Below are 65,025 nucleotides of genomic sequence, written 5' to 3' on the forward strand. Positions count from 1 at the left end.
TCGCATCCTGTTAGAACCGGGGTACGGTGGTGAACTCCTCAAGGTCGTCAGGTTGGCGCTGCCAGGTCGGCGCCTAGACCGGGTTGTCAGGGGGCGCCCGCGTCAGTCGGCGGGTCGGTGTCTGGGCTAGGTCGTTAGGTTGGCGCCTGTGTCAGTCGGCGGGTCAGTGTCTAGGCCAGGTCGTCAGGTTGGCGCCTGTGTCAGTCGACAGGTCAGTGTCTAGGCTAGGTTTGTTGGTGGGCGCCTAATGGGCGGCTTGGCCGGATCATGTGCTAGGTCGGTCAAGGTCGGCCAGTTCGCGCAGGCCGTGCGTAGTTCGCGCGGGTCGCGCATCAGGCCGCACGCAGTTCGTGCGGGCCGCGCGTAGGTCACGCCAGGCCGGCCAGACTGGTGCCCGGGTGGGTCACCAACTTCGTAAGTTTGTTGGCTGGGTGTTTACCTAGTTGTCACGAGGTGCCACGTGTCACAATTTCACTGGAGGGACAAATCTGCCCTCATCAATAGCCCCCCACTCCCGAGCTGATAGTAACTCAGCGAAGGGAGTAGATTTCTTTTGGCCCGTAAGTCGATGAGCTAGTAAGTGCTGATCTAATTACTAGTGTGGCCCGTAGGCTTTGGGAGCGACTCGTAGTCTACTCTTCTTTGACTTTTGCCCGTGCTGCAGAGGCGACCGGGTCTTTAGTAGTAATGTGGCCTGTAGGCTTTGGGAGTGACTAGTAGTCTACTCTTTTCTAACTTTGCCCATGCCGGAGAGGCGACCGGGTCTTAAGTAGTAATTTAGCCCGTAGGCTTTGGAGTGACTAGTTGTCTACTCTTTTATGACTTTGCCCGTGCCGGAGAGGCGACCGGGTCTTTAAGTAGTAATGTGGCCCGTAGGCTTTGGAGTGACTAGTGGTCTACTCTTTTCTGACTTTGCCCGTGCCGGAGAGGCGACCGGGTCTTAAGTAGTAATGTGGCCCGTAGGCTTGGCCTGCATCAGGTTCGTAATGCCAGTCACCTACTCCTACAAGAAGCTACTAGGGGCTCGACCTTCGGGGGCAGCACTACTAACTTTAGGTTGCCAGCTCACATGGGAGTCTCGGAAGGCTCGACCGGTAAGGGCGTCTATGTAGTCAGTTGGCCGCCAACTCCCGCGGAAGCCACAAAGAGCTCATCTTTGTAGGGGGGACCTTGCGAAGAGGACTGATGTGGCATTATGTGAATTGAAAGTAAGGTTGGTAGAGCTGCTTAGTCCGTTAGCTCCCTGCATAGTCTCTGAGTTCACAAAAAATGTAAACTATAAAGCGATAGTTTCAATTTCTAAAAAGTGAGGACTTAGCTTTGGTAAGATGAGAACTTAGCTTTTGTAGGATGAGAACTTAGCTTTTTGTAGCGTTTTCCCACAGACGGCGCCAATTGATGGAGCGCAGTCCGGTCGGTCTTAGCTGTCAACGATTTTGCCTCTGAGCTGGAGCGACGGGGAGCCTGAAACGGGAAAGGTGAGGGAACTCCGGGGGGAACCCGGTGAGATAACTCCGAAGCTCAAGTTAGTAATCTCTCAAAGGCAAAGTATAGACCAGATGGCGCAAAGTTCACATACCTTGTTGTTGGGGGTAGGGGGCCTTTTATAATCACTTCGCGCACTCGCTCCGAAGCTCTTGTCAGGTCGGGTATGATTACCCTTGCATCTGTTAGTTCGGGTGTCGTCCTTTCTACTGGGACAGAACCGTCACTGCCTTTTGTCGGAACTGTCTCTCTAACTGGAGATGGCGGTGTCAGGAGGCGGTGGCAGGTGGCCGTTTGGAGTGCGGCCGTTAAGCGTCAGATCCCAAGTCAGTCAGGTGCGCCGCCCTTGGGTACGGAATTCCTCGATGTCAGGCATAGTACGGTTTGTTTGGTTCTGGTGCCCTGAGGGCGATGTGGTGGAGTGGTGAGCGAGGCGAAGTCTTGAGTTTGGAGGTATGTCCTGTATTGCTATAGGGCAGGTCAGTTCGGCGAGGTGTATCCCGAACTGTTATAAAGCAGGCCAGTTCGGCGAGGTATATCCCGAACTGTTACAAGGCAGGCCAGTTCGGCGAAATGTCCCGAACTGTTACATGCAAGCCAGTTCGGATTACTGTCTGGTTTGGGGCCAAGGGTGAGTTCGAGCCCCTAGTAGGGAGTTCAGACCGCTGGTTTCTCCCCTTGGTGCTCGCGCCTTAGGCGTGCTTTTGTGCCGAATTGTTGCCTTTGCCACGTGTTGCGTAACTGTGAGGTCGGGCCAAATCTTCCATCATCAGAAACGTTTAACTCTGTAACATCTGCTTCCTTCGCTATCCCCAAATCTCACTCTATTCGGGTAGTCTGGAGGTCAGGGGCGGAGCCAGGAGTGGGAGAGGGGAGCCATGGCCCCCTTATACTTTGAAAATCCTCATAATAACTATTTAAATCCCACATATATTTTGCCCCTTTTACCCATGTTTCTTGTCTTTTGGCCCCCTATCCATGTTTATTATGCTTTGCCCCCCCTCAATAAAAAATCCTAGCTCCGCCCCAAGTGGAGGTTGATCACCACTTTTAGTGACTTCTTTGAAAGAGTTGTCATCCGATCTCTGCGCGAAGTTCGGGATCTCACCACTTGATTAGTCTCTGCTACAGCTACACTCTGTCATTAGCTTTCTAGAGAGGCATCGCTTTTCTTTAGCTCGGTGGTACTTGTTTCCATGTTTTTCCTCTGCTTGTTGTTTAGGTATTTCCATTGCTTAGCAATAACATCATCTCTAGCTCGTAGCCAAGGTTCGTAATCACCTTCTCCATTACTGTCATCCATTTCCTGTTTCGCAAGTTTCGCTATTATTTCTTCCATTGGGTCCTTTTTAACTTCATACTTGCAAGTATTTCCCCATGTCTGATCCGACCATAGTTGTAGCAGAAGACTGACAACTTTTCATAGGTTGGTATTCCAAATTGATTTCAGCTTTCACACCTTTTATCTTAACTTTGATTCTATAGAAGGGTCCCCATTTGACTTGTGCTTATTTTTCTCTTCTGCTTTGCTCAACGGGGTAGTAACACCTGCTTGGGTAACCAAGTTTTCTGAATATGCTCGGTTCATATTTCCACCGATAGATTCAAGATACGAATACAAATGGTCATTTCTTTGAAAACTAGTGCTGCTGGATCCGCTCCTCGGAAGTTAGAACCACTTTTGGAGTAGTAGGTGGTAGTCCTTTATCAACCAAGGCTCGTATCCTCAAGTCTCGACTCGACTGCTCTCTTCTCTACATCCTTTTCCCTTTGAAAAGCAATCAACAAAACATCTCCTTGTAGTCTCTCTTTACCTCATAATCCTTGGCCTTCGTCCACAGATTCTTAATCCTTTGAATCGCACCAAATACATTAAGAGGCTGACCCGATAGCAGCATAGCTCTCGCTCTTGAGGAGGGATGAGCCGTAAATAGATGTTTAAAAGAACCGAGATTTACTGATTGGGTTGATTTAGGTTTTTTGTGGGCGAAGAAACTTTGAACATCAACAACTCTGCTCTCTCGAGCAATTGAGTCACTTTCTCCTCCTTTCTGACCTGTTTGACAAGTTTTTTTGGAAAGATCTTCTAGTAGTTTTGATAATCAAAAGACTCATTAAGCTTTTGCATGATGATTTGAGCATAATGAAGCTAGTTTGGCAGATGTACATCTTTCCATGTGAGAATAAAACGCACAAGACACAAAAAGCTTCATTTGAAGCTTTACTAAATCAGTCCAAAATAGGTTTTTTGTGTCTTTTTAGCGCTTCGGCTTTTGATGGCTAAATCTTCCGTGAACCAAATGAAAATAGACAAAAAATCGGTTTGCCCGACTTGTAAATAATTGAAAAACCATGCAAAAAAAACGTGCCAAATTCGCCTGAGCCACTACAGCCAAAGCTACTTCAGTTATTTTTATTTTGTATGTTCTGTGAACATATCCTTTCAAGGGGTAAGGGTTTACATTATATCAATACCCACCCCCACCCCCCACCCCATCTGGAAAAAAAGAGGTTCACGGCGCCCACCCTTTTGTCCGGGATTCCAACAAATCTGTGGCTCCTCTTTCATTCTTAAATATTAGTTGTTTGTCCTTTTTAATTTACTAAGACAATCCTACGTTTTTATAGTATTATTAAAACCTGCCCCACTAGTTTACAAACTATTAAAACACCCCTGTACTTTACAACCGCTTTACTTGTTCTTGATTTAAACAGAAGTGTAAGATTACATTGTTAGCCTTAACGTCCTTTACCAAATTAATAAAAAAATCTTCTCCCCCTTCAATCGCATTTTTTAGGCTTATTTTGAAAATAATATAAATACAAATATTTTGTATTGTATAATATAAAACTTTGTATTTTATATTAATTTATAAGTATTTGCGTTTTACAATTTTATATTTATACTCTTTTTAAACTGAGCCTTAGGGTTAGGGTGTTGACTGTTGAGTTTCAGAGTTTGCTTCCAAATTCGAATGGCAGCCTCGCTCTGCCTCATTCAAGGCAAAGAAATATGTTGATAAGAAGCGCAACGAAAGACATCCGCCGACGTAACATAGCTGTCGTCCTGACGGTCACTACCATTTGTACCAGCCTCAACGATCTCCACCGCCTCAGTTATGATCATCACAAATGTGGTAATTTTACCATTCTCAGTAATATGTTATTTATCCGGCCTAGGGCATTGTGAAAATTCGGTATATGAGTTAGTTTTAAATTCGATTATCTTAGATTTGGATGTTAAAACTTATATATATAATTAATCATTAGATTGGATGCATCATCTTTCGATTAAAATTTGAGTTCAGTAAAAAAATATTATTTTGTATATATATATAATATAATTATAAAATTTATAGTTGGCAATTTTAATATTTTATATTTATATACATATTATATATAAATTTAAAATAATTAATTTTTTTAATCTCGTAATCATTTTAAACACAATAAGATGGTTGCAGGGTAAAATTGAGTTTGATAAAAAATCCGACATGATAATCATATGCAACAATAAGTTTACAGGTTTCATAATTGGATGCAAATGTGGAAGCAAGTATATCTGATCCATTTATAACCCTACTCTAGTCCCTACCAAAATGGTAGTCAAATTGCCCTCTTAGGGTAATGCCATTCTCAGGCCATTTGCCAAAGCTCAATGCAAGTGCCAATGTGATTTGTTCGGACACATGACTACTTGAAACCTAAGATCATCAAAGGTGAAGGCCATGGTGCATTTACATGGGGATGGGGTGGGTGGACAAATACCATCCTTCTCCCATCCCCCAGTCCCTAGAGTTTTGGGTTTCCCTAAAACCTGCCCCAGTTAGTAGTCAAAAAGCCTGCCCTAACCAGGGTAGGACCTTATGCTTTCGGGTCAAATTGCCATTTCTACAAATGTGCCCCACAAACACATCACTGCTATGTATTGAAAACATCTCCCATAGAAATTTGATTAACCGAATAAACTTAAATACATATACATATATATGCATATGAATGTATTAATATAAAATGCATAATTAATATCTATAATATAATGTATTATATTATATATTAAAATATAAATATATTTTATATATTGTATAATATATATATTAATATATTAATGAAATTTAGTTTTAAAAAATAGTTACAAATTAAGGTGAAGGCCATGATAATTTTAACCGAAAAATAATTATTACAACTCAGTTGGTATATTAGTTGGTTCATTCGCAAGTAGATGTGTATTCGATTCCCACTACCACCAACTTGAGGGAGGGGGGGATTAGTGTTTTATAGAACCTAACACTTATATTAGTTAATTTGGTTAGGTAAAATATAAATATTATGAAAATATATCAATACTTATATTTAAAATACACATTTTATATTCATTTTAATATTTATAATTAATATATATTTTGATTAATTCGATTTTCGATTCGGTTCATATGATTTCATTCTCAAACCAAACTGAACCAAAATCGAGGTAATCAAACTGAATTGACTTATTGGGTTTGGTAACAGAAAAATACACGGCTCATGACGGAAGGTGATCCAGTAGTCGAAAATCATAGGAGGTCTTTTAGAAATACACTAATTAAAGGGGTATCTTAGTAGATTACCCTAAAAAATATCTGCCTATAAAGGTGGACGTAGATGGTTTTGCATAATATCATAACCTTGCGTCGCGTCTCTTCTCTTCTTTCCTTCTTCTCCTCTTTCACGACCCATCCTTCCCAATCAGGCATTATTGGCTCCTTCACTTCCTCTGCCTCAATATTTTTGTTCTATCAATTTCAATGGAAGACTTTGCCAATCAACGCCTGGATTTCGGGAAGATGGGATATGGGTATGTTTTCTTTTTTCTTTTCCTTGTTTCCTTTTGATTTCTTAATAATGGGTGATCTCCTGGTTTCTCACTTTATTTTTTCTGAGCTGATTGATGATAATGTGGGTTTTCTCGTTTCTAGATGCGAGCATTACAGGAGAAGATGCAAGATTCGAGCTCCCTGCTGCAACGAGATCTTCCCCTGCCGTCACTGCCACAACGAAGCCACGGTATGACAAGGCCAGCATTTGGTTTAGATAGCTTCCAATTGTTTGATCGATCTGAGTTTTCTTAACCCTTTGCTTTGTTAAATTAGAGCATGTTGAAGAACCCTAAGGATTGCCATGAACTCGTCAGGCAGGATCTTCAGCAAGTGAGTTTATTATTATTATTCTGGGTTTTCCTTATCTTTCTTCTTTTCTTATTGGTTACTTACTGTTATGTATTATTCGACTAGTTATGCTATTTATGATTGAGTTTGGATTGGCAATGATACGTAGAGTTTAATTTGATTGTTTCAGGTCGTCTGTTCAGTTTGTGACACCGAGCAGCAGGTGGGGTTTGATCTATTTCGATTGTATATATGCTAGCCCTGTTTTATCATCACGAATTGTTTTCTAATTGTTTTTTCCAGGTCGCTCAAGTCTGTTCCAACTGCGGTGTAAACATGGGAGAATATTTCTGTGAAGTCTGTAAATTCTATGATGATGATGTAATTATTCTTCCTGGTTTCCGCTTGCCATTTCTTTGGTTAGTTGGGCTTGAATATTGGGCTAGTGACGGTGCTTTTCTAGACTTGGCATAATGACTATTAGTATTTTTACTTCCGTTTCAGACCAGCAAGGGGCAGTTTCATTGCGACGACTGTGGAATTTGCAGGTTATCAAGTGTTCATTGATCAATTCTTTTTGGTTTTCTCGGATATGATTTCTGCCTTTTCTGTAGCGAGCTAAAGGTATGCTAATTTTTTAATTTCTAAACTAGAGTCGGTGGCCGCGACAAATTCTTCCACTGCAAGAAATGTGGTACGTAGGGATCAATCTTACGCTGGAATATCTATTATTGGAAATTAGCATATCAATGCGTCTTGCTTGTAGTGTCGTGCAAGCATTCCATTCTATGGAATAAAAGTATGTTTCATTGATTCTAGTTTTATGAAGCCTGCTTTTGTGAACATTACGTGATAACCATTTCTTTTAACTTATACTTGCACTTACTAAACTGCACTGTCTTGTGGGCTTTATTTACCTTCTTTTTTACAAATCATTATCTTTCAAATTCCAACTTTTCCTGTCTTGTCCACAACAAGCCAGTCCCAAACTTCAGAGGGTCAGTTTAGTTCACAGTTGGAATTGGAATTGGAATCGAAATTGTCTATTCCCTTCACCTGTTTGGTTCAGTCTGAAATTGGAATCTGAATCAGAATTGGCTGGAATGGATTCTCATTCCCAGGGGAGGGGGAGGCAATGCCCATTCCCTCATATGGGGGAATGCCATTCCACCAAGAATGGGAATGGGATTCCGATTCCAGACCCCTATTCCTGCAAACCAAATGGACCCTAAATGGATTTCTGACAATTGAAAGTTGCACTTGCTAACTCTAGTGCCAAAAGACAACCATATCCTTTTGGCTGGAATTCTTGGTATGGTTTTGGGTGAATAAACATTTAAGTAAGAGGTGCTTCAGATGGTATGCATGTACTTTGACAAATAAAAGCAAAATCTTATGCATCCCATCACTGATTTGGACTTTCATGCTTAAGTAAGCATATTAAAATTGCTTAACTGGACCAATGTTTTGAAAATCGTTATTATGCCATAACTTGCAGAGAAGGTTGAATAAATTTGAATTTTGAATCGTATCAATAGACTTTAAGGCAAGGATATTTCTATTTTTCTAGAAATCTATAAAAAAAACAGCAAACATATACACTAAAACTTACATATATATAGAAAGGTGATTTTACCCTATTTTTAATCTATATCTACCAAAAATGAACTTTGGTGTATGATACAAGAAGAGGAAGGTGCTTTGGAGATGCACCAAAGCAGCAGTTCAATGGCTCATTTGGGAGGAGAGGAATGGAAGATTATTCAGTGATAAGATTCAAGAAAGTAGAACTATTATTGACGATTACACTGAAAGTGGTCCACTGGGTGAAGACATTTTGGTTTGTTCAACCCTTTCTCTTCTGATGACATTCTAAGAGGTTGGTGGATAATTGGAAACTCGTCTATTATGAGGGTTGTGGTACATCCTCAATGGGAATCTCCTCAAACTCAATGTTTTAAACTTAAACTGTAGTAGGGGCAATCCGGGTCTTTCAGGCTTTAGAGGTGTATTCAGGAAATGCATGATGGACATTTTGACTATCTACTGGGAACAACAGGTTACGACAATGCAATTTGAGCAGAAGTTTTAGCACTTTTGTAGGGATTAATTAAGAGTGGCAAAAAGCAAAAACTTTACTAACATAATCATTGAGGGAGATTCCGAGGTGGTGGTGAGATGGGTGGAGAATGAGAAAAGGTGTCCTTGGGTGTACAAGAGTGTACTAAATGTGATAAAAGAATTAAAAAGGGGCATGGTAGTTAGTGTGAATTGTGTCCTTGGGAGTACATCACATTGTACTCCCATCAACCCAAAAAGATTCCTTCTTTAGCTGCTTTGCACTCTGGAGTATAGCAATATACAAAATGTCCCAAATTACATGGATTAGCATCCCTCTGTTGTAATGCATCCAGCTACAGTTCCCAAAAAAGAGTAGGTCTATCAACTCCCTATTTTGCCAGGGTATCTGCCAATCCATTTGTTGTTCTTTTAACCCACCCAAATGTAGAGTTAAAACTCTTAGCAAGAATGTCAATCTCCCTGAAAGAAAATCTGTATTTCCATGGTGCTTAATTTACCTGCTTAGCCCAAGAAATGACCAAGAGTGAGTCCCCTTCCACTTCCAATTCTCTAGTTTATAATTGTTTTGCTAATTTCAAGCCTTGTATAAGAGTGTCATTGTCTCAGCCTCAATCAAGTCTCCATACCCAATTGGTCCTGAGAACAAAGCCACAACTTCTCCATGATGATTTTGAAATACTCCCCCTAGTCCTGCACTGCTAGGGTTTCCAAGGGAGCTACCATAAAAATCCAGCTTCAACTTATTTGGATATGGGGGTTTCCAATCCATCTTAGTAATTTCGTTATGTGTTCCTATCTGTACCATTTCCTCCCATTTCCTCATTGTATCATCTGTTGAGATATCTTTGAATGTATTGACAATTTTTACCCAGTGTGCTGATCTGATTTTAATTGTTTCAATTGCTTCCTTTTTAGATCCGCTCTTCTCATTGAAAATTCTTTGATTTCTTTCTTCCCAGATGGTCCAAACTACAATATCTCTTGTGACCTTCCATAAACATTTTGCCCTTTTTTTTGTAGCCTTGTACAATTATAACTGAATAAACTAACCACATCTTGTGAGGGGTCCCATTTGCAGCCAAAGAGTGAAGAAAAGTAATCCCAAATGTAAGACACAAAAGAGCATGAAATTAGTAAATGAGGAAGGATCTCGCCACTAGCCAAAGAGATGATACAAACATGAGGAGAGAGGCACTTAACTGGCCTTCTCTTCTATATCAAATTATAGGTATTAACCTTTCCAAGGAACACTTCCCAATAAGGAGTTTTCACTTTGGAAGGAATTGGCTTACACCAAATTTCTTTTACTGGGAGATTCTCCCTCAATGGTTCTGAATGGGTAAGGATGTTGAAGAAGGAGGGACAAGAGAAAAGACCATCCGGGGAGGGAGACCAAACTCTATTGTCCATGGAATTTTGGTCCAGGAAGACCTCTTCCAATTTTGAAAGCAGAACCAGGGATTAACATTCATTGTCCCTCACTTTTCCTCCTCTTCCTTTTCCCTTGCCTTTGTCCTTTCTTGTATACGTTTTCACCCCTAACGGCTTCTCCAGTAATGTTTTCTTCTTCTTCTTCTTCTTCTTCTTAAGCAAAAACATAGGCTCCATTGGACTCTCTCTAAAACTTTTTTTTTTCTCCCTCCTCAATTTCTGGTGAAGACCCAGTTCTGATGTGGCTGCCCAAATCATCCGACTCCCTCTCAATTTTTGACACTAGATTTGTCAAGTTAGCTTGCTTCGGATCGGGGATTCTCTCTTCCACCCCTTTTATCCCCCATCTTCCCTACGCCCAAGGCATTTGCAAGCTTTGTGGCAAAAGCATTGTTTACGTCAATGGGCTTTTGACATGGGACTGGTTCTGCACACATAGAAGAGGGCACACATTCGAAGTAGTGTTGGTTTTAGGAGAAGACATAGGATAAGTAACACAGAGGAAACTCGAGGGGGTAGGGAACTCCCTGTTTACTACTTTCACAAGCTACACCCATGGCAAGTAGAGGCTGATCGGAATCCTTGGGAGGTAGGCATTGAGCAACTTCTTATTGGCAATTAACTTGTGCTAATTTGCTTTGCAGTAGGTTACACCCAATAACCCCATCAGTTTAAATCATCCTTTGGCTTGTTGTCCGATTGTTTGTGTTCTCCCTCTCAATCCTAGGCGAGATCACTTCACAGTTTATAGGGGCCTCCCCCAACTCAAGCTCCTTCAGCGGTAAGGTGCTTGACGAAGAAGGTTTTGCGAAAATAAGTTCTGTACCCAAATCCTTACCCTCAGCTTCTTTTGAGTTTTGTTGGAGTCAAGATTTCCTATGTTGGAAAGTTGGTTGACTTCCTCTTCACCCTCGATTTGTAAGTCATCTTAATCACTGTCTGCGTCTGATTCCTCCCTATCTTCTCTATTGAACTTTGGATTTAGTCTTCCAGGAGAGGTGGAATTTCCTTCTACTATTGCTTTCCAAGCTAGGTTGCTTATCGTCTGTTCAATCGATCTCTTCTGGGGTAGACCAGTGGAACAAGAGGCATGCTTGTCAAAAATCTAGTCGCCATTGCTGTAGATCAGTGGGTCCTGGCTTCCCAGTGAAGGGGATTATGATACACCCTCCTTTTTGTCCCCTAACGAGCCAAAGGAGCAAGGCATGTGACTCCTCAAAAAGTCATGAGCCTTATTGAAAGAAATCGGGCCCGCACCTCCTGAAACACCTAGTCAGGTCAGCTTGACCTGCTTTGTTGCCCTTTTTTCAACCACCAAGGAATTTAAATATGCAGCATGTCCAAACCCCTTGTTTGACACAACACCCTTCTCTGCCTGAACCTTTGCGAACAATTTCCTTCTAGCTGTTAGATTTGAAGTAGAGTTAATCCCATGTAGCTAAGAAATGGGAACCTGTTGGATCCCTTTCCCCTTGCAGAACGGTTGTGTTTCCTTTTTTAAAAACTTAAGTCTTCAATGTCCATTTTTGTTTTCCAATACTTCCACCCAGTAAATGGTATGGTATCACCTTTGTGTGAGACTTGCCAGTTCACCTTCCTCTGTGAAAGGATATCGCCTTCCATAAAACCTTTGAACCACAAGATAGCTTTGCCCCTTAGCAAGATCGTCGCCTTCGAGAGCTCATTGAACTTCAATACGACTCCTCTTCTGGTGGGGATTTCCTCTAGTATGAACGTCTTTGCCTCCACTCTAAGCTTCTCTTTCCACTTGTTTGCACGGACAAAGCTCCAAGTAGTCCTCACAAAATATGATTATGTCATCCGCAAATTGCAAATGGGTCACCACAACCTGATTTCTTCCTACCCTCTAGCCTCTAATTTGGTTTTCTAGGTCAGCCTTTATAATTGGCCTACTTAGCTTCACAACAATGGTGAAAAGGAAGGGGGAGATGGGATCTCCTTGCCTTAGTCATCTTTTTGCTGGGAAAAAATTTTTAGCCACAACGTTGATCAATATTGAGAAGTGAGTTGAACTTATACAACCTTTGATCCACTTTCTCCATCTACCACCCAACCCAACTTTTTCCAGTAAGCCTAGAAGGAAGGACCAGCCCACCATGTCATAGGCTTTTTCTAGATCTAATTTACAAAATAAGCCTTTGCCTCTTTGTTTTTTCTTTTTTTTTTTTTCGCCACAAGAATCTGGTCAATTATTTGTCTTCCTTCTACAAAAGCTCCCTGATTTTGGGAGATTATCAGGGGCAATACACTCTTAAATCTTTTTCCTAGGACTTCAGCAATGATTTTGTACAAGCTACCCACCAGGCTTTTTGGCTTATAATCTTTTGGAGATTTGACATCTTTTTTCTTGGGCACTAGGGCAATGAAGGTTGCATTTTCTCCTGGTGATATCTTCCCTTTGGTGTGGAACTCAATGAAGACCTCCATCAAATCAAATTTTATTATTTCCCAGCAATCCTGATAAAATGCCATTGAGAAGCCATCTGGTTCAAAGGGCTTTAGACCTCTCCATTGAGAAAATTACGTCATGAACCTCTTCCAAACTGAAGGGTTTTTTTCTAGGAGGACTATTGTCGCTTTAGGCACTCTATCCAATTCAGATCCTCTAGTTCCAAGTTCCTTTCACCTACAGTGGCAAAAATTAACTTAAAATGATCCACAAATGTCTTTGTAATTTCTTCCTCTGTAGGTTTCATCCCACCCTCAAACTCAACACTAGAGATTAAATTTTTCCTTCTTCCATTTGAGAACCTAAGTTATTTCCTAATTGTTGATATCTGTGATTAATCAAATCTCTAGTTATCTTAATCTATCTTATATATCATCTGCTTAAGCACAAAATCTGACATACATTTATCAGTTAATGCATATTGTGTGTACTTTTTTCATTACTTTTCTCAATACACTTACTCTGCTACATGGACAAACACTATGCTTGCATTTTGTGTGATCTAGAAATATCAAAGCATTTTTCAGGTTGGCATTTATTGTTCCTTTCTGTTAATATTTTTGTAAGAGCCCAGGATCTTGCTATGGGACCAGTCTTCATGGCAATCACTTGTGTGTGGAGAATTCTATGCGCCACCACTGTCCTATCTGTTATGAGGTTTGTGCAGTGTCTGATTTTTTTTGAAGCTTTTTTTGGGAATATTTCGATAATCATTTTTTTTTGTGGCAGTATCTTTTTGATTCTTTGAAGGAGACAACAGTTTTGAAATGTGGCCACACCATGCATATGGATTGTCTACATGAGATGATGAAGCACGATCAGTAAGATTCTGTATTTTCTTGAAATTCTGTTCTTTTCTCTCTTTAATTGTTTCAAGGGAAGATAATTACTCATTTAATTAGTCCCTAAGCTGCCTCTGCTTGTAACTCATCCCCAGATATTGTTGTCCCATATGCTCCAAGTCAGTAGAAGACATGTCTAGAGTTTGGAGGAAAATAGATGAAGAGGTATGAGGTTTCACACTTATTTTCATATTGGCATACTGACTATTTGCTTGTGTGTTGATAAGGATGCAGGAACATACTTGTCAGCTTCTTTTGTATTTTACTGTGTCAGTACTAATAGTTAGCATTGTATGTGTATCATTTTATATAATTATTTGGCTTTCCCATTCTTAGTGAAGCAGCTAGACCGCCATTGAACATGTCAGCTCCTTAATATACCTATGGTTTTAGAAGTCAGTCAAAACCTAAAATATCTCTAGCCAAATATTTGCCGGCTGATGTCAAAGTGAAAAATTAGGGACAAGTTAAGACGGAAATCATAGTATTTAGTGTCTAGGTGTTGATTAGAAGAGAGAGAGGAATTTATTGTGAAGCATAAGACTAAGGGCAGAAGTGGTAGGGGCCAATAGTGGGGCTCTGTTTTGGCAATACTTTTATCACCTTCCAAATTAGTTTATTAAATGCATGTAATTCTGATGCTCCAATATCTCATGTGCAGAGGATCAGTACCCATCATTGGAGGATCCAGTGGTTGGTCCTTATCATATGATATTAATAAAACATAATACAAACCTTGAAGGCTGTGCATCCCAGTATCCCATGCATAAAGAATCAAGACCTACTGCTATACATTGTTAATACACGAATGTGATCTTCCAATTGTGGTGAACTTGGACCTTGAAAATCTCTTGTTGACCTATCATTGCTGGGTGCTGGTTCTTTTTACACAACATATATTCCAGATATGATCCACTATTATGGGTTTGGGGATCATTGTTCAGTGTAATGTGAAAAACTCAGGCTGACGAGTCACGAAAACATGGGTTTATGTCTGAGAGCAGCCACTTCATGCTAAAATGCTCAAGGTTAGTTCCGTATGCCCTTCCCTCCCAAGACCTTGGATAGCCATTAGCCAAGACCAACATTGGGTAATGACCCTTTTTTGACCTGATGCTGATGGACTATTTTGCACATTGCAAGTCATAGCCTCATAATTAATAAGTTGGGACTAGCTCTGCAAGAGTTTTAATAAACCCTTTCTCTGCCATCCAAATAGTTGTTGAATGAAGAAGTTGGGATCCTATTTTAAGTTGTAGTTGCCCCAGTTGAGTTCGTGGAACCCATCCAATGGTGGGCCATTATCTTGTATATCTGGGACATTTGGCAAGTCATGAGGCCTCAGACCTTTATGTTGGTCATTTGTCCCAATTCCCAGGCTTTTGCCTAAGCAATTTCATGTGCATTTTGCCAATGAGTTTTCAGACACAAAACTCATCCAGACCTTATGTTGGTCATTTATAGCTTGCTTATGTGAATACAGTGTTAGCATAATGTTTTCCTTTCTATAAACGTTTGTTATTATATGAATTATTTTTGTTTCCTTGTCTTTAATGCCACTTGGTCATATGTAACATATGCACTGTATATATGACTTGTGTTATCAAGGTTGCAACTTGGGTTGGGCCAATCTGAAAAGGTTGAGTTGGGTTGGGTTAACAATTGGCTTAGGATTAGGATCGAAAAATATCAACCTAATATAAAGTTGGATTGGTTTAGGGTTGATGCCTTTGGGCAACCTGGCCTATCCTGAAACCAATGTATTACACTGGTAATTATATGTTCTTGTACATTATGTATGATACATATATTGGTTTATGAATAGGTATTTATGTAAAGGGAAGAGAGAGGTGGGTGATGTAGGGTAGTTTATTGTAAAATATTATTACAATATGATGTCTGTGTATCATCTATCATGTTCATATACAATATGCCTGTTTGCATGAATATGATAATTAGGAGTGCAAGTTGGGATGGGTTGAGTCGGGTTGAGGTCAACCCTAACCCAACCCAAAGTTAAGTTAGGTTCATACTTTTCAACCCTGAACTTCAACCTGACCCAGAAATGCTTTAGATTCTGATTCTTGTGTCCATGTCCATGCAACACTGCATTCAATGCGAGTCTGGATCACCTGCCAACGAAATTTGTTCCAACACCCTCCCAACATGATCTGACACTGCACAGCTCATACATGGTGGGTCCCAGTCTTATGGTGAGATGTGTGGTGTCAGATCATGTTGGAAGGGTATTGGAACGTCTTTTGTCGGCAGTAGATCCCAACTCATTCAATGTAAGCCAGGTACGATTTGTAACATATAGCATTTTTTGTTAAAATATTTTTGTTTCATAATAGGTTTGTGTACCGATGCTTACAGTGTCATTTTTTAGATTTGAGTCTAATCTTTCCTAAGTGTCTTTAGCTCTTTTGTTTACAACATAGGCCTGAACTTTCTCACTTTATTGAGTTAGTTCCATATGCAATCCCAGTCATTCCCCCCTCCCCCCCCTTCTGTAAATCTGCCCTTATAAGTATCGGGCTTCTCTATTGCTGACCTTTTAGCAATTTTCTTTAATGCACAATTTCTTAATATAGTAGCTACAATATAATAGTTATCAATGCTGTATTTACATAATAGAAAATGGAAGAAAGATGCTTGCCATAAGTGGAAGGCCCACTATTTCCTCAAATATTATGGCTACCCTCCCCATGTCAATTCACATGAATCACATCTAAAGACTGGTGGATATTTGTATAGGATGTTGCAACTCATTTTATGTCCTCTACTCACTGTTTTTTTTTCTTTTCTTTTTTTTTTTGAAAACAATTAAACAATTGACATATTCCCTCTACTCACTGTTTTATGAATCACCGATTAAAAATCCCATTGGTTTAAGAACCCCATCTAACCTGCGTACTAATATCATAGAAATTGATATTTGCCAGGTAATTCTTGTTAACATATTCAAAAGTGTACTCATGCTTGTTTCATGACCAATTTATTATGCTACAAGCTTTGTCATGATTCTTGGAAGATCTCCCAGGTGGGGGTAGATGTGCCCTTATACATCTTACCAAAGTTACAAAAAAGGTGAAAGAGAACTGAAAGTACAAAGAGAAAAAACACTAAGAAAGCAAAGTATTGCTCTGTCATTTTTTAATGTTTTTTTGAACAGTAACTGTTAAGATTTTATTAATTGTGAAAGAATAAGTATAATCACAAGTATAAAGGTAGTTTGCCTCAGCGCCTGACAGATTCATCAAATACATTTCCCCCCTTTGGGGTACTAAACCCCAAATTATCTGCTCTCTTTCTTCCCCCTGTTTTGTGAATCCTTCTGCTATGCTCTTTTCAAATTTGTAAACCCGTTCAACCTTTGATCCCAATTTTTGCATCAGAGCTTTAATTTCTCAAAGCAGATGTCTATACTCTATACTTACATAATCCTTCTGTACTTCCACTTTTGCTCCCTATCACTGCAAAATTAGTATTTTGAAGTGGGTACTAAACCCCAAAATATCTGCTCTCTTTCTTCCCCCTGTTTTGCGAATCCATCTGCTATGCTGTTTTCAAATTTGTAAACCCATTAACCTTTGATCCCGATTCTTGCATCAGAGCTTTAACTTCTCAAAGCAGATGTCTATACTCTATACTTACATAATCCTTCCTATCATTGCAAAATTAGTATTTTGAAGTGCCACCACAGAATAGAAGGGACAAACTACTTAAAAGTATGATGTATAACAAAAGGAAGAAATTTGGAACTACAAGAGCTTCAAGATGATTTCCACATTGTGGTTCATAAAATAATAATAAAATAACTAAATAAGTGTAACTCAATTTCATATGTATCATATGTAAATTGTGAACTAGAAATTTATTTTTTGTTGAAATAAGCACTTACGAAAAGAAAGTAGATGTTAAACATTTATTACAATCCTGTCCCTACTGTTCTAAGGTGTGGATTCATTTCTTTCATCTCTTTGGGTTGAGTTTGCCCTGCCTTACAAACATTATGGAGCTGTTCAACACTCATCTATCGCCCATTAAAACAAATACATTGATCATGCAATAGAGTAGCTATATTATGGAGCCTTAGGTGTGAAAGGGATGCAACTCATTGGGTGTTGACCAACTTATTTGGTCATGCCATAGCAGGTTTTGTCCTAAGACAAAATTGTCACCACTGGTTCCATAGCTTTGGAGATAAGGAGATTAAAATTAAATTCTGATGGATGCTGTATTGGCAATCTGTGGTCATCGGGAATGGGGGGTGCAGTGAGAATCACAATGGGAGCATCCTCGTGAGCTTCACAGGACTAATTGGGGTTGGTAATTCATTAAAAACATAGATCCATGCAATTGTTCAAGATCTGAAAATAGCTTGCTCACTTGGTTGGTCAAATCTGATTGCAGTAGGAGACTGCAGATTGGTGGTGATAAGTTGGATGGAAAATGAAGGCCCTTAGGCACTCCATCAGGAGATGAGAGAAGCCTAGTGGTTTGTGTCCAAATTTGAATTGGTTGTTCAAGTGAATACCTTGATCAGCAAATACTTCAGCTAATGCTCTTGCAAGATCTTGACAGTGTGGCCGGCCAGAAATAAGAGGAAGAGAAGAGAAGAAGAAGAGAGAAGGGAGAAGAGAAGAGAAGAAGAAGAGAGAAGGGAGAAGAGAAGAGAAGAGAAGAGAAGGGAGAAGAGAAGAGAAGAGAAGAGAAGGGATTGGCAATGTAACAGTGCTGGCGGCACCAACTTTTATTATAATATATATAGGGCAGCAGAAATAAGAAGGGAAAAGACCCTTGTGCCCCTGCTATAAGTGAGTACAATAACATACATAACAGAAGTAAAAAAATAGAAATAAAAAACGCTTTAACTGGCCAAACCGACCCTAACACCAACAAGTAAATTATTTCAACACTCCCCCTCAAGTTGGAGCATAAATGCTAATCATGCCCAACTTGTCACACAAATCTTTGTGTCGCACATGATGAAGACCTTTGGTGAAGATATCTGCAAGTTGTTCTTCTGAGTTGACATATGGAGTACACAATTCTCCATTTACAAGTTTCTCTCTAATAAAATGGTTGTCCACTTCAATGTGTTTCGTCCATCATGCAGGACTGGATTAGCAACAATATTGATGGCAGTTTTATTGTCATAGTAGAGTGACATAGGATTGCTCACTGCAAAACCCAGTTCACATAACAGATTTCTTATCCACATGATTTCAGCAACCCCATGAGACATCGCTCTATACTCTGCTTCAGCATTAGATCTAGCCACCACACTTTGTTTTTTACTTCTCCATGTGACCAGGTTTCCTCCTACAAAGGCACAATACCCACTGGTAGACTTTCGGTCATTGACTGCTCCTGCCTAATCTGCATCAGTATATACTTCCACCTTTAAGTGACCATGTTTCTGAAACAACAAACCAGCTCCGGGAAACTTCTTGAGGTATCTCAGGATCCTCTCTGCAGCTTCAAAGTGAATTGTCCTAGGATTGTGCATGAATTGACTAAGGACAGCCATTGCATAAGCAATATCAGGCCTGATCATAGACGAAAAATACAAAAGTCTCCCGAGTCTCTAGAACTTCTTCACATCTTTCAAAAACTCTCCCCGACTGTCTCTCAGATGATGATTAGATTCAATTGGTGAGTCAATTGGTTTTACCCCCAACTTGCCTGTATCTTCTAGTAGATCTAGTACATATTTCCGTTGGGAAATAAAGATGCCCTTGTGAGAGCGGGCAACTTCAATTCCAAGGAAATAACGTAAGGGGCCTAGATCTTTCACCTCAAATTGAGTGGCTAAGAATTTTTTTAGTCTCTGTATTTCAGCCTCCCATTTTTTGTGATCACTATGTCATCCACATACACAATAAGAGTTGCAATTTTCCCTTCATCTCTTTTCACAAATAAGAGTGTGATCTGACTGGCATTGTTTGAACCCCATCTGTTGAACTGCTAAATGGAACTTATTAAACCAAGCCTGAGGTGATTGTTTCAACCCATATAAAGATTTTTTTAACCTGCACACCTTTTGTTCACTGCCTTTGGCATAGAACCCTGGAGGTTGGGTTATGTACACTTCCTCTTCCAAGTCACCATTCAAGAAAGCATTTTTTATGTCCAATTGGTGAAGTTTCCAATCAAGATTTACTGCCAATAAAAGAAGGATCCTGATAGAGTTCATCTTGGTTACTGGAGCAAAAGTCTCTGCATAGTCCACTTCATATACCTGTGTAAAACCTCTTTCTACTAGTCTAGCCTTGTACCTTTCAACAGTTCCATCAGCCTTGTGTTTCATTGTGAACACCCACTTGCAACCCACTTCCTTCCCTTCAGGAAGGTCCACCACCTGGAGGTTGGGTTATGTACACTTCCTCTTCCAAGTCACCATTCAAGAAAGCAATTTTTATGTCCAATTGGTGAAGTTTCCAATCAAGATTTGCTGCCAATAAAAGAAGGATCCTGATAGAGTTCATCTTGGCTACTGGAGCAAAAGTCTCTGCATAGTCCACTTCATATACCTGTGTAAAGCCTCTTTCTACTAGTCTAGCCTTGTACCTTTCAACAGTTCCATCAGCCTTGTGTTTCATTGTGAACACCCACTTGCAACCCACTTCCTTCCCTTCAGGAAGGTCCACCAATTCCCAAGTGCCATTTTTGTGTAAAGCATCAATTTCTTCATGCATTGCATTTGTCCATTCAGGTTTAGACAAAGCTTCTGCCACATTCTTAGGAACGGGGACACTGTCCACAGAAGAGAGGAATGCATGGAATGAAGGTGAAAAATGATCCTAGGACACAAAATTAAAGATAGGATGATTAGTGATACAAGACCTAACACCCTTTCTCTTAGCAATAGGAATATCAAGATCATTGATGACAGGTGGATCAACATTTAGAGGAACAAACATATCAATAGGAGCAAGTGTACCTGACTGATGAGACGGATCTGCCTCTGGTGAATCCGATGATATTGGTTGCATAGTGTCAGATTCCACGTCTCTTGAACTCTGTTCGCTTTTATGGCGACGATGAAAAACCCAGAATGGAGGAGGATCGGGTAAAGGAGGTAGTTGAGTTTGAGTCGCCTGTTTCTCCTCAACCCTACTCTCCCCCTGAGGAGAAACCTAGAAAAAATGTTGATTCTCAAAGAATGATACATCAATGAAGACATAGTACTTGCGAGAGGTAGGATCATAGCAGTTATACCCCTTTAGAGATAAAGGGTAACTAAGAAAAACACAAGGAATAACCCGAGGAATAACCGAGAGGGCGTGCAGTTGATGATGTATGTAGCACACAAGACTGCATCCATCCAAAAACCTTTTGGCATATTTATATGAATTAATAAGCCACGAGCTACTTTGAGAAGGTGACGGTTCTTTCGTTCAGCAACACCATTTTGTTGGGGTGTCCTGGCACAAGAGTTTCGTTGAAGTGACCCACTTGAAGCAAAAAACTTCGTGAGATCACTATGGAAGTATTCCTTCGCATTGTCCGACTGGAAGATATGGATTTCCATTTGGAACTGAGTGAACACCATGCGTTGAAAGTCTTTCACAATTTTTGACACTTCATCTCGAGATCGCATAGGGTAAACCCAGGTGTATCTAGAATAATCATCAATCAAGGTAATGAAGTACTTATATCCAGCCTCAATGGGTAGAGTAACAGGGCTCCAAACATCAGAATAAACAATGTGAAATGGAAATTCAGACATTTTATTTCGCAAAGGTAAAGAACTTGTACAATGTTTACTCAATTGACATGTCTGACACTGTAACTGACTCACTGACAAGGACACAAACAACTTTGGAAACGTAACTTTTAATGACTCAAAAGAAAGATGACCTAGACGACTATGTTATGGGCCCTAGCGTAGGATCTTGTCATGGGTCGGTCCACGGGGAGATCTCCTAGCTTCCCCTTGCCCTTCCCTTTGCGCGCAGACCCTATGGTGGCGAACTGAGGTGATTTGTTCAAGAGGTCACCCTAACTCTCCTACTCTTTCTTGACTGAAAACTGAATGCTTTATTCTCAATTTGCAACTCCTTAAATAGGAGATTACAAGAGGTGTGGGAAGACTCCCAGTAGAATTTGAATACTCACAGATAAGGATAATTCACACTTTTAGGATCAATAGACTCCTACTTCTAATAGGTAAATCAAACTCTAGGAGATAAGGAAAACTACTAAGAATAAGATAAGATGAGCCAAGATAAGCTGTCACCTTTGTGGGCCCCTTGTGGGCCCCTCCTCACTGTTGCCGTCGGCGGCTGTACGTCCTCCCTATGAACGTATCCGCAACATTACACCCCTCCTGGACGACGAGCTTGTCCCCAAGCTCGAGATTGGGGTAGGCATCTTACAGAACAGTCCAGGGAATCCAGGTGGCCTCAGCTGGTGGTAGATCGTCCCACTCCACTAGGACTTCGAGGGTGCCCTGATTGATGCGGGATCGAACCAGAGCCCGCGGTTGTAGAATGGGTCTGTCGTCTCGTACGGGTGGAAGGGGAGGTACCTCATCAGAAGGGGTTCTTGTAAATGGCTTGAGTAGGGACACGTGGAAGGTATCATGGAGTTTGTTGTGCTCTGGTAACTCAAGTTGATATGCAACCTTTCCGATTCACCGTACCACCTTGAAGGGTCCGTAGAACTTGGGGGCAAATTTAGGGGGAGATTTGCCTTTGAGAGAATGTTGCCGATAGGGTTGGAGCTTCAACCACACGAATTGTCCCGGTTCGAAGGTTAGGTGCCTGTGGCGTTGATCGTAGATATTCTTCATGCGTGTCTGAGCCTGCTGTAAGCGGAGAGTAACTTCAGCCAGGAGGGCATCGCGATTTTGTAGACTATGGTCGACTTCTTCCAGCCGTGTCGAACCGGGTTCGTAGGACAGTAGGCGGGGGTAATTCCGACCATAGACAACCCGGAATGGAGTCATGCCAAGGGAGGAGTGATAGGCTGTTTGTAGTAGTATTCGGCCCATGGAAGACAATCCACTCGTCGCCGTGGTTGGTCGCCCACAAAATAGCAGAGGTACATCTCTATGGTCCGGTTCACGACCTCTGTTCGTCTGTCTGAGGATGGTAGGCGGATGAAAAAGCTAGTGTCGTGCCCTGCAATCGAAATAGCTCCTTCCAGAAGGTGCTGGTAAAGACCGGGTCCCTGTCACTGATGATGGATTCAGATAGCCCATGCAAGCGGAAAATATGTGTGAAGAAGACGTGGGCGACCGAGACTGCGCTGTATGGGTGGGATAAGGGAATGAAATGAGCATACTTGGAGAAACGATCCATCACGAATAAAACTGATTTCCCCCCGACCTTGGGCAGGTCCTCGATGAAGTCCATGGAGATATCAGCCTAGATCTATGTTGAATGTGCAAGCGGCTGGAGGAGGCCTGTCGGGCATAAATTCTCCCATTTTTGTTGTTGACACATGGAGCAATTCTGGATGAAATCCCTAACCGAAGCCCGCATACCATGCCAATGGAAATCGGTGCGGACGCGGTGCAACGTCTTCTGAACCTCTTCATGTGTGGCGTTATGAATGCTGGAGATGATGGCAGGGATTAATGGACAATCTTTCGGAAGGTATACCCGCCCCTTGTATAGTACTATTCCGTCGTGGAGGGACCAGTTTGGGTTGTTTGCTCCGGACTGTATCTCTTGAACCAGGTCCCCCCATTCTGGTGATTGGGGCAGCACGCTCCTAATGCTTTCCCATAGGGTGATGCGGGGCCGGGAGATCGCACAAAGGTGTATAGCATCTTCGTCATGCCTGGACAGTGCATATGCGACCCGATTTAAGGTCCCCGCCTTGTGTTCTACCCGGAAGTCAAACCCGAGCAGTTTACTTGCCCAGTGCTGTTGGGGTGGAGTGGTAAGCCGCTGCTCTAGGAGGTACTTGAGACTGTAGTGGTCCGTCTTGACGACGAAGGGTCTACCCCACAAGTATGGCCTCCAGTGTTGTACGACCTTGGTAAACCAATCAACTCGCATTTGTAGGCCGGTAGCTTTAGGTGTCGGTCAGCCAATTTGCTCCTATAGAAGGCTACGGGGTGCCCTTGCTGTTGTAGTACCGCTCCAATGCCCATACCGGAAGCATCACATTCAACTATAAATTCTAGGTCAAAGTTTGGTAACCGTAGCACTGGGGTAGAGGAGAGTGCATCCCTTATGGTTGTGAAGGCGGCGTTTGCTGCTTCATCCCACTGGAATGAGTTCTTCTTCAGCATCCTGGTCAATGGGGCAGCTAAGAGTCCGTAATCCTTAACGAACTTGCGGTAATATCCTGTGAGTCCCAAGAACCCGCGGAGAGCCTTGGTGGACTAAGGTTTGGGTCACTCTTGAATTGCTTGGATCTTGGAGCCATCTACCGAAACTCCGTCGTTGATCACATGTCACAGATAAAGTACCTGTCGTTCCCCAAAGGAGCACTTGGCCCGCTTTAGGAAGAGTTTGTGTTGGCGCAGTAGTTCCAGAATGGTTCATAGGTGACGAACGTGCTCCACCCATGATGTACTGTAAACCGGGATGTCGTCGGAAAATACTAGGACGAATTTGCAGAGGTGGGGCCGAAATACCTCGTTCATCAAAGACTAAAATGTGGAGGGGGTGTTGGTGAGGCCAAATGGCATGACCAGAAATTCGAAGTGGCCATGATGCGTCTGGAAGGCTGTTTTTTCCACACCCTCAGGGCCCATTCGGACCTGAAAGTACCTTGATCTGAGATCCAGTTTTGAGAAGTATTGAGATCCATGGAGTTCATCTAGTAGTTCGTCTACCACAGGAATCGGAAACATGTCCTTGACGGTTCTGTTGTTAAGTTCCCTGTAATCCACACAAAACCTCCAGGTGTTGTCCTATTTCGGTACCAATAAGACCGGCGAAGAAAAGGGTGTGGCTGGGGTGGATGATTCCTTGTTCCAACATCTCTGCACATTGTCTTTCTATCTCATCTTTTTGTAGGTGCGGGTAGCGGTATGGCCGGATGACGACGGGTTCGGAACCTGGGATTAAAGGAATCCGGTGGTCACACGACCGGATGGGTGGGAGTCCCTTGGGGACGGAAAACACGTCTGGGAAGTCGGTGAGAAGTCTATCTCTGCGGTGTGCATGGTGTCGCCATGGAGAGTATGTACCTGCGGTCTCTTCGCCCTTACCTTGGTTCCTTGCCAGGTGACTTGCCTCCCATTTAGGTTGAAAGTCATGGTTAGGGCGCTGAACTCCCATAGGATAGGGCCTAGAGTGATGAGGCACTTGGCTCCAAGCACTATATCGAACTCGTCCAGGGGCAGTACAAATAAATCAGCGAAAAAGGGTTCTGATTCAACCTGAATTTGGATGTTCTGGCAGATTCTCGGGCTGTGAACCCTCTCCCCATTTGCGACGGCTACTTGAAGTCGCGGTCTGCTCTCCATTGTCAGTTTCAGTTGAAGTGCTGCTTCCTTTCTGATAAAATTGTGGGTGCTTCCCGAGTCAACCAGAATGCGAACTGGTTTCCTTGCCACTTGTGCCCGTAGCTGCATGGTTTGGGAGTTCTGTATTTTGGTGATGGCGTGGAGGGAGATTTTTGGTTCTAGTGCTGTCTGCTCCTCATCTTCCTCCAGTTCGTCAACCAGGAGGCAGAACAACCGCTCGCATCGGTGCCCGACTGAGTACAGTTCGTCGCAGTTGAAGCATTGACCTCTTGCCCGTCGCTTCGCCATCTCAGCTCTAGATAAGCGTTTGATGGGAGGTGCTGTCGTGTTGCTTTCTATGCTGGGCACCGGTCTGGAAGTGTTGCCTGAGTGGAGTCGTTCCCTGCTGGCTGTCAACGAAGACCCTCTCCCAACTGATTTCGGGTTTGCCCAAGAAGTCGTTGAACGCCCCATGCTGAAGGACCCTCAGTTGATTTGTAGCTTGCGCTCGAAGGCGCGGGCTAAGTTGATTGTAGTGACCAGGTTGGGAGGGCTCTGCATCTCTACATCGACTCTCAGAGGTTCGGCTAGCCCAGGGGTGTCTTGGCGCGCCGAAGAGGCTCTAGCGAGAAGAGTCTGAAATTGTCGCTGGTACTCGGCTATAGTTCCGGTCTGCTTGAGGTTAATCAACTCTCCCAATGGATTGCTTGTTAATGGAGGTCCGAACCGTAGGAGGCAGTAGGACTTGAACTAATCCCAACTGAGACCCGGTTCTTCCTGCTCTACCCGGTAGAACCAGAGCTGTGCTTCGTCTGTCATATGGAATGTGGCTAGGTTGACTTTATCTTTCTCCTCTGTGCGCTGATTCCGGAAAAATTGCTCGCAGCGGTACAACCATCCCAGTGGGTCGTCGCTGCCATTGTATGAGGGAAACTCCAGTCGACTGTACTTGGGTATGACCGGTGTTGTTGGGGTGGCGATCGGTCGTTTGCCGGATTCCTCCGCCAATTTTGGGCGGCGGTTGTTGCTGGTGGTCGCCCCTTCAGGGCTCCTCTCCCTGGTGGAGAAGTATAACTCGAGTAGGCGACGAAGCTCCTTGACATCTTCCTTGACTTCTCTTACTTCCGCGTGGTTCTCCACGAGTCGGTATTCCAAATCGTGGACCCTGGAGGACAGCTGCTCCATGTCACCCATGACGTTTGGCTCTAATACTAAAATGTTATGGGCCCTAGCGTGGGATCTTGTCACGGGTCGGTCCACGGGGAGAACTCCTAGCTTCCCCTTGCCCTTCCCTTTGCGCGCAGACCCTATGGTGGTGAATTGAGGGTGATTTGTTCAAGAGATCACCCTAACTCTCCTACTCTTTCTTGACTGAAAACTGAATGCTTTATTCTCAATTTGCAACTCCTTAAATAGGAGATTACAAGAGGTGTGGGAAGACTCCCAGTAGAATTTGAATACTCACAGATAAGAATAATTCACACTTTTAGGATCAATAGATTCCTACTTCTAATAGGTAAATCAAACTCTAGGAGATAAGGAAAACTATTAAGAATAAGATAAGATGAGCCAAGATAAGCTACCGCCTTTGTGGGCCCCTCCTCACTGCTGCTGTCGGTGGCTGTACGTCCTCCCTATGAATGCATCCGCAACAGACTATGCCATAAATAGGCTTGACTCTCACTTGACAAACTCATGGACTCTGTAGCCACAAAACTAGCTTTATTCTCCAACATGTAGAGACCATTCACCATGCTTCCTCTACCAATCGTCTTTACCGAGGTCAAATCCTGAAACACACATGAAGACGGAAAAAAAAAGACTGAACAGTTCAAGGAGTGAGTTATACTACTAATGGACAGCAAACATGTAGTACATTAGGAAGGGTAAGGCCTAGTGGGAGAGGTATGGTACCTCGGCCAGCTATGGTAGAAAAAGAACCATCAGCTAGTCTCACCTTATCTCTCCCAGAGAGAAGATTATATGTCTGAAATAAATTTGACTTACCGGTCATTTGGTTTGAGGCTCTGGAGTCAATAACCCAAGGAGAATCAGTGGTATGAGATGACACATGGAAGGCAGTGGCAGCATTACCTGATGTAGATGCAAAAGAGGTAGAGGGAGTAGGACCAGAATCCATTTGGCGGAGAGTTCTACCATACAATTCCAAATGTTCACAAAAGGAGTTGATAATTTCTTCCTTAGGGTCAGAACTAGGATGCCTCTCTTGAGTTACTAAAGGATTAGTCTTTGTCGACGCCATATTAGCTGAGTTATACTTTTTCTGATTCTGCTGGCTTGGTTTCTTGCCCCGATCAGGTGTTGACTTCTTACCCAAATCCTGTGCCCATTTAGGTTTTCCATGGAGATCCTGTTATGGACGCATTCCTCGGGAAGACATACCATCGCCGCCGGCAGTAGCAGAAACCTGACCCACTGCTAGCAGCAGTAATGATTCAGTGATTCTCAGTCTACCCAGTTCGGCAGCGACAGTCTCATCTAGATTAGATTAGCTTATCTTGCTTGTTCTTATCTTATTTTATTGCTCTTATCTTATCTTGTTAGTAAGTTATCAGATTAGGATTAGCTTATCTTATCCTCAGCAAGATAGAACTAGAAGTCTCCCTATTCAACAATTAGACTCCCTCATATTAGGATTCTTGTAATTTCCTATTTAAGGAGACACCCTTATTGAATGAAATCATCAAATTATTCGGTCAACAAGTGAGTTAGGAGAGTTGGTGATCTCTTGGACAAATCACCAAAGGCGTCAAGATAGGTTCATCACAAACAGGAAGGAACAAGGGAAAATAGGAGGTTTTCCCCGTGGACCGACCTGTGACGAGATCCTATTCTTGGGCCCTCAACAACTTGGTATCAGAGCAAGGCGTCATGGGAGATCTGGAACAACTACCATCCAGGGTCCACGACCTCAAGCACCAACTCGTGGAGACCAGCTCCGAAGTTAGTGAGATCAAAGGCGAAGTGTGGGAACTGCGACATCTGATGGAGGTGTTCCTTTCTAGCAGGGAAAGGAACTCTGAAGGAGGGACAGCCGCTAACGACCGCCAACCAGATCTGTCGGAGTCTTCCGGCAAACAGTAGTCCGTTAGCCATGGAGCAGCCATCGTCCCCAAGTACAGCAGGCTGGAGTTCCCGTCGTACAACGGCAACGGAGACCCCCTAGGCTGGCTGTATCGTTGCGAACAGTTCTTTCGGAATCAACGGACAGATGACCGTGATAAGGTAAGCCTAGCCGCCTTTCATTTAACAGAAGAAGCACAACTTTGGTTTTATCGGTTAGAGCAAGAAGAACCCGAGCTCAGTTGGCCCCAGTTTAAATCCTATTGCCTTCTTCGGTTCGGACCCCCACTGACTAGCAACCCGTTGGGCGAGCTAATTAACCTTAAACAGACCGGAACAGTTGCTGAATACCAGCGACAGTTCCAAACCCTCCTCACGAGGGCATCCTCCGTGCGACCCGACCAACAAGTGGATATGTTCACAGCAGGGCTAGTAGAACCTCTGCGAGTGGATGTCAAAATGCAGAATCCCCCAATTTTGGTCAACCATGAACTTAGCCCGCACATTTGAGCGCAAGCTGCAGCTCAGCCGCGAAGTTTTTAATGTGGGTCGTCCACCGAACTCGTGGGTGCCCCCAAGATCAGCAGCAACGACCCCCTTTTCGGCTACCAGCTGGGAACTGAAACCTCACACGACCACCACCTCTAAAGCAATGACGAGTATAGGCAGTAACATGGCCACTCCTCCCATCAAGCGTTTGACCAGAGCAGAAATGGCAGAACGTCGAGCGAGAGGTCAATGTTTCAACTGTGATGTCCTCTACTCGGCGGGACATAGATGCAAGAGGCTTTTTTGCCTTCTCATCGATAAGCAAGGGGAGGAAGGGGATCCCGCCACATTCGAGCCAGAGATCTCTCTCCATGCGATCACCGGTATTAAAACCTCTCAGACCATGCAGTTACAGGCACAAATCGCAGGTTAGCTGGTGCGCATTCTTGTCGATTCAGGGAGAGCACACAACTTCATAAGTGAACATGCCGCCCTGCAGTTAAAACTACCAATGGAACTCCGGCCACGGCTACAGGTAGCCGTCGCAAATGGTGAGAAAGTTCACAGTCCAGGGATTTGTAAGGATGTCTCGATACAGGTCAATTCTGAACTAATTCTTGTTGATTTATTTGTACTCTCATTGGATGGGTTCGATATTGTTCTTGGGGTCTAGTGGTTAATCACCTTAGGGTCGATTTTATGGGACTTCAACACACTCACAATGACATTTCACCTAAATGGGAAACAAGTTTCATGGAACGATTGCAGGGTTAAAGAAAAGAGACCACAGGTCCATACTCTTCAAATAGAACCGACAGCTATGGAAAAACTCCTCGCCGAGTTTTTAGATTTATTCCAGGAACCCAGGGGACTCCCTCCTCCCCGAGCTTGCAACCATCGCATCCCTTTAGTGGTAGGGTCAGCGCCAGTCGTTGTTCGGCCTTATCACTACCCTCACCTACAGAAGGATGAGATAAAAAGACAGTGTACAGTGATGCTGCAACAAGGAATCATACGCAAGAGTCACTCCCCCTTCTCTTCGTCGGTTCTACTGGTGGCAAAGCAGGATGGAACGTGGAGGTTTTGTGTTGACTATAGAGAACTCAATGACCGAACGATCAAGGATAAGTTCCCTATTCCCATTGTGGACGAACTGCTGGACGAATTGCATGGTGTGCAGTATTTCTCTAAGTTGGACCTCAGATCAGGGTATTTCCAGGTTCGCATGGCTTCCGGCGACGTGAAGAAGATTGCCTTCCGCACCCACCATGGCCACTTCGATTTTTTGGTCATGCCATTCGGCCTCTCCAATGCCCCATCCACATTTCAGTCATTAATGAACGAGGTATTTCAGCCTCATCTGCACAAATTTGTTTTAGTTTTCTTTGACGATATCCTTGTTTACAGCAAATCATGGGTAGAGCATGTGCATCATCTGCAATCAGTTTTCAAGCTCCTGTGCCAACACAAATTATTCCTCAAAAGGTCCAAGTGTTCCTTCGGGGAGCGACAAGTTTTTTATCTCGGCCACGTCATCCATGGGTAGAGTGTGACAGTTGATGGTTCCAAGATTCAGGCTATCAAAGAATGGCCCAAACCTCAATCAGCCAAGGCCTTGTGCGGATTCCTTGGATTAACGGGTTACTACCGCAAATTTGTTTAGAACTATGGATTGTTGGCAGCACCGTTAACCAACCTGTTAAAGAAAAATTCCTTCCGCTGGGACGACACAGCAGATGAAGCTTTTTTGGCGCTATGGATTGCCCTGTCCTCCACCCCAGTCCTGTAGTTATCTAATTTCACCCTTGAGTTTACTGTCGAGTGCGATGCTTCCGGAGTAGGTATCAGCGCCGTATTACAGCAGCAAGGGCACCCAATTGCTTTCTTCAGCCGCCGACTGGCCGATCGGCATCTAAAGCTCCCAGCCTATGAGCGCAAACTGATCGGCCTCGCCCGAGCTGTCTAGCACTGGAGACCATATTTGTGGGGGCGGTCGTTCGTCGTCAAAACTGATCATTACAGCCTCAAATACCTGCTAGAGCATTGTCTCACCACTACCCCTCAGCAGCATTGGGTTAGCAAACTGCTTGGGTTCGACTTCTGGGTAGAGTACAAGGCGGGGTCCTCCAATCGCACAGCTGATGCCTTATCTAGGCGAGATGAAGGTGCAATGACTCTGTATGGCATTTCCCAACCTCGGATCTCTCTGTTTGATGACATTAAGAAGGCAACACCACAATCTCCGGAAAGGTCACCCTTGGTCTAGAAGATCCAGTCAGGCACTGCCGACCCCAATTGGTTGCTTCAAGATGGGTTGGTACTATATAAGGGACAGGTCCATCTTCCGTCCAACTCCCCGTTGATTTCCACCATCATCACCAGCATCCATAACTCCACCCATGAAGGCGTTCAGAAAACGCTACACCGCATCCGGACTGATTTTCATTGGCGAGGTATGAAAACTTCCATTCGAGATTTTGTCCAGAAATGCTCCACATGCCAACAACATAAATGGGAAAACCTACACCCATCAGGCCTCCTTCAGCCCCTTTCCATTCCGTCACAGATCTGGGCCAACATCTCCATGGACTTCATTGAAGGACTACCCAAGGTAGGTGGCAAATCAGTTCTCTTCGTGGTAGTCGATCGTTTCTCTAAATACGCCCACTTCATCCCTCTATCACACCCGTACAGTGCCACTTCAGTTGCCCTCACCTTCTTCACACATTTTTCGCTTACATGGGTTACCAGAATCCATTGTCAGCGATAGGGACCCGGTTTTCACTAGTGCCTTCTGGAAGGAGTTATTTCGGCTGCACGACACCACCCTGGCCTACTCTTCAACTTACCGGCCGCATACCGATGGTCAGACAGAGGTGGTCAACCGCACCATCGAAATGTACCTCCGTTGTTTCATCGGCAATCAACCGTGACGGTGGGTGGATTGGCTCCCTTGAGTCGAGTACTGTTACAACACAGCCTACCATTCTTCCCTCGGCATGACTCCCTTTCGCGTCGTTTAGGGCCGGGACCCTCCTCGCTTGCTGTCCTACGAGCCTGGTTCTACTCGTTTGGACGCAATTGATCACTCCTTACAAGAACGCGATGCCCTCCTAGCCGACGCCCACCTTTGCTTACAGCATGCCCAACTCCGCATGAAGCTCACCTATGACAAGCACCACCGGGAACTGTCGTTCGATCCAAGAAAATTTGTTTGGTTAAAGCTCCAGCCCTATCGGCAACGCTCCTTGCGCCACAGGGCTGCCCCGAAGCTGTCCCCTAAGTTCTATGGGTCCTTCAAGGTTCTACGACGGATTGGCAGTGTGGCCTACCAGCTGGAACTACCAACGACCAGCCGGATTCATGATGTCTTCCACATCTCCTTATTGAAGCCATTTACAGGTGTTCCTCCGGACCAAGTTCCCCCCTACCACCCCTGAAAGATGGCAAACTGATCCCCCAACCGAAAGCTCTCCTCCGCTCTCGTTTCAATCGAGGAGTTCTTGAAGTCTTGGTGGAATGGTGTAACTTACCATCGACCAAAGCCACATGGATCCCATTGACAGAGTTCCAGGCCATGTACTCGGAATTTGAGCTTGAGGACAAGCTCTTAGTCCAGGAGGGGAGTAATGTTATGGACGCATTCCTCGGGAAGACATACCATCGCCGCTGGCAGCAGCAGAAACCTGACCCACCGCCAGTAGCAGTAATGATTCAGTGATTCTCAGTCTACCCAGTTCAGCAGCAACAATCTCATCTAGATTAGATTAGCTTATCTTTCTTGTTCTTATCTTATTTTATTGCTCTTATCTTATCTTGTTAGTAAGTTATCAGATTAGGATTAGCTTATCTTATCCTTAGCAAGATAGAACTGGAAGTCTCCCTATTCAACAAGGAGACTCCCTCGGATTAGGACTCTTGTAATCACCTATTTAAGGAGGCACCCTTATTGAATGAAATCATCAAATTATTCAGTCAACAAGTGAGTTAGGAGAGTTGGTGATCTCTTGGACAAATCACCAAAGGTGCCAAGATAGGTTCATCACGAATAGGAAGGAACAAGGGAAACATAAGGTTTTCCCCGTGGACCGACCCGTGACGAGATCCTATTCTCAGGCCCTCAACAGATCCCAACATGTATATCTCATGTGTCGTGTCTTTTGGTAGTGAGTGCACTAAAGTTTACTCTTATCATCTGTTTTTTTTTAGAGTCGCCTTTTCTGAAAACACCTCCGACATTTGTATCTTAATTTCCCCGGACAGCTAGGGCAATTGACTCCCCTTCTACACAATTCATCACACTTCTACTCTCTTCTGACTGCAATAAGGCATACACCTCCTGAACTGATGGCAAGTCTTTACTACCCATGATCTGCACCCTGATGGACTCATATGAAGGATTCAGCCCTAAGAGAGAGGCAAAGACCCGTTGCTGAGATACAAGTGACTTATATGCCTTTGCATCTTCATCACACTTCCAATTCACATTCTGATTGTGATCAAGTTCTTTCCATATCGATGTCAAATCAGAATAGTACATCGAGAGACTTCTCTCCCTCTGTTTGCAAGTAGAGGATTCAGCTTGCAGTTGATATATCTTGGCATAGTGTCTCTGCTCTGAATAGGTGAACTTCGCTTGTTCCCATATCTCACAAGTAGTTTCAGCCCACATAAAAGTCTTCCTTACCTGTGGCAACATGGAATCCAAGAGCCAAGACATCACCATACTATTCTCTTGGTTCCACCTATATATTCAGCACTTCCATGCTTTGGTTCCTTCATTCTCCCATTGATGTATCTTATTTTCCCCCTAGCAGTGATGTAGAGTTTTATTCCCCTAGACCACTCAAGGTAGTTCAGTCCATCAAAGGGAATAATAGCCATGGGGAAACTCATATCCATTTCCCCACTCACTCCATTGTGGTTCCCTGAAATCTCTGAAGTAGCAGAATTCTCAGACGACATGGTCAAAACAGACAATCAGTCCCAAACACCGGACTTAGGACCCCTCCTTACTCCACAAAAAAAATGCTCCACTCAGTCCACACCCACACACTTGGGTTTGAAAACAGTCCGAGCACAAACAGTACCAATTTCAGGACAAAAAAAGGCAATATTTCAGACCTGTACGGTTTAACAGTCCCAACCTACCAGCCTTCCAGAATGTCTAAGAACATTAATCAGCAGGAGAGATCCTTAACACTTATAATCAAGCCAAATAATTGAGATAACAGATCATCCTTGACCTACAGTCACCTTAACATAGGAACAGGATCACACAATCCCAAAAAACAGATGTATAAAGATCTGACAGCATTCAGCAGCCCAGATTCATTTGGTTTTTTCACATGGTACACGACCAAGGAGGGTAAGGAAGAGAAAAAGGAAGGACTGTATCAGTTGTAGATCTGTTTTCCTCAGTCCAGATTCAGATCTCTGTTCTGCCCAGATTCAGCAAGTTGGAAGAGTGAAGTCTGTTCGATCTGTTCTCTCAGTGAAGCTTGTTCGATCTGTCCTCTCAGTCAGTATTCCTGCTCTGATACCATCTTGACAGTGTGGCCGGCTAGAAATAAGAGGAAGAGAAGAGAAGAGAAGAAGAAGAGAGAAGGGAGAAGAGAAGAGAAGGGATTGGCAATATAACAGTGCTGGCGGCACCAGCTTTTATTATAATATATATAGGGCGGCAGAAATAAGAAGGGAAAAGACCCTTGTGCCCCTGCTATAAGTGAGTACAATAACAGACATAGCAGAAGTAAAAAATTAGAAATAAAAAACGCTTTAACTAGCCAAACAGACCCTAACACCAACAACTAAATTATTTCAACACAAGAGATGGAGTGAACCATATTTTTTGGGGAATTCCAGGGGCGGGGTTTCAGATTTGATGTACTTCTGGTATATTGGTTTATATAATTTTTTGTACTCATGACAGCTTTAGCTGTTTGTACCGTTTTCTCTCCATCCTTTCAGATACTCAGAAGTTTCTATTTTTAATTAATACAATTTGAGAGTACTGATCAAAAAAGAAAGTAAATGTTCTTAATGATTGATATTTAACAGTAGTTTTTTCTAATAATAGTCTTTTTCTGCATTTTTTTGTATTGATCTGGTATTAATGTACTATTAGTAGGTTAATTTGCCTTTGGGTTCTCCTTTTCAATTTATGTTTTTATTGACTTGTAATCTTTCATATTGTCAGATTGCAGCAACCATCATGCCAGAAGATTATCGACACAAAAAGGTATTTCTATGCAACCCCACTTCTTGACTATTAAATTATTTATTGAATTCGTTTTTTCCTAGCCCTTCATTCAGAACAGATGTCAAAGCAACCCCACTTTCAGACTGTTCAGCATGCACTTTAACCATGATTTCTTGACATGACATATCTGGTGACTATTGGGATGTTGCAGGTGTGGATCCTCTGTAATGACTGTAATGATACTACTGAAACATTCTTTCACATTATTGGGCACAAATGCTGCCATTGCAATTCCTACAACACTCGTATGATTTCCCCACCAGTTCTTCCTCGATGACCAGATTCTGAACTCCCAAATCCAGTCAACTAGGTTCACTTCTCATACTTTGGTAAGCCAAGTTTATCCTTCATGTTACTAGCTGAACTTCACCTTGAAAGTTGGTTGCAATTGTAGTCAGGTAGCTTCCACCATTTCTTAAAAAGTGTGGTGTTCCGTTAACTAGCGATGCCTGTTGTCACTGTAATTGGTTATATGGTCAGACTTCAGAGATCATAGTTGATTTTTTTATCAATATGGATGAGGTTTAAGTTGTCTTCAATTGAAAAGATAAATATTTAGATGTTACTCATTCAGAGCCTAGTAAAAGGTTGTGATTCACGACTACCATAAGTCATAACATGTAGAAACTATTCTGATTACTTCCAAAGGATGTTTTTTGTATAAATATTGCCTTCAAACCAAAGTTTAAAGTACCGGAAAGGCAATTTTAAGACTTATCTGAATATGCTTTGGATACACGTACATATGGTGGAAAAATTTAGATGCATATATACACTAGAGAAGCTCAAATAAATCCTAAAAATATATAAATTATAATAAATCAAAAGTGCTAATGCCTACAAAGAAAATACATAAGATTGCAGCAAAAAAAAGTTATAAACATGCAACTTTTTGGTTTTTAGTAGTTTATGTGAATTGTAAATTATCGAGATACATTTAGAACCAATTGGAAATGGTAGGATAATTAAAATATGCATGCATAGTTCAGCAAACTGATATTATAAATATCATTAATACTTAGAAATAAAGGGCAACCCAGTGCATGAAGCTCCCCCCTCTAATGCAGTGTTTGGGGAGAGAGATGTTTGTAGCCTTAACCCTGATAAACAGAGAAGCTGTTTCTAAGATATGAACCCTGGTCACCGAGGTCACAATGGAGCAACCTTACCAATATGCCAAGGTCCACACCCTCATGCTTAGAAAATAATTAATTTTAATAATCAAGCATCTCTAAATTTAGAAAATTTAAGATCTATATAAATTTAATTAATACTGGTATGTTGTAATAGTAATATTATATTCTTTTAAATAGATAACCAAGATCCAAACTTTGTTAGTTGAAAATGAACTTGATGTGCTTTAATAGGACTAAGCTGAAATGCATGGGTATAATAATGAAGCTTACAGCTTATGCAAATTTGGGAAAGTTGTCATGGAGCAGTCTGGTGAATATTTTCCTTTCAAATGGGCAACTTAGGTTGAAAACCTACCGACATGTGATTTTTTGCGTAGGAGTTATTTTAAATTGAGTTAAAAGGAAATGTTTGAGTTAATTACAAAGAATTAATGGTTGAATTTGAATGAAGGTTCGAAGTATTGGAAAGACAATTTTAAGTGATGTATTGGGATATGCTTTGGATGTGCATGGATATGCAATGGAAACTGATAAATCTAAACAATGCATCAATGAAATCAAACCTAAAGTCTCAAATGACTGTATATATGTATATTTTAATAGTTTTTGTCAAGTGTGAAGTGTGAACTACCAGAATACATTAATGAAACATTAGGAAATTTTAGAAGAATTAAAATATGGTTTAAATTAAGAATGATTATTAATTTCGATGTTCCAGTAATTGTTTTATTTTTATTTTTTTTGTTGATAATATTAATAAAAAAAGGTTAATGAAAATAGCTTAGAAATTTGAAACTTAAAGGAACATGTCATTTTGGCAAATTGTGAATTTGTGATAGTATTACCTTAGTAGAAGGATTCCTCTTTCATGTGGGTAATTTAATTTGAATAGTGTTAATTAATAGGATGATTTAAATTTGCATAGGCAGGTATCCATTTAGTTTGTGACAAGTGATATCAGTTTGTAATGCTTGAGTATGCATTTGTAACAGTCGAATATCGGTTTAACAATAGAGTATTCTTTACAATGGTTGAGGGTGGTTTATGATAATCATTCATGGGTTTGCAACAGTTTAATGGGTTGGTAACAGGTTGTAACAGTTGAGTATGAGATCATAAAAGTATGTAAAGTTGAATTTTTGTGACTAGCTTGTCAAGAGTATTGGTTTGTAAAAGTTGTATTTGAGTAACGATACTATATGAATGATACACCCATTGGTAATTTGGTATGCTTACTTATTGCAATCCAGATCTACAGCTCTACATTGGGAACATCTCCCCATGAATGGTTCATAACATGTGTTCTCAATGTGGCTATGTGGGTAGGAGATCTGAACACGACTTATTGGCCGATGCACCATGAAAACCAACCATGGATATATTGGCCGCCCGTAATTCCAAAATCCACCACACCATGGCAGCTTAGGCTCTGTTTGCACTGGTGTAAATGTGTGGCATAGTGCAAATGGGATAAGATAAATGCAATATCTGGTTTGTTTCTACTTCAGATTTGACCATGTCTTATTTGTTTGAAAGAATTAAAATGATGTGGTCGCCACTTATACGAGAAAGGTCAAGTAGAATGAAAGTGTAAATTTGGCATCAGCTATTGGAATACAAATTTACAAGTTTTGTATCAGGAAGGAGCACAAATCATAATTGCAAACAAATGAATGCAAAACTGGATTGGGTGCAAAATTTGTATTCAGATCAGATTTGCGCTGTAAGAAAATAGAGCCTAAGGCTCTGTTTGGGAATGAGTAAAATAGTGTAAATGCAAATATACAGATTGCATACAAATGCACAATATTGGTGAACTTTCTCGACTTGATGCTTTGATAGAATTACTTTCTTGCTAAACGATTTTTAGTTGTAATGGATGCAAACATGAAGCCCGAGAGTGAAATATATCTTTTTAACATTGAGCAACTTTGAATGTAAATGTACGTTCCTTTTTTTGATGTAAAATTTCCTCTCATTTTGGGTTGTGAACATGCCTTCGAAACTGTGTTTTCTGTCAATGTCAATAATCAAATGTATTCTTGCCAAACACTAGCAAAACTAAACCAGTGTACACCGAGATGACATTTGCATTCCTTCCAAACAGAGCCTAAACTATAGTGAATGAAATGGGTTTGTGGTAAAATTGGTTTGGATGTGACAATTTTCAAGGGATTTATAGATATTAAACAATACACTTATTTTTGACAATTAATACCTCATTCTTTTTGTTGTTAAATCAAGACTTTCATTTCCCAATTACTTAAGAATAATAATAATTCATACTCGTTTTTTAATTATAAAATATTAGCAAGTAGACGGCAGTCAAACTTAACATTAGTCTCCGGTTGGGATGAGTGCAAATGCAAGCAATGCATTTGTATTCTGGTTCAGTTTTGTTGGTGTCTGGTAAAAATGAATTTATGTATTGAGAGTGACAGTTTGCACTCAAAATAATAGTAAAAGTTACATTGAAAAAATCTTAAAAATTTTTGCACTCAAAATTGAACAATGTTAAAAAGATATATTAGATTTTTTTATTTTGATACACAGTAAATTAACAAAACCTTGCAAAATAGGATAGCTACCCATAGCATCAAGGGAAAGTGTTGGAACGGGTGGCCGTAGGCCCTCGATTTGGAATCTTCAACGTGTAGGAGAATCCACTGGCCATGTGAAAAGCCACTGTGAACACACTACAACACGCACCAATTATAGTTTTTGTTATATGTTATTATTTATTTTATAGTAAAAATAAATTTATTTTCTAAACTGTTTTTGATTTGTTCACAGGGTGGTTATTGGGTCTAAGTTGGATCCATTTCAGCCTTTGACTAAGTCAGCAAGAGGATGTTTGGCTTAGAATGGGCTGAGTGATCATGTGGTTTAAAACCATGACCATTGAGACACTTGTCTCAATCCGAAGGGGTAGAACAAGATTAATGTTGGTGAGTTTATCCTTGGCAACGGCTCTTATTTCCTCTTTCATAGGAGACCTTGTGACAATCACCTATAAAAGAATGTGTAGAAGTCACAAGAACACCGACTGAATATCCTCTTTATTGGAAGGCTATCAAAACCTCCGAGAAGTTCTGCCTGTATTATCAACTTTGTGAAGTCCAAGGTTGTGTTGAAGTGTTGCTGGATCCATCAAGAAAAGTGGAGTTGCTTTTTGTTTGCAGAATAGGATAGCTACCCATAGCGTCAATGGAAAGAACCTGAAAACCTCCTTCCCTCCATGTTGCACGTGAGCGTCCATTAAAGGATTTTACTGTTGCTTTTGAGTCTCCTTCGGTAATTATTGTACCCGCTCCACTAGATGTGGCTAGTATGTGTGATTCATGGCTTGGTCTCATTTCTGTTAATGTTATTGATGGTTGTGCCAATTGTCCATTTGTATCTCTTGCAATGCACCACCCACAGGCACAAAGTTAATCTCCTTGTTTCTAGAGGCATCAAAGTTAATCGTGATAGTGGCTGGTTTTGGAAGGGTCCACTTCTCTCCCACATTAATTTCCTTTCTTTAGCATGTCCTAATCCCAATCATGAACCATTCTTGGGCGTCTCTATAAACTCTCTCAAACTCTGGAGCACCTTGGTGTTATTATTTGGCTTGGGTTGTAATTTTATTCTAAAGGGAAAATCTATGATGTGAAAAAGATATGGTATGGGAAGAGTTTTGACCAATCAAAATCCACCCATGAATTTTGATAAATAACACCTGATTGGCTACCACGTTTATGATTCCAATTGATTGGTCAGAAAATTCAGATATATTTTTTTTCATATCATAGTCAAACCCTATTCTAAAATATTCTTTTGTTCCTGCTTTTCCACACCTTACATAGAACGTTGGTGACTTTCTCCCAGTCCCAGTACGGTGTATACTATTTGTTCTTTTTTGTTTTTCTTTCCAAGTAAAATTTGGATTCATATTAGCACCCATTACAATTAAAAGTTGTTTGGCAATAAAGTTAATTTACCAATGCAAAATTAAATCAACTTCGCATTTGCCCTCCAACTTAAGTAGTTTTATCCTTTAGGTGAGTTTCATGTATCTGACTTTTACTTTGTTGCCTCCTTAGGTAAACCATGTCCTCTGTCCTTGTCACCTTGAAATATTTAATCACCTGATCCGCCAAATCCAAAAGAAACATCAAAATCAAACAACAAGCTGTCTTGCCTTTTGCTCACCGGAGGGGTAATTACTAATTAGTTTAGTGCCCTAGGGAAGGGGCAAGCAGGCACGGCGCAGCATTTATTGGAAATCAATTCCGGCTTTCTCCATAAACAATGCACATGTTCCGTTGCTGTTTCATAAAGCAAGACCTCCCCCCGCCCGGCTTTTCCATTGGATGAAGAAAAAGTTGTTTGTGCTTTCTAAAGAAGAAGAAAATAATAATAATTCTTTTTCTTAAGAGTTTGGAATAACAGTGGGACAGGATGGATCTTAACAGCATTACAATATTGAACTGAGAATGAGAATATTAATAGAGTTAGATCGTGGATGGATCCCATTCCCAAATTTAAATATTTTATTTACACATGAATATTTTCACTAATTTAGTCAGTAAAGTGTAGGGATGACAGAACTAAACAGTTACTTTGTTGCCGAGCAAACAAATAATGCACAGGAATCGAAATATACATAATATATTATAATCTTAAAAAGGAAGGAAACTTTCTCCCGACCTAATTAAAAAAGGTCTGTCCATCCAAATCCAAATCCAAACCCCACCCCACCCCCTACCTCCGCAAGGCCACAACAATTTTTAAGGCCGTGAAGCAGGAGGGGAAAAAAATTAAAGAGCACCGCCTACCACTCTCTCTCTCTATTCACTTTTCTTTTTAAAGGTTTGAATTAATAATAACAGGGCATTTTTCATGGATGGCCGATTTTATAAGAAACTTGGTGTCTAAGCAAGCAAGCAAAGCACCCACAGGAGAGGTGTCTGGCGCCCACTGGATTGAGGGAGGGACTCAGGAATCATCACTAATCATTGATCTTTCTTTTACATTTTAGTTAAAGCAGCAGCAGTCCCTTCCTCCTTATCCTTGACGCGACCACCCCCACCCTTGTCCTTGTTCGGTGGTGGTTTTGAATTTGATGAGTAAACAGTTGTGCGAGCATCAACACTATTCTGCTTCTTCCGTCTCACAGGTGCTGCAGGATCCACCAAGGGACCTGACCATGTTTGCATTGCTCCTTTTGAATATGCGAATGCTGTCGAACTGAATGGGACATCTGGGGGGTCGAATTCTGCGTCTATGTGATGCGATGAACCCAAGGGGTAACCCACTCCTCCATCTTGGTGCGGTGGTGGAAACTTCTCGCTCTTGCTCTTCGCATTTGCATGTGTAATTAGTCGCCGTTTCTGCTTTTTCAATAACATCCACATCCATTACACTTTGATTATTCAAACTATCAAAACTAATTGCATGCATCACCCTACAGGAAACCCAGAAAAACTAACAAAACTCCCAAGTGCGTACTTAATCTTCTTATTACTCGTTTTAAAACAATTATTTAGTGGTTTCAATCTCATAAATCTTCTGTAATGAAGAATGGATATGCAAAAATTTGGTTCCAATCCATCATTTAATAGTTTCAAACAAGAAAATAGTTTTCTGAACCTCAAAACTGCGACATATTATCTCATCTTTTGCATCCAAGACAACCTCTCACGAACATTCCTTTTTATGGACGGCAAATAAGCAGCAGCAGCAACAGAAAACGATAAGACATTATTCTCTAACATGCACGTATGAAACCTAACCTTTGCTTTTTACCAAAAGCAAATCTGCAGAGGTCACAGAGCTGTTGATGCATTACCAATTATTGGTCCTAGCTATCTGGGGTCTTTGGAGGGGTGGATTGGATATGAACCTAACCTTTGGCATTTTTTTCCCTTTTTCACACAAAGTGGCCACTCAGGCCCCTTTGTGCATTTGACATTTCTTAAAACAAGATACTTTCTTTCCAGCATCACCATGAGCCATTACTAAGAAAAAAATTCCAAGTGCTGGTAGAGAGTTTCCTTGCCAACCATTTTATAGAACAGTTATCCTCATCCATATCCCCCACCCCGGGGGAAAACAAGTATAATGTTTTGGCAAATCTCAAGTATGCAGTGCATGATATATCTACTGTAAATATGATAAACAACAATTGGAAGCAGCAGCTTATCTGACATACATCAATATTGCCTTGAAGTTCAGCATTGGCTTCTGGAGCAGGAAATGCCCTTATTGGTCGATCACGTGCCCGAGTTTTCTTCACACCATCACCATTGGCTTTGCTAGCAGCTCTTAGCCTACACAGTATACAATCATAAATCCTCCAAGTCACACGAGATTAAAATGGATACTGTGAAGCGCTGTGTGCAAATGCTGTGCACATACTATGCACAGGAGGACACTACAGCCTCCATGAATGACAGCATACAAGTACAGGGGAAGTTTCTGATGTATGGCTGTAGTGTCCTGTGCATAGCATGCACACAGCAGATCTGCATTCATAGGAAATTGGTAACAAAAAGAGAAGCAAGTAAAACAAAATAAATATTGTTTCCAGAATAGGGATAGCTACCAGAACATTCGGTAGCTTGTCATTCCCTGCATCATCATTCTAGAATGTGACACCTCTCACTCTCCCCCACCTCTCTTTTTGGTTTGCTTCAAAAGCTTAGATTCTATTATATGGGAAGTTTCAACAAAATTTCCATCCGCCCTAGGGGGCTTTAACTGTTTGTAGCATACTCTCAAGGCTCCACATACTTAACATATGTTTCACTCGCCCAGTGAAACTCTCAATTATAACCAGATAAAATGTATTTGCATTCTAACTTTGTCACTTACCTTCTGGCTTCTTGATCTCGTAATTTAGCATCGATCTCCTTGCTTGGAGGATATTGTGGAAGGGTTGAAGGTTCACATGCGTAAGGCTTGGTAGTGAAGAACTGCAAAAGAATGATCAAGTTTGCCAAGGGGTGATCTTCTACAGGGGAAAAAATCAATTACATTGAAATTCAAAATATTTAGTGGTTAGAACAATTACGAATAAATGTCAACAAACAGACGAATAAACCCATAACCAGGCAGATAAAATGTTCGAAGCCTGCTTCATAGCTAGTTAGTTGTAACTAAGTTGTGCTTTTTCTGATTAAGAATGCATTTAACCTAAGTGGAAAACTACATGCAAAGACTTGTAGAAATAAATTAATTGCAGTTGCCAGAGCTTTAAGCAATCAGTAAAGCTATTATTTTTTGCTTCCAGATCACAAAAGTTGCTATACACAGCATTGTTCAATGCAGTTGATGATTTTCTGCCTCTTTCTGTTCATCTATATCCCTTCTCCCTTCTTCCAATTTTCTCCTTTCAACTCCTTCATGTTGTTTTTCCTCCTCACCTATGCTCCTGTTACGTTTAATGAATTGTCATGAAATTCTTTCTCAGGATTTAGTGAAAATTAATAGAATAGAGTTTTTGCCCTAGAATTATTGTTCTTGAAACAAATACTTTTGCTGAAGAATAATACTTTCTCTGTTTTTTTATCACATTTTTGTATTTTGATTGAATGAAATCATAATCTTGTTTAACAAAATATGCCTAATGGGTGACCAGTGGAATGGAATTATTCAATGAAGTCCCTAAAGTAGATAACGTTTGCCTTCCATATGCAACAAAATCTAATTGGTTGTAATAAAGAATAGACATTAGCGAGGAGAAAGTGTATTCTCAGAAACCTGACGTGAGGCTTCTCCAGTTGTCACTTGTCCGAAGCCATGGGGTTAAATTTATGTATTTATTGGAGGGAACCCAATCAATGCTTGTCTTTCTTCTGATCCATTTACTGAGGCCACTTCATAATCAACAAAATGAGGACAGGAAAATCTTTCTGAAAGCTATTTCACTGCAACTGCTCACAAGTACTTGGCAGAACCAACACCAGAGAAGGTGAGCAAACCCTCTAATGGGGTAGGATGTAAATGATATACCACTTAAATCCACAGCCTAAGAGAATTTAACAAATGAAACTAAGCTGATATTCAAGATAAAGGTGCCTGATGGCTTCCACAACTTTCACTATGGTTCATATTCTTTAGCACAAGCTTCAACAAAATTAAGTATTTTATTGCCAAAAGCAGTTTTCTTGATATTTATAGCCCAATTTCAGTGGTTGAGGAAGTACTTAATAGACAAAAGAATGAAAGATATGAACAAGAATGCAGTCTTAAACCTCAAGTAGGATAGAATGTAATACTCATGGAAAAAAGATGATGAAGTGCATGACTGTACATGCATTATGCAATCAGATAAAAGAGAGTGCATGTCAATCATGAGAGGCAGCAAAGTAGTTCCTTTTCCTTTTTTTTCCTGGTCCAAACGCTTTTCTTCATTCATTTATTCTACCAGAACAAAACTAAAGCAGACAATACAACCACCTCTAGAGAAAGTGAACAATCCAACTTAAAGAAAGGACCTAGCACACAGAAACCAATTCCTAATAATTTTTTATCAGCATGTTGCAAAGAAATAATTCAAAACATAAAAACAGAACAGACTGATTACTGGAATTAAAGAACTTACTTCACTCCTTAATGCAGCTGTGGCAGTTTGACGCTCAGCTGGGTCAATTGCAAGAAGAGTATCAATAAGTGGTAATGATGATGGTGGAAAGTCTTTAAACGTCTGTGCTATGCATCGTGTGTATGGTTGCCGGGGCTTAAAAACAGTTGCATGAGGCAATTTTAATTTTTTCCAATAATCCTCATTAGGAGAGCCACATAACTTGAAAATTTTATGCAGTTGCTCCACCTGAATAACAGAAAAGAATATAGTTAAATGACAATACAAATTTTAGCATTACTCTAATAATTTGTTCTTTAAGAAAGAGCAATATGCAGAAATATATGCATAAGCATAATAGATATAATCCTAGCCTGGGGATGCAATTCCAACAGGTTGACACAGGTTAGAAGCTAACCTGGTGCAAAAAGATTGAAATTTTCTTAGGGAATATGTATGCAGTTACTGTCTATTTGTCTTCCTAAAATCCCAGGTTGGCATCTTTAAGAATCCCCTTCAACTTCCAAATTCTAAAACTTATTGAGAATTTGAGATACTGTTTTTCGATCCTAAGGAAACCTGAATTTTTTCATTCTCCATGGTACTTGGCTAACGGCACATCTGACTTACATTCCAAGGTAGGGGAGATAAGTATGCCCTTCAATACATCTTCCTATGCATATGGTTTTATTTTCTTACTTTGTTGTTTTATATGTACCGACCGCTCCAGCTCTGTTTAGAGGTGGATGTGAGGTAAGAATGGGATAGGTGGGGCAATGGGTGAGGAAATATCTGGGAGCATGCTTCATTTCATGAACAGCAATGAAGAAGTAAAGGGAAGTTGGAAACGGAATTTAGAAATTTATGAACCACAATTCATAGATGCTTCTTCCCTGGGTTCACTTGAATTGCAATTCAGATGTGAATCAAGGGGGCTCTATGAGCAGCTCTGGTCAATAACATTACACTACAATAGAAATGAAAATAAAAGACAAGTAGTCTGAGGAGGAATCACAATTAACTCTATTCTCCCTGCACATCCTCTAGCTCATCTATCTACTGAAGAGTCTGTGAACTTCCATATAATTTTGAACAAGATATTCACTCTAGATGTCAGAGCTCTCACCTCTCACATAATGCTAATACATTTAAAGGGTCAAAAACATGCATCTACTTGTGCCAACATCTAAATTCTAAAAATTTCTTTCTTTAGGACCACACTGCATCCAGTCTACCCCTCCCAACACCCCAGTTAGCTGGGACCAACATTGGGTAATGACTTTTTTAATCTGCTTGTTTGCAAGGCCAAAAGCAAAAAAGGTATGGTGGCTCACTATTTCCAATTAATCAAGCCACAAAGCATACAGCCTCATACAACCATAGAGAACATTTAACAGGAATAAAACATATGAAATTGTTCTTAACAGACACTAGGAATTACTTGGCAACTCAATTTTCGTATGTTATGGTGTATGCCCCTTTTCTCTCTTTTCTAGTGTTTTTCCTTCCTTTTGACAAGAATAAGCATACAATAAGCATACTCTTAAATGCTCACTATTTCTACCCAAAAATATGTGCACTTAACCTTCAGCTTATTCTTCCAAATCTTGATAAGCATTACATACAAACCATCTTTTAATATTTGTAGACATTGGATACAGCATCAAATTATTCATGAAATTGAGAAATCATTTCCATGCCAAGCCCTCCTTATCCATGAAGCATTTAAGAGTACCTATTGTGTGTAATATCAACTAGTTCATGAAACATTCCCAATGGATGAACCCTAATCATTCATTGAGGGTCCCCATCTGTGGATAAATTCTCATTGGTTATATCATAAAGCTCCTTTGAGAGGGGAGTTATGAATCTCAAATTTTTTGAGGCAGCATGATACATATGAGAAGAATTTGCAACATACACAGGATTTTTAGTGGGAGATAGGACGGTAAGACTTTGGGAGAATGATTGGTCTGGGGAGTGGAGGTTGTGTGAATTATACCCATGATTATAGATCAAGCACTAAATTAATATGGCTAGAGAATATTTTAAAAGTAGGGAAAGCAGATTGTGTGGTGTCCGAGGTTTAGGAGGCCTTTATTGGATAGGGAGTTGGTAGAGCACATCACTTTGCTTGCAAGATCAGAAGCTGCAAAAATGGAAAGAATGTTATGATGGAAAGTCTACAGTAAGATCTTTTTATGACGCAATGACAAGGGACTGGGGGAAGTTTCCAATGTGATAGGTGCATCCAAAGTCCAAGGTGCTTTCAATTCCATCTTCCTCAAAAGTTGTTAGGATTCAAATCAAGAAGAAAATATATAGTATTCCAGGCATATAATTCTGTGCTAAAAAAGGTGGTTAAAGGACAAATTAAGGTGCTGCAAAGAGCAGAGTCCGAGAACAAAAAAGATAAATAAATGGTCATGGCTCTCACATGATTTGGAAGATAAGTATGTAACCAAAATTGGGCATAGAGACATCAACCACCCCTAAATAGTTCTCTCAAGTGAAATTAAAAAGAATTTAGAGAATAAGAACAATGTTTAAGTCACCTCTGTATGTCCAGGCAGGATAGGCTTCCCGGCAAGCAACTCAGCTAGAATACAACCCGCACTCCATAGGTCCACACCTACACCATAGTCAGTAGCCCCTAGGAGGAGTTCTGGGGGCCGATACCATAAGGTGACCACGCGACTGGTCATGGGTTGCTTGTGGTTAGGATCAAAAAATGAAGCCAAACCAAAATCGGCAATCTTAAGTATTCCTCCATTGTCAAGAAGGAGATTGGAGCCCTTAATGTCGCGATGCAATACACCTCGGTTGTGACAGTGCTCAAGTCCTGACAATAGTTGATGCATATAGCATTTCACCTGCCATATCCAGAGGCACATACTAAGGAAGGAAAACAGAAGGTACTTTCAAGTAATTTCTATCAAGTGTAGTCGCTTCAAGAAATAATAAATCAGAAAAGTAGGCTAACCTGGGGTTCTGTAAACTTAATGCCTGGGCTTGCAGCGAGTCCAGCCAAATCATGTTCCATGTAATCAAATACAAGGTACAAGCTACATGACATCCTTGAAGTCACCAAGCCCTGTAATTTGACAACATTCGGATGATCCAACCGCCGCAAGATAAGAATTTCTCTTGCCATAAATTTTACACTTTCAGGCTCCAAATTGTCAAATCGGACCTTCTTTAATGCAACAATTTTTCCCGACAAAGTATCTCTAGCTTTGTATACATTGCTGTAAGTTCCTTGACCAATCTAAGAGCAGGAGAATCAGGTCTTACACTCAGAAACAAAACCAAATAAAGAAGTTTACCGGGGGAAGGAATCAAAAGGCGTACCTTGTCCAGCTTTTCAAAACTATCCGCCCGCCTAGGAGTCCAACCACTGATCGCCTCACCGGCGACAGCAGAGAGCCAAGATGGCCATCCAGCAGCGACCTGCTCTCCATGTACATGCTTTGGTGGGTTGCTCAGTCTTGGATTAGGCCTGGACCTTCTCCTCTCACCCCTTGGGCGTTGACCCCCTTCCTGCTTCTCCTCCTTCTGGTTCTCCCCATTCTGAACCTCGGTATTCTCGATCTCAGTCACCGGAAGCTGCGACTTCCTACCCGACGAGACAGAGAGGTTCCTCTCATTCTCCTTCTCCCTTTCCCTCTCCTTTGCCTTGTGCTTTACCTTAGAAACCGCTGGGGACGATACCTCTCTTCCAAGTACACACCCCATTTCTCATATATCCCAAACCTCATCTCTCAGCACATCTTACTCCTCTTCTCCTTCATCCAGTCCCCACTCCCCACCGATCACCCGAAATCGAAAACCCTCCGAGACTTCCCAAGAACTTAGCATCCAAATCCGCTATTCACCTCCTTGAATTAGAAACCCTAAACGATACCTTCCCGTCATTCAATCTACCGAAGAAATGAGAAAGGTATACGGGCATAAAACCTACTCCAGGAGCCCTAAAGCTTTATTCCGACAAAGCGGTATAAGTAATGATTTGCAGTCGCCACGATTTATGGCAGTCAACAAGAAGTTAAAAAGGAAAAGCAAACAGTAAAAACAAACTTTTCTTGTGATTGACGATCCGCCTCTAAAGTTGCAGACGATGGAACTGACTAGAGCTTCGATCTCCCTTGCTTGTTAGACCAGAGAAAACTTTTGCCCTCTACTTTCCTTTGACTGCCGGAGACGAAGAGAGAGAAATAGAGAGGGAGAGCAAACGATCTCGCCGTAAACTGAGCACCACGTATTTATACTGTGATCAAGAATTCCGATCGTCGCAAGTCAAAGCTAAGCTTTTCCGTTGTCCTACGTGTACTTGCTTACTAGGCACCACCATGACGCCACGTAATCCATGTCTCATTGCCACGTTGGCAGTTATGTATTTTGACGAAGATGCCCTTTGATGCGCATACGACAAAGTTAATAATTCTGTGGACCGGCAAGGACAGGACGGTCAAGTGCTCACGTGTGGCTTATGCTTCAAAAGCTCACTGTTTCTGTATTTTTCGTTAAGAACTGCCTGTCCATTTATCCCGTACATCACTTAGCTGTAACTCTGTTTTGCTCTCAAGGTCGCGTTTGGGTAAGTGTGAATGCACAATGTTTTGGTTCATGAAAATATAAATTTAGTTTAATTTTGTATTGATAAATACATAATAAAAAAAAGGGTAAAACACAAAAACCTCTCTGAAGTGCTTACATTGCCCAATCATAAAAACTTTTTTTATAGTTTTATTTTAATAAATACTTTTTCTGAAATTTTGAGAAATTCAACAAAACTTTCCTCTGTCATTCCAAATACCCATTCTACCCTTTTATAAATTATTTTATATACAAAATTACTGAATAACTATGTTTTAAAAGGAGATTTTTGTCAAGTAAAAAAATAGGGTTATTTCAGTAATTTTATATGTAAAATAATTTATAAAAGGGTAAAATGGGTATTTAGAAGAAATTGATGCATCAATCTACCGTTTTCCGTCTAAGAAAATGACGGAAGGGAAGTTTTTGTCAACTTTCTCAAAATTTCATGAGAGGTATTTATTAAAATTAAACTAGAGGGAAAGTTTTTATGATTATCAGAAACTTTAGGGGAGGTTTTTGTATTTTACCCAAAAAGGAATTTTACTTTTAGTAAAAAATGTTTAATTTTGAAAATGCAATCATTAAAATTAAAACTCTCTTTTTTTTCACATATGCATATTTATTTTTTAAATGTAATCATTAAAAATATAATTAATAAGTTAAAATTAAAACTCTCATGGGTCTTAATTGTTTCTTACATTGGCAAATTTCTTAAAATACTTCTATAGTTTGGGAAATTTACTAACTATATCCTTACTATTTACATATTGTCTTAAATTACCCTTAAATTTTTTATAACTGAAATCATTATTAAGTGCTAATGAAAAAATGTTACCCTCCACTATTCTTTAAAATTGCAAAATAAAACCCAACTAATAAAAAAATTTAAAACACTGTAAGATAGTATCATCCATTATAAAAGTGAAGAGGATGAGTGTAAGGCAGAGAAAGTTCTTCGCCTGATCGGTTTTAATGGTTTTCAAGGGGGAGGTGGTTAAATCGGTCTCATTTCTCCTGCTCTCGCTTGCTTTCTTCCTAACTTCCTCACAAGCCAAGCCCATCATTCAGCAGCCTCAGCCTTGTAAATCCTTCGGTCTGAAGATCCAAAACACCCAGGTACCAGCAGACATCAAATCAAGAAGAACACCCTTTTGATCTCTCCCTTCGTTCTTTACTTATCTTTTCTGCTTGCTTTCTCTAGAGTTTGAGGAGCTGCTCTTATACAGTGACCATAAGAACCAGCTGCTCTTCAACATCATACACCCGAGACAAAATCGGTCTCGATTTCAGCGATTTTTATGGTAATTAGGTTTGTACTGTCGTGCCGATCAATCATTCTTCGGTTTCTCTTAATCTTCTCTGGTAGGATCAGGAACCGATGGGAGCATTCGAAAGGTTTTCGATGGATACGTTCAAGATGAGCAGACCCTGTACCTACTAGCAGATCAATTATTTGTATCTGTTCAGGACGGGTTACGATGGCTAGAAGCCAAAGCCTATGAAGATCAGTGGCTCCTATGTTACGACTGTCACATTTTACTACGACACTTTCATTCCTAATGGAGTTTGGTTCAGATTCAATCTCTGCTTTGAATTGTCCACCACATCTACGATCGAGACTTCGACCGTCCTTCAACCTCAAGGTCTCAAGCTTCATCCTAGTTTCAGCATTCTCCATTTCCAACCCAAAGTAAAGGACCTTCCCTAAATCCAATCTGAACTATAGTAGAATTAATCTTTATCAGTCTGTATTATATCCCAAGAGGACTGTAAAAAAGGAGAATTCAGCGAATTGAGGTGCTTCAGGAGTCCATCTAACCAGAGAAACGTGATGAAAATCTGAGAGGGGCCGAGTTGATCTTTCCAGGCTATTACAGTTCAAAACTTGAGATGTTTTCATTTCGATAGATCTAAACAGACTAGTAACAGTAGAGAATCAGAGATTGAGAAATTACCCCTCAGACATTGAAGAAAACGACGATCGACTTCATGTAAACTGGTTCTTTTCAATTTATTTCCGATATCTATTTTCTTTGTTTACCCTTTTTACTTCGTTTCTTCTTTTGGGGCAAATGGAGTAAGGCAGGCCCACAAGGTCTCCAAGGTTCGGTGGCTTCACCAACTGAAGATCTTCAACAACTGATCAGACGCACGCACATACGATGGGCCCAGACTGATCGGAGACAATGAGGGAAAGAACTGATCTGTGTAACAAATTTTGATGCTGTGGGTTTTGTTAACTGATTCTTTTGTGGGATCGCAGATTCTGATCTGCCCAGCTTGCCTTACCTTCAAGCCATAGTGAAGGAATCTCTTCCGATGCACCCTCTCGGTCCCCTATAAAGTAGTGGCGTAACGGGGAGAAATAAAACATGTAGCAGACATGGACATAAGAAAAGGGGAGATGGCGGAAGTAGGAATTTCAAAGGGGTGATGGCTTGGTCAAGCAGTTTAGGAATTCAAGGTTTAAGGGTATTTTAGGAATTTTAAAAAATTAACCAGTCAGTCACATGATGATGTCATATGTAAACGGAGTGTGATATAAAATTAAAGATAAAAGAGGTTTTAGACAATTGTCATAAAACTTAAAAGGTAATTTAAAACAATATATAAACAGTAAAGATATATTTTGTTAATTTCCTTATTAAGAAATTTGCCCTTCTCACAATTAATAGTCAAAATTAAATCATGCCCAATAGGTGATGAGTCCTCTCACCATAGATCTCACATGTGCTCCTCTCTCTCTCTCTCTCTCACACACACACACACACACTCCTTAATAGTCAATATTTGTGGCTGATGCACATTGTATTGGGAGCTTCCTGATATGCCCCTATAGAGGGTGTATTAGGGTTTTGATCGGTTCAAGGGGTGGATGGACCTTAAAATGGCCCCTTTGAATCGGATTTGAAAAAAAAAACTAAAAAAATAACTATCGATACGCCTCGACCGACGTATTAGATGTATCAATATTTTGAACCTTTGTATAAATACAAATATGTATAATACATATTTGTATTTGTATTTGTACTTTTCCCAAACTAAGCCTAAATCTCTCTTAATCCCTTATGGTTCTCTCTAATAAAATAAGGGTGTAAATTCAATGAAATGGATTAGGTTAAGGGCCAACCTAAATATGAGCCCTAGATTGGATGCAAATTAACGTCAAAACCCATGGGGTGAACCGATCTTCTTATATAAAAATCTAAAGAACATTACTCCTTTCCATGGCATATAAAGTTTTTCACATTTTTTTATTAATTTAAGTATATTTGTTTCATGGATTATTCAAATTAAATAATAAAATGTAAAGAAATCATTTAATGTGAACTTTTGGTTATTTTAGTAAGTTCAATTTGAAATTATTATTTTTTTTAACTTGGTTATTAATATCATGCTAAGCACATTTTTTTCGCTTTATAGGATTACACAAGGGGGGGACCATCAATTGGTTCTCATTCTAAGCAGTTGATTTATGTACACTTCTCATGATATATAAGTTATATATAAAGATATAAGTTTAAAATTTAATAACTAAAAAGGAAAAGATAATTATCTTTTCTAATATTTTATAAAAAGTTCGATGAATCACTGTTATCTTCATTTTTCTTTAAAACTATATTTTAAAACAGCAGCCCGTACATCATAGGGTCACCACTAGTATATAATTAACCAGTTATCAAGTATATATTTGCCCCACAACCACTTCAATCTTTCACTTCGTGTAGATGGCTGACATGGGGTGCTACTTTTGGTTAAACAGCCACTAACACAGCCATCAACATGATATTGTAGCAAAGTCAATTATGGGTGAAAATGGTATTCATTTGTTCAAATTCAATTCAATCGGGCCAAAAGTGATCTACAATATTTGACATGTTTATGATTAAATTGAATACAAATCCATCCCTACCTTAATCTATGATCTTATTTAATCCCCTCTTTCTCTCTTACATGTATGTATGTATATATATATATACATGCATGTATGTATATATGAAAAAAATGACATGAATGTTATAGACAGTTTTATGTTCAAGTTTCAAATAAGTTATTTTCAATTTATCTTTTTCATAATATATAATAGCCAAAAGCCAAGTTTTTTCTAATTCATTTTATTAAAAGTGTATAATAACTTTGATCATTTTGACTTCAATTTATTAATGCTATTCAACACCCAATTGCAATCATTCTCTTATGAGTTGTCTGTGGCCAATGTTCTTCAGTCTGATCTTTTTGCTTGCTCATTTGTTGATTTTAAGGAGTATTAGTCATTGTTGTCTGTTTGTGTTTGTTTTTGCTTTGTTTTTTTGGACAGTTGTTTCCTCTGTTTTTGATAATATTCTCTTTGCCATTGATATAAATCCAACAGGTGATATTCGATTCAAAATCATCCAAATCTTGTCACATCCATATGGGTCCGGCTACATGGATATAAATAAATCAAATTCAGATTTACCTATGCCCAACTTGAATTAGTCTATTAACAGCCCTAAAACCAACCACTCTAACAATTTTGTAAAGATATGGATACATGGAAAAAAACTAGCATAATTTGAGAGTGACACTTAGGATGTCTGTGCATTGGCTCAAGTGGTAAACTCGGATTGACCCAACCCTATTGAATTAGGGTTGGGTTAGTCTTAAATCTTAGTCGGGTTTTGGGTCAAGGTTACAAGTTTGGCTGAGTATAAGAGTACCATTTATAGGGTGAGTCAGGTCGGGGTCGTCTTCCATTTAGGGCTCATTTGATTCAAAGGAATATGGGTTTGGAATTGGAATAATGTTTGGCTGGACACTATCAGAATCTCATTTCTATTTCTTGGTGGAATGGCATTCCCCTATTTGAAGGAATTGTCATTTCATCCCTTTCCTTTGGGAATAAAATCTCATTCCAATTGATTTCAAGGGGGTGTTCTTTTTCTTCATTTTGAGAGGGGGAAAGTTGGTTAGTGGGATTTTGATTCCCATTAACCAAGAATCCCATGTTCTTTTTTCAGATTTATGTGGGAACCAAGAAAAATTTATTTTTCTAGCATCACTTACCTATCCATGTGAATTTCTACTAGGGGAGAAATTGCAAATACTTGAATGAGACAAAAATGTCTTTTAATAATGGGTTTTTATGGTTAATATGGTCATTATCTTATTTACATGAGAAATAAAAAAATATGGATACCCAAATAAATAATTTACCGAAAAATAAACAGAACCCAATTCTCTTTTAGATTCTTGTCTAAACTAAACAAAGTATAAGAATAGATTATTCCAATTCAATTTTCAAAGGGTTTAGATTCCCCTTCCAATTCTGATTGTAAATCAAACGAACCCTTAATTTGATGGCAACGGATTGGGTTTAGAAATTGTTCAAATGGGGCAAATCAAAGCCACAACCAACCATAGTCTGCGAAGCCTGGCCAAGCTACGATGTGACACCCCTCACATCAAGCTTTCCAATTGCCCAACCCATTGGGCAATTGGATGAAGCCCATATGTTTACAAGCGTTGACATTGCTTTATCAAATTAATTAAGTCCAATTTGACAACTCGTGAAATCTTTCGGTGGTGATTGAAATTTGAAAAATATAGAAAGAGTTCACCGCCCAAAGAAAGAGTTCAATTTGACAACTCGTGAAATAGTTTTTTTTTTTTTCTTTTCATGGTATCATTTTCAAATCCTAACTATAGACTATGGTTAACTATGAAAATTATTTCTTCTTTATACCAGTAACGTGAGATCCATTTAAGCTTATATTAAACTATATATTATATAAATAATTTAATGCTGGCCGTTTTTGGTCTTATTACTAATTTTTAATTTTGAAAAATGTCTTTGTCTCCATTGGACATCTATCCAGGATAAAGTAGGCATAATTGGTGAACATACTCGTTTGTCTCATAAATTCCTCCAACCTGCCCGTGTGGAATGATTCAAAGCAAAATTTTAAGACAACTGTTAGAATGTGGTTTATAAGGAGACAGATTTTTTTAATTGAACTGGACAATGAACCAGTTACAGTTTGGTTTTCGGGTTGAATGGTCTGATTGTTCAAATTGAAAAGATGGTTCACGTTTTAATAAAAATAAATAAAAAGTTTTTAAAAATAAAAAAGTCAATCAAACCCTTAAATGGTTTAAACGGTTTGATTGTCTGGGTCAGTGGTTTACTGACCAATTCAACAGTTTTTGGGGAAATAATAGTTCTAAGGTAAAATGGAACCGATCACCTAATCAGTTCTCGATTTTTCCAGTTCAACCGTCCGATTTGGTCTGATTTTGAAACCATGCAAAGAGATGACTTTTACTACGATTCTTATCGTAATTTAGGACTAAAACTGAAAATCATGGTCATAGATGTATTGCAATGACTCTGCCAAGAAGTCACTTTATCTAATCCAAGGTGGGGACATGGCAACATAACCAGGGTTTTGATTTAGTCAATACATCTAATCCAAGGTGTGGCTTGGCTTACAAGCGTGTGCCTATTGGATCTGTTTCCTTTATCTAATGCAGTGGATGAAAGCCGACTTTATAAAATTAAAACACTTGGGCTGATTAATATAAATTGGCATATAATTGTTATTTGAGATTACTTATGGTTGAAATGGGCATTACATTAAGAAATGAATGTGTGAGAGGCTGTTTCTAAAAACATCAAAGCTCTAGGGGTGAAGTTTAATAATTCGAATTGAAATAATTCTCGCATATAATGTGATAGCACAGATCTCATTTTCATCAATTTGTATTAATCAATCTAAAATGTTTTAATAGAAACAACATTGATACCAAACAACCTATATATTTTACAGGTGGATAATAACAACTGAGAAACCATGGATAGCATGTATAATTCATGATAGAATGAAGAATGCATTGTATTGTCAATGCACATTTTTTGGAAGAATAGACTTGAACACTTGTTTACATATTTAAGTTTCCAATACAAGGGACCCATATGTAGGTATTTCATGGGCGAGTGGATTATTAGGAAACTGAATCAGTTGTGGGTGAGACTCAAACTTCAATTATATTCAGGCACAATGTTTTCATAGTGGACTAAACAGAAAAATAGAATGCTCATTGGGCCATGATTCTCATGGTTTTAAAAAACGACTGGAAACGGAATTGTTCTGGCCATCGGTTTTTGGGTTCGGGTCAATGGTTCAACCATCCAATTCAAACGGATGGCCCATCCTAACAGAAAATAAAAAAATAAATAAATAAGGCCAAAACAGATCAATGATTCAATTACTCGGGTCAACGGTCATTGACCTATTCAACGATTTTTGGTTAGAAATCAGATTTGGGATAAAACGGAATTGGTTACCTGGATGGTTCATGGGTAGAATGGTCCAACCATCCCAGTCAATACTGGTTCAAAAACAATAATGATTCTACCAACTAAGTCTCCTACTAGTAAAAACTATACACACATAGCATCTAGTTGCACATTAAGAATATCTCATACATGTATGTTAAATTTATGGGGAGATGTTCCCCATGTAGAGTATGAAGAGATTTTGCATGCATGAAAAAAAAGCATTATCTGTATGAGAATAACAAAACTAATCAGCCAACCATAAGTCATACATATGTTATAGACGGTCGACCCAATGGTCCAACTATCTTGCCTGTGACAAAATAGCCTTTTGGATTAATAGACTGTAAAACTAATACAATTTAAAAGTCAATTAAGGGGTGTTGGCCAATGTTTATGGTTTTGGTGTTGAATATAAAAACAACAATCATCTTTGCTTCACTTCATTTGCAAAACAAACAAGCAAGGACCTCACCTATCAGCTTAGCTTTAGGGTTGAAAGGTTATTAGAGTTTATTTGTCTAAGGTAGTCTAGTGTTTGATACTCGTCCCTATTATAATTAACTAAATTTCTACACAAGCTTGTTCACATTCCAAGCCTCAATAGGCTTTTGCGTGAAGGAATCGTGTTAGAGAATGAAAACCTATTTAATGACACCACCTAACATCTTAAGCAAGGTTTTTTAAAACCAAACCAGACAACAAACGAGTTAGGGGTCCAGTTCCTAGGTCGAATGGTCCGAACATTCGAACCAAACAAATAGTTTGTTCTGACAAAAAAATAAGAAAATAAAAGGTGGTCAAACCGTTGGACGGTTCAACTGCCTGGGTTAGTGGTTTGTTGACCAAATCAATGGTTGTTGGAGAAATAATGGTTTTGGGGTAAAACAGAACCAGTCACCTGATTGGTTCCTAGTTTTTTCAATCCGACCGTCCGGTCTAGTCCGGTCCGGTTTTGAAAACCATGATCTTAAGCTTTTATATTGAATGGTTTTTTGAGATGGTATAAGAGGTAGTTTGACCAAGTAATTTAGTGTTTGATCCCCGTCACCTCATTATAATTAATTAAATTTCAGCACAAGGTATAAGTGTATAAGTGGACTTGTGCTTGTCCATCTTTCAAGCCTAATAGGCTTTTAGCTTTTCATTTTAAGACAGTAATTTACTTAGGAAATGCATTAACCCGGACAAATAATGTTTCCCAGAAAATACTTACCCAGGTAAGTGCACTTACTAGTCATCATTTATTTTTCAGGTAAAATTAAATAATGATCGTTTCATCCATAAAATGTCATTATTGAAGGAACAATATTGTTCCATCATGTATTAGCAATTTTCCTATGTATGGCAAAGTTACTTATCCAAGTGAGCGGAGAGTAATATTTCCTCAAGTAACTGAGTCATTCGATCTTTCTTTTATATAGGACCCACTAATACCAAAACACAAACTTATCCACACTAACCAACTTACTTGCACCCATTTATGAAAAAAAACTAACAATCCCTTGAGACTAAAATAAAATTATATTGCAAGACCTCACCTGTCACTTTAAGCTTTTTAAGCTTTTAGTTTCAACAATTCCTTTGGACCAGAATTTACTTTCATCTTACTTGTACTGCCACACTTTTACGTTAGAGCAGATAAAATTGAACTACAAACAAACCAAGCCAAAACAAACATTTGGTCAAATTAGGGCTGCTAAAATTGACATTGTTGTTGTGCAAATCTACTCTCCAAAGTTGCTGTTGAACCATCGGTCAGGCGGCTTTACTTGACAAATCATCGAGGAGTCGTGTTAATTTGAGGTTGTTTCTTCTGTTGCTTTTAGAAAGTTCGATTGAGAAGATGGATTATAGATTTATAGGTTGGTTTTGGTTTAGGTTTCCTTTCTCAGTCATACCTGACATCACTGGCCACTGGGTGTGACTGTATGAGCACGCCAAACAAAATTAAAAGTGAATAAATAATGTGAGATAGACGTTGCAGATCGATTCAGATCCATCCAGTTGATCGTGTGGTTCAAATTTTCATTTCTCCCGTCCAATATCCATCATTTATTTGACCTTTTTCTAAGTGATGCGGGTTATTGAGAGCTATCATTGACTTGGACGGACTGTTTGGCGCATAAATTATTTAGGCAACTGGTTTCATTTCATTTTTAATTATTATTTCATTTTTTTTTTTATTTTTTTAAGTTGCAATGGATTATCCGTTTCAGAATGAACAATTGAACCGCAAGTCGAAAACTGGTGGCTAAAACGGTTTTAATTTCAGGTAGTTTTTTAAAACATTGTCTGTTATTGAACTTCCCTCCATCTATCTATCTCTCTCTCTCTCTCTCATGTGTATATAATAGGCGAATTTTTGCTCCACACAACAATTAACAATGTTTGGATTAGTTTTAAATATTTTCGTAGAAAATTAGAGAGAAAGAGAAAGTTGATGGGAATTTCTTAACAAATTTTGTGAAACTTCATGAATTTTTTTTTTTCAACTTTCTGATTCTTTTATTTTCTATAAAATTAAACACAACCTAGTTGATATATAAAAAAATCCTAGAGTTGGAATGTATTGATTAATGACCCAATAGCTGAAATACAAAAAAATGAAGTATTTTGTTCAATTGCCAAATGAATATATAAAGTATTGTGAAACGCAATGTTGGGCAGTTGTTAAAGAATAACATATCAAAGTTGTAAGGGATAGAAGAGTCAGGGATAGACCAAAAAGAACTTGGGTGAAAGTGATAAGAAATGATTTAAGGGCTGAAGTGGCAAAAAGTTATTAAAGGGCTTGGGATTTAACAGGGTTCTATTTATCTCTTTCTTTGTAAATTATTCATATAATTTATAATTTATAATGAATGTAATTTTAAAAATAAAATTAAAATAAATAAATAAATATAATAAGATATATTTCATGAAACTACTAACAAACCAAAAATATTGATTGAGTTTTATATACATAACAAAAGTTGGTAAGTCTTGACATTATCTGTATTATATAAAGAAAATACTTGCATTGGGTTTTGTGTAAATTCATAAAAATTATATTCAAATGCAATATATCTTATGTGATTAATACTTATTTGTGCATGTGCTATACACGTGTGTTTACAATAGTATGCTAAAAACATAAATGCTCTAGTACTCGGTATTCTCCCGGTCTATGTGCATTATGTGCATGCGAGATTCATCGGCTGTGGAACATTGGCGACCTATTAACAGATGAGCTGAATGCTTTAGCTGTTCAATGGGCTGTGGAACCAATGATGAGGTTCTACATCACTATTAAATTTATGGACCCCACTCTAAAAGATATGGGCCCTGTGTATTTAATACTGATGTAAAACCTTATCATTGGCTCCACAGCTCACTGAACAGCCAAAACGTTCAGCTATACCTTACTCCCATTAACATGCATCGCTGTATCCGCTGCTTTGATCACACACTTCTTAAATAAAGGGGGTGCCATGCAACCATCTCAATCCACCAACAACTAAACTGCATGCAGGATTTTGATATTTTCAGCTTTCCAGCTGGATACGTATCATTGTGATTTCGGCCAAGTTTAATGCCAACATAGGTGACCCACCTAACCTCCTATTCAAATTTGGCCCAACCTGAGATCAATGAATAAATTTCTCAATCCAAACCCAACCTCAGCTTACTCCAACAAAACCCACATTGAACTTTAGGCTTAATGCCAATCCAGGCCCAACTCTAAGACCCACCTAACCTCATATGCGAATTTGGCCCAACCTGAGATCAAAGAATAAGGGCCTGTTTGGTTTGCAGGAATAGGGTTCCAAAATCGGAAACCCATTCACATTCCTGCTGGAATGACATTCCCCCATTTGAAGGAATGTTCATGCCCTCCCCCTCCCTTGAGAATGAGAATCCATTCCAGTCAGTTATGATTCCAATTCCAATTCCAGTTTCAACCAAACAGGTTAAGGGGATTAGATCATTTTGATTCCAATTATCAACCAAACGGACCCTAAATTTCTCAACCCAAACCCAACCTGAGCTTAGCCAACAAAACCCACTTTGAACTTTGGTTAAGTCAGGCTCGGGCTGACCGTATGGATGTGTTGGTTGCCGGAGTTCTATTAAGGTTTTGCACTCTTACCTTTTATTTGGGCTTTATGGTCCAATGTTCTAGTTAAAAAAGAAAAATATATATAAAGGTCAATAATATATTCATACATAGATATGTGTATATATATATAGTGAAAAAAAATATACATATAAATATAGGTTCCACTTATGATATTGAAAAGGCATAACATCTAAAAAACCTTGTTACCAAATCAATTGATATCATAAAAGTAGTAACTAAAAGGTTGAGATTAGCATCAAAATTCACAAGGGGTTTTGGTTGGTCAAAGCTCATCAAATATCATGTATTTACCCTTATCATACTTGATACAAAGTTAAATTTAGTTCATTTCATTTATAATATCAATACTTTGATCAGAGTTTTAAAAGGCTAAGTGCGTAATTGATGCATAATGGCTCAAAAAGGTGAGCCATAAGCCTCATTTTTTCAAGATCAATTAAAGTTTATAAATTAAAAAAAGGAACATAAGATAAAATAAGATAGAATGATACAAGAACAAAAGTCTTTAAGTACCAAATTCTTGGCTTTTAGCATTTAATTACGTAATGAGTAATCAATAACAACCATAAACCTTTAATATTTCAAGTTTCAAAAATCTAAAATTCTCAAAATGTTCAAATGATGTATCATATGTTTTAGATTATCATAAATTCCCCACCATCAAAGCTTTTTTTTTTTTTTTAATCACCAAAGAGATCTTCTAGGCTATGTTTGGTTTGAAGGAAAAGGTAGAGAAAATAAAGGAAAGACAGGGAAACCAATACAAGATTTGTAAAGGTTTCCCTATATTTTCCTTCCTTTCTCTACATTTTCCTTCGAACCAAACATAGTCCTAATGAATCATCCACATAATTGACATTAAATTTCTGGTTCCCAACATTTCAGAAAAAAAAAAAGTCAACAACTTGGTTAGTTTAATCTATGCAAAAAAAAAATGGAAGAAAGAGAATTGAGAAGCAAAAATCGGATGGTATTTTTTTGTGGAGAAAATAGAAAATATGACAAGCTGCTAGATTTATAATTGCCCAAAACTGTAGAATAACAAGAGAATCATCCCTCTAAAACCTTAAGAGAAACTATGAACTCTGTTTGATTTTCATTTTAATCTGTATTTTTTATTTGACCCATAATTATCAAAGTGTCGTTCTCATGCATTTTAAACTTGAGCCACCTCTCTACTGAAACCAAGGTTTTAAAAACCAGACCAGACACAGAAATGTTTTGGGGATCAGTTCATGGATTGAACGGTCTAATTGTCCGGCTTAAATAGACGGCCCGTTCTGATTTAAAAATTAAAAAATAAAAAAAAATAGTAAAAAACTGTTGTCTGGATCAATGATTTACTGACCAAATCAATGGTTTTAGGATGAAACAGAACCAATTGCTTGACGGATTCTTAGAGCAATCGGTCTGACCATGTGATCCGATCTGGTTTTCAAAACAATGACTAAAACAAACTGGCTAACATATCACATGAGCTACCTCTCAGTTGGTGCCTTGAGGCTTATACCTCATTTTGAGAAAGGCTTGGCAAAATCCAATAGCCTTCACCCCAAGGCTCAAGACAATGGTTTTGCATTTTGATAGAAACGAGAATCCAATTCGAATATGGTATTAATTTGATATATCCAGTTAATAAGTTATTCTAGTGTCATAATGGGCCCAAAGCACGGCCAATGATCATCCCCACTTACCAGCAAGCCCAACTGGTTCGTTCAATACATTTTTATTGTTGGTAGATCTATATATATACAAAAGTAAAGCTCGCCATGTTAACAGTCCTCTCCTTGCTCCGTTACCCAAACCGAACAATTATAGAGAGTGTGAAAGATTTCCTCTACAAGCACTAGTTGTCATCTAATATGGTCATTTTTCTCCTCTCATTTTTATTAGGAAACTAATTATCACCCACTTTCTCCTAAATTATCTCTAATTCCTATTTATCCTCTCTCCCACTTTTCATCTATATCTATCTAAAGAAAGTTTCAATTAAAATTTTAATAATTCTTTAAATATTATAACAAAATTATGTAATAACTAAAATATTTATTAAAAACACAAAAAATAATTATAATAGGTTTAATAATATTCATATTATTAATAATTCTATATTATTATAAAATTCATAATGAAATTATGTAATAAAAATATAAATTACAATTTTATGGATTATTCAACATAATTACTAAATAATATTTTAAAAACATAAATAAAATTTATTTAAATAAAAAAGTATTAAAATAGCTAAATAATTATGTAAAAAATATTTAAAATTACATAATGGCTTTAAATAAATAAAATTCAAATAAAAAATATTAAATATTTTTACATTTTATTTGAATATTTAAATAGAAATGTTTAATGAAACTAAATTTTAAATAGTTAAAATAACAAAATTATGTAATAAATTAAAAAAAATCTTATGAGTAGAACAATAATTATAATAGATTTCTTAACTTTTGAATTAATAGTAATTCTACATTTACAAAATTAAAAATGAAATTATGTAATAATAGTATAAATTATAGTTTCATGGATTATTAAATTTAATAAATAATTAATATTTTAAAATTTTAAATAATGGTATTATTTAAGTAATTAAATAATGGTATTATTTAAGTAATTAAATAATATTATAAACAATTAATTTTTAAATACTTTAAATATCAAAATACTAATAACTAAATCATATCTTATATATTATTTCAAAAACAAAAATAGATTTGATAGCAAAATTATGTTATAACTTTAAAAAAATATCAAAATCACATAAATAATTATAACTAGCGGGGCCCCATGCAATGCATGAGATGTGGCACCCCTTCCTGTCCCTCACCCCCATAGTCAAGACACTACCTCATCCCCGGTGGGGGGCGGGTTGGAGGCGAGGCCCTCAATCCCCGTCGAAGATGGAGGAATCTCCAAATTTTTTCCCACCCCGAGGCAACCACCTAAAAATAATCTAATTTGTGGATATTTTACAAATAGAATTATGAGAATTTGGGGTATTTTATGAATTGGATTATGACAATTTGGGGTTATTTTATAAATAGAATTGTGGGATCCTAGGATTATAAGAATATGAGGAAAAACTTAGTGATATTTTAAAAGTCAATATTAAATTTATTGATAGTTTACTAATTTATCAATGGGTTTGGGTAATTATATGCAAACCTCATCCCTTCCTTGTCCCTGATTTGGAGCAAAAATATTTTACCCATCCCCACCATGTCTCTTCCCAATCCTTATTTAAGATTCAAGAAAACTTGCCCCGTTCGGGGTGGGTAAGGGTATTATTTATGTTTTATATATTATTTTTTAATAATCATTTATGTTTTATATACAATTTTTAAATAAATTTTAAATGTTTTTAATATAAAAATTTGAATATTAAATCATGTTTTAAACATTATTTAAAAAATGATTAAATAACAAAATTTTGTAGTAACTTTAATAAGAATATAAAATATAATAAATGAAAAAAATAAATATTATTGAAATAGTGGAAGTAGATTAAATAATTTGAAGGTATTAAATCTTTTTAGTTAGTTATTTATTGTATTTTCATTATAAACATATTTTCAGCAATTGTGTATTTTTGCTATAAATTTTCAATAATTATTGGAGATTAAACTATTGTTATTTGTTAGAAATTAGACTATTAATTTAGCTGAAATTAGGAGCGTTCACTAGCCAATTCAATTCAGTTGGAGATTATTTGGCTAGTCAAACTAATCTAGTCGGGTTAGGGAGTTGGTTACTCAAAACTGAATAACCATTAGTGAAAACTAACCATTGGTCAATTAATAAATGTTTAAATTTTTAATGTTTAGCATAATTTACATTAATCATTTGTAATTCAATAAATTTTCATTAAATTGGCCCAATTTACTAGTTTCTATAAAATCAATAATTATAGTTAAAAATTATCAAATAATTCAGGGAAACTTTAACTAATAATCCATAATTTTTTAAATAAACAATAATTAAAAAATTAGGAAATTAATCTACAAAAATATATTCACCAAAACTACTTAAATAATAGTTCATTATTATTATTATTCAACTAAATAATTATTAAAAAATTTAGGAAAATTAAATTAGGAAATTAATCTATTAGAAATTGTTTCATTTTTATTTAAATAACAATCAATTATTATTATTTTAATAAATAATTATTAAATAAGTTAGGAAAATTATTAAATTTATCCCCACGAGTCTAGGATACTTGGTTGACTTCAACCATACTTGGGTTTGCATTAATTAACAACAAATGATTTACTTTTAATTAAAATTCATGTAATTTACCATAATTACATTAATTTACTATAATTACACCGCTTTGATTAATAGTAAATAATTTTGGCTTAAAAAGTAAATAATTTACATTAATTCACATTAATTTATTGTTATTATAAATAACTAATTTACTATAAATTTTTGCTAATCAACAACAATTTCAATAATTTTTTGGAAATTAACATAAAATATTGTAATTTATTATTATTTAGTTTACTATTAGTTAATTAGTTATAGAAAATTATTAGAATTGTAGGGATGACAAATTTCCCT

The 65,025-nt window shown here is 39.1% G+C and overlaps 2 protein-coding genes and 1 long non-coding RNA gene across 6 annotated transcripts; 2 read left to right on the forward strand and 1 right to left on the reverse strand.

The window, feature by feature from the left end:
* The first annotated feature begins 5,942 nt into the window (after nt 1-5,942).
* Nucleotides 5,943-39,230, forward strand: LOC148861622 (CHY-type/CTCHY-type/RING-type Zinc finger protein). 4 transcript variants are annotated; one of them, XR_016112441.1, is made up of 13 exons: nt 6,145-6,319; nt 6,441-6,528; nt 6,615-6,671; nt 6,820-6,852; nt 6,933-7,010; nt 7,134-7,177; nt 7,283-7,323; nt 13,187-13,269; nt 13,342-13,433; nt 13,550-13,619; nt 34,646-34,687; nt 34,860-35,037; nt 38,638-39,230. XR_016112441.1 is itself a non-coding variant. In XM_088982742.1 (12 exons), exons 1-12 carry the CDS (start codon nt 6,270-6,272, stop codon nt 34,983-34,985), a joined length of 804 nt encoding a protein of 267 aa, XP_088838868.1. In that variant the 5' UTR covers nt 5,943-6,269; the 3' UTR covers nt 34,986-35,247. The 4 variants fall into 4 exon arrangements, 1 of the variants encoding a protein (XP_088838868.1); XR_016112440.1 differs by lacking the exon at nt 38,638-39,230 and adding an exon at nt 37,095-37,776; XR_016112442.1 differs by lacking the exon at nt 38,638-39,230 and adding an exon at nt 36,837-37,089.
* A 1,241-nt stretch (nt 39,231-40,471) lies between these two features.
* LOC148861623 (putative serine/threonine-protein kinase At1g54610) lies at nt 40,472-48,688 on the reverse strand. Its single transcript, XM_088982743.1, has 7 exons — nt 47,765-48,688; nt 47,397-47,681; nt 46,969-47,286; nt 44,435-44,662; nt 42,703-42,803; nt 42,041-42,158; nt 40,472-41,219 (listed from the first exon to the last, which is right to left on the reverse strand). Exons 1-7 carry the CDS (start codon nt 48,146-48,148, stop codon nt 40,857-40,859), a joined length of 1,797 nt encoding a protein of 598 aa, XP_088838869.1. The 5' UTR covers nt 48,149-48,688; the 3' UTR covers nt 40,472-40,856.
* A 1,261-nt stretch (nt 48,689-49,949) lies between these two features.
* LOC148861624 (uncharacterized) lies at nt 49,950-51,596 on the forward strand. The gene is made up of 2 exons (XR_016112443.1): nt 49,950-50,128; nt 50,214-51,596. It is a non-coding gene; the product is annotated as an uncharacterized LOC148861624 (long non-coding RNA).
* The last annotated feature ends 13,429 nt before the right edge of the window (nt 51,597-65,025 follow it).

This window comes from Nelumbo lutea, chromosome 4 (genome assembly GCF_056320005.1).
Source record: "Nelumbo lutea isolate HS-2025 chromosome 4, American lotus-T2T, whole genome shotgun sequence".
Classification (NCBI taxonomy): domain Eukaryota; kingdom Viridiplantae; phylum Streptophyta; class Magnoliopsida; order Proteales; family Nelumbonaceae; genus Nelumbo; species Nelumbo lutea.

Coding starts and splice junctions, on each gene's coding strand:
- LOC148861622 (XM_088982742.1), top strand. CDS start 6,270: ATGGAAGACTTTGCCAATCAACGCCTGGATTTCGGGAAGATGGGATAT. Junction 6,529..6,614: donor ACTGCCACAACGAAGCCACG/GTATGACAAGGC, acceptor TTGTTAAATTAG/AGCATGTTGAAGAACCCTAA. Junction 13,270..13,341: donor ACTGTCCTATCTGTTATGAG/GTTTGTGCAGTG, acceptor TTTTTGTGGCAG/TATCTTTTTGATTCTTTGAA.
- LOC148861623 (XM_088982743.1), bottom strand. CDS start 48,148: ATGGGGTGTGTACTTGGAAGAGAGGTATCGTCCCCAGCGGTTTCTAAG. Junction 47,682..47,764: donor GTTTTGAAAAGCTGGACAAG/GTACGCCTTTTG, acceptor TCCTGCTCTTAG/ATTGGTCAAGGAACTTACAG. Junction 42,804..44,434: donor CAGCTGCATTAAGGAGTGAA/GTAAGTTCTTTA, acceptor ATTCTTTTGCAG/TTCTTCACTACCAAGCCTTA.